The 53,103-nt window shown below is 43.3% G+C and overlaps 1 protein-coding gene across 1 annotated transcript; it reads right to left on the bottom strand.

Moving 5' to 3' along the window:
- Positions 1-14,632: 14,632 nt before the first annotated feature.
- On the bottom strand, positions 14,633-47,364 carry TMPRSS7 (transmembrane serine protease 7). Its single transcript, XM_058799954.1, has 18 exons — positions 47,292-47,364; positions 43,288-43,476; positions 42,432-42,562; positions 40,115-40,182; positions 38,108-38,301; positions 37,287-37,325; positions 33,421-33,649; positions 32,009-32,139; positions 30,695-30,807; positions 29,007-29,113; positions 24,426-24,562; positions 23,182-23,289; positions 22,475-22,585; positions 21,215-21,331; positions 18,678-18,855; positions 18,234-18,502; positions 16,954-17,090; positions 14,633-14,855 (listed from the first exon to the last, which is right to left on the bottom strand). The coding sequence occupies exons 1-18, from the start codon at positions 47,347-47,349 to the stop codon at positions 14,685-14,687; spliced, it is 2,487 nt and encodes an 828-aa protein (XP_058655937.1). The 5' UTR covers positions 47,350-47,364; the 3' UTR covers positions 14,633-14,684.
- Positions 47,365-53,103: the final 5,739 nt, after the last annotated feature.

Raw genomic sequence — 53,103 nt, 5'->3', positions numbered from 1 at the left:
TCCTTCCGCCACTTCCTTCCTTCCTTCCTTCCGCCACTTCCTTCCTTCCTTCCTTCCTTCCTTCCTTCCTTCCTTCCTTCCTTCCTTCCTTCCTTCCTTCCTTCCGCCACTTCCTTCCGCCACTTCCTTCCGCCACTTTCTTCCGCCTCTTCCTTTCACCACTTCCTTCCTTCCTTCCTTCCTTCCTTCCTTCCTTCCTTCCTTCCTTCCTTCCTTCCTTCCTTCCTTCCTTCCGCCACTTCCTTCCGCCACTTCCTTCCGCCACTTCCTTCCGCCACTTCCTTCCGCCACTTCCTTCCGCCACTTCCTTCCTTCCGCCACTTCCTTCCTTCCTTCCTTCCGCCACTTCCTTCCTTCCTTCCTTCCTTCCTTCCTTCCTTCCTTCCTTCCTTCCTTCCTTCCTTCCTTCCTTCCTTCCTTCCTTCCGCCACTTCCTTCCTTCCTTCCTTCCTTCCTTCCTTCCTTCCTTCCTTCCTTCCTTCCTTCCTTCCTTCCGCCACTTCCTTCCTTCCGCCACTTCCTTCCTTCCTTCCGCCACTTCCTTCCTTCCGCCACTTCCTTCCGCCACTTCCTTCCGCCACTTCCTTCCGCCACTTCCTTCCTTCTGCCACTTCCTTCCTTCCTTCCGCCACTTCCGCCACTTCCGCCACTTCCTTCCGCCACTTCCTTCCGCCACTTCCTTCCGCCACTTCCTTCCGCCACTTCCTTCCGCCACTTCCTTCCTTCCTTCCGCCACTTCCTTCCTTCCGCCACTTCCTTCCTTCCTTCCTTCCTTCCTTCCTTCCTTCCTTCCTTCCTTCCTTCCTTCCTTCTTCCGCCACTTCCTTCCGCCACTTCCTTCCTTCCTTCCTTCCTTCCTTCCTTCCTTCCTTCCTTCCTTCCTTCCTTCCTTCCTTCCTTCCTTCCGCCACTTCCTTCCGCCACTTCCTTCCGCCACTTCCTTCCGCCACTTCCTTCCTTCCTTCCTTCCTTCCTTCCTTCCTTCCTTCCTTCCTTCCTTCTTTCCTTCCTTCCTTCCTTCCTTCCTTCCTTCCTTCCTTCCTTCCTTCCTTCCTTCCTTCCTTCCGCCACATCCTTCCTTCCTTCCTTCGGCCACTTCCTTCCTTCCTTCCTTCCTTCCTTCCTTCCTTCCTTCCTTCCTTCCTTCCTTCCTTCCTTCCGCCACTTCCTTCCGCCACTTCCTTCCGCCACTTCCTTCCGCCACTTCCTTCCTTCCTTCCTTCCGCCACTTCCTTCCTTCCTTCCTTCCTTCCTTCCTTCCTTCCTTCCTTCCTTCCTTCCTTCCTTCCTTCCTTCCTTCCTTCCTTCCTTCCTTCCTTCCTTCCTTCCGCCACTTCCTTCCTTCCTTCCTTCCTTCCTTCCTTCCTTCCTTCCTTCCTTCCTTCCTTCCTTCCTTCCTTCCTTCCTTCCTTCCTTCCTTCCTTCCTTCCTTCCTTCCTTCCTCCTTCTTCCCTCCTTCCTTCCTTCCTTCCTTCCTTCCTTCCGCCACTTCCTTCCGGCACTTCCTTCCGCCACTTCCTTCCGCCACTTCCTTCCGCCACTTCCTTCCGCCACTTCCTTCCGCCACTTCCTTCCTTCCTTCCTTCCTTCCTTCCTTCCTTCCTTCCGCCACTTCCTTCCTTCCTTCCTTCCTTCCTTCCTTCCTTCCTTCCTTCCTTCCTTCCTTCCTTCCTTCCTTCCGCCACTTCCTTCCGCCACTTCCTTCCGCCACTTCCTTCCTTCCTTCCTTCCGCCACTTCCTTCCTTCCGCCACTTCCTTCCTTCTTTCCTTCCTTCCTTCCTTCCGCCACTTCCTTCCTTCCGCCACTTCCATCCTTCCTTCCGCCACTTCCTTCCTTCCGCCACTTCCTTCCTTCCGCCACTTCCTTCCTTCCGCCACTTCCTTCCGCCACTTCCTTCCGCCACTTCCTTCCGCCACTTCCTTCCGCCACTTCCGCCACTTCCTTCCTTCCGCCACTTCCTTCCTTCCTTCCGCCACTTCCTTCCTTCCTTCCTTCCTTCCTTCCTTCCTTCCTTCCTTCCTTCCTTCCTTCCTTCCTTCCATCCTTCCTTCCTTCCTTCCTTCCTTCCTTCCTTCCGCCACTTCCTTCCTTCCGCCACTTCCTTCCTTCCTTCCTTCCTTCCTTCCTTCCTTCCTTCCTTCCTTCCTTCCTTCCTTCCTTCCTTCCTTCCTTCCTTCCGCCACATCCTTCCTTCCTTCCTTCCTTCCTTCCTTCCTTCCTTCCTTCCTTCCTTCCTTCCTTCCTTCCTTCCGCCACTTCCTTCCGCCACTTCCTTCCGCCACTTCCTTCCTTCCTTCCTTCCGCCACTTCCTTCCTTCCGCCACTTCCTTCCTTCTTTCCTTCCTTCCTTCCTTCCGCCACTTCCTTCCTTCCGCCACTTCCATCCTTCCTTCCGCCACTTCCTTCCTTCCGCCACTTCCTTCCTTCCGCCACTTCCTTCCTTCCGCCACTTCCTTCCGCCACTTCCTTCCGCCACTTCCTTCCGCCACTTCCTTCCGCCACTTCCGCCACTTCCTTCCTTCCGCCACTTCCTTCCTTCCTTCCTTCCTTCCTTCCTTCCTTCCTTCCATCCTTCCTTCCTTCCTTCCTTCCTTCCTTCCTTCCTTCCGCCACTTCCTTCCTTCCGCCACTTCCTTCCTTCCTTCCTTCCTTCCTTCCTTCCTTCCTTCCTTCCTTCCTTCCTTCCTTCCTTCCTTCCGCCACATCCTTCCTTCCGCCACTTCCTTCCTTCCATCCTTCCCTTCCTTCCTTCCTTCCTTCCTTCCTTCCTTCCTTCCTTCCTTCCTTCCTTCCTTCCATCCTTCCTTCCTTCCTTCCTTCCTTCCTTCCGCCACTTCCTTCCGCCACTTCCTTCCGCCACTTCCTTCCTTCCGCCACTTCCTTCCTTCCTTCCTTCCTTCCTTCCTTCCTTCCTTCCTTCCTTCCTTCCTTCCGCCACTTCCTTCCGCCACTTCCTTCCGCCACTTCCTTCCGCCACTTCCTTCCTTCCGCCACTTCCTTCCTTCCGCCACTTCCTTCCTTCCTTCCTTCATTCCTTCCTTCCTTCCGCCACTTCCTTCCTTCCTTCCTTCCACCACTTCCTTCCGCCACTTCCTTCCGCCACTTCCTTCCGCCACTTCCTTCCTTCCGCCACTTCCTTCCTTCCTTCCGCCACTTCCTTCCTTCCGCCACTTCCTTCCTTCCTTCCTTCCTTCCTTCCTTCCTTCCTTCCTTCCTTCCTTCCTTCCTTCCGCCACTTCCTTTCGCCACTTCCTTCCTTCCTTCCTTCCTTCCTTCCTTCCTTCCTTCCTTCCTTCCTTCCTTCCTTCCTTCCTTCCTTCCTTCCTTCCTTCCTTCCTTCCTTCCTTCCTTCCTTCCTTCCGCCACATCCTTCCTTCCTTCCTTCGGCCACTTCCTTCCTTCCTTCCTTCCTTCCTTCCTTCCTTCCTTCCTTCCTTCCTTCCTTCCTTCCTTCCTTCCTTCCTTCCGCCACTTCCTTCCGCCACTTCCTTCCGCCACTTCCTTCCGCCACTTCCTTCCGCCACTTACTTCCTTCCTTCCTTCCTTCCTTCCTTCCTTCCTTCCTTCCTTCCGCCACTTCCTTCCGCCACTTCCTTCCGCCACTTCCTTCCTTCCTTCCGCCACTTCCTTCCTTCCGCCACTTCCTTCCGCCACTTCCTTCCGCCACTTCCTCCTGCCACTTCCTTCCTTCTGCCACTTCCTTCCTTCCTTCCGCCACTTCCGCCACTTCCGCCACTTCCGCCACCTCCGCCACTTCCTTCCGCCACTTCCTTCCACCACTTCCTTCCGCCACTTCCTTCCGCCACTTCCTTCCTTCCGCCACTTCCTTCCTTCCTTCCGCCACTTCCTTCCTTCCTTCCGCCACTTCCTTCCTTCCTTCCTTCCTTCCTTCCTTCCTTCCTTCCTTCCGCCACTTCCTTCCGCCACTTCCTTCCGCCACTTCCTTCCGCCACTTCCTTCCTTCCTTCCTTCATTCCTTCCTTCCATCCGCCACTTCCTTCCTTCCTTCCTTCCTTCCTTCCTTCCTTCCTTCCTTCCGCCACTTCCTTCCGCCACTTCCTTCCGCCACTTCCTTCCGCCACTTCCTTCCTTCCCCCACTTCCTTCCGCCACTTCCTTCCGCCACTTCCTTCCGCCACTTCCTTCCTTCCTTCCTTCCTTCCTTCCTTCCTTCCTTCCTTCCGCCACTTCCTTCCACCACTTCCTTCCGCCACTTCCTTCCGCCACTTCCTTCCTTCCGCCACTTCCTTCCTTCCTTCCTTCCTTCCTTCCTTCCTTCCTTCCTTCCTTCCTTCCTTCCTTCCTTCCTTCCTTCCTTCCTTCCTTCCTTCCGCCACTTCCTTCCGCCACTTCCTTCCTTCCTTCCTTCCTTCCTTCCTTCCTTCCTTCCTTCCTTCCTTCCTTCCTTCCTTCCTTCCTTCCTTCCTTCCTTCCTTCCTTCCCTCCTTCCTTCCTTCCTTCCTTCCTTCCGCCACTTCCTTCCGCCACTTCCTTCCGCCACTTCCTTCCGCCACTTCCTTCCGCCACTTCCTTCCTTCCTTCCTTCCTTCCTTCCTTCCTTCCTTCCTTCCTTCCTTCCTTCCTTCCTTCCTTCCTTCCTTCCTTCCTTCCGCCACTTCCTTCCGCCACTTCCTTCCGCCACTTCCTTCCGCCACTTCCTTCCGCCACTTCCTTCCTTCCTTCCTTCCTTCCTTCCTTCCTTCCTTCCTTCCTTCCGCCACTTCCTTCCGCCACTTCCTTCCGCCACTTCCTTCCGCCACTTCCTTCCGCCACTTCCTTCCTTCCGCCACTTCCTTCCTTCCGCCACTTCCTTCCTTCCTTCCTTCCTTCCTTCCTTCCTTCCTTCCTTCCTTCCTTCCTTCCTTCCTTCCGCCACTTCCTTCCTTCCGCCACTTCCTTCCTTCCGCCACTTCCTTCCTTCCTTCCTTCCTTCCTTCCTTCCTTCCTTCCTTCCGCCACTTCCTTCCTTCCTTCCTTCCTTCCTTCCTTCCTTCCTTCCTTCCTTCCTTCCTTCCTTCCTTCCTTCCATCCTTCCTTCCTTCCTTCCTTCCTTCCGCCACTTCCTTCCTTCCGCCACTTCCTTCCTTCCGCCACTTCCTTCCTTCCGCCACTTCCTTCCTTCCGCCACTTCCTTCCGCCACTTCCTTCCTTCCTTCCTTCATTCCTTCCTTCCTTCCGCCACTTCCTTCCTTCCTTCCTTCCTTCCTTCCTTCCTTCCTTCCTTCCTTCCTTCCTTCCTTCCTTCCTTCCTTCCGCCACTTCCTTCCTTCCGCCACTTCCTTCCTTCCTTCCTTCCTTCCTTCCTTCCTTCCTTCCTTCCTTCCGCCACTTCCTTCCGCCACTTCCTTCCGCCACTTCCTTCCTTCCTTCCTTCCTTCCTTCCTTCCTTCCTTCCTTCCTTCCTTCCTTCCGCCACTTCCTTCCGCCACTTCCTTCCGCCACTTCCTTCCGACACTTCCTTCCGCCACTTCCTTCCGCCACTTCCTTCCTTCCTTCCTTCCTTCCTTCCTTCCTTCCTTCCTTCCTTCCTTCCGCCACTTCCTTCCTTCCGCCACTTCCTTCCTTCCTTCCTTCCTTCCTTCCTTCCTTCCTTCCTTCCTTCCGCCACTTCCTTCCTTCCGCCACTTCCTTCCTTCCTTCCTTCCTTCCTTCCTTCCTTCCTTCCTTCCTTCCGCCACTTCCTTCCTTCCGCCACTTCCTTCCTTCCGCCACTTCCTTCCTTCCGCCACTTCCTTCCTTCCTTCCTTCCTTCCGCCACTTCCTTCCGCCACTTCCTTCCTTCCTTCCGCCACTTCCTTCCTTCCTTCCTTCCTTCCTTCCTTCCTTCCTTACTTCCTTCCTTCCGCCACTTCCTTCCTTCCTTCCGCCACTTCCTTCCTTCCTTCCTTCCGCCACTTCCTTCCGCCACTTCCTTCCGCCACTTCCTTCCTTCCGCCACTTCCTTCCTTCCGCCACTTCCTTCCTTCCGCCACTTCCTTCCTTCCTTCCGCCACTTCCTTCCTTCCTTCCTTCCTTCCTTCCTTCCTTCCGCCACTTCCTTCCGCCACTTCCTTCCTTCCGCCACTTCCTTCCTTCCGCCACTTCCTTCCTTCCTTCCTTCGTTCCCTCCTTCCTTCCGCCACTTCCTTCCTTCCTTCCTTCCTTCCTTCCTTCCTTCCTTCCTTCCGCCACTTCCTTCCTTCCTTCCTTCCTTCCTTCCTTCCTTCCTTCCTTCCTTCCTTCCTTCCTTCCTTCCTTCCGCCACTTCCTTCCGCCACTTCCTTCCTTCCGCCACTTCCTTCCTTCCGCCACTTCCTTCCGCCACTTCCTTCCTTCCTTCCGCCACTTCCTTCCGCCACTTCCTTCCGCCACTTCCTTCCGCCACTTCCTTCCGCCACTTCCTTCCGCCACTTCCTTCCTTCCTTCCTTCCTTCCTTCCTTCCTTCCTTCCTTCCTTCCTTCCTTCCGCCACTTCCTTCCTTCCTTCCGCCACTTCCTTCCTTCCTTCCGCCACTTCCTTCCGCCACTTCCTTCCGCCACTTCCTTCCTTCCGCCACTTCCTTCCTTCCTTCCGCCACTTCCTTCCGCCACTTCCTTCCGCCACTTCCTTCCCCCACTTCTTTCCGCCACTTCCTTCCGCCCCTTCCTTCCTTCCACCACTTCCTTCCGCCACTTCCTTCCGCCACTTCCTTCCGCCACTTCCTTCCGCCCCTTCCTTCCTTCCGCCACTTCCTTCCGCCACTTCCTTCCTTCCTTCCTTCCTTCCTTCCTTCCTTCCTTCCTTCCTTCCTTCCTTCCTTCCTTCCTTCCTTCCATCCTTCCTTCCTTCCTTCCTTCCTTCCGCCACTTCCTTCCGCCACTTCCTTCCGCTACTTCCTTCCTTCCGCCACTTCCTTCCTTCCGCCACTTCCTTCCGCCACTTCCTTCCGCCACTTCCTTCCGCCACTTCCTTCCGCCACTTCCTTCCGCCACTTCCTTCCTTCCTTCCTTCCTTCCTTCCTTCCTTCCTTCCTTCCGCCACTTCCTTCCGCCACTTCCTTCCGCCACTTCCTTCCTTCCGCCACTTCCTTCCTTCCGCCACTTCCTTCCTTCCTTCCTTCCTTCCTTCCTTCCTTCCGCCACTTCCTTCCGCCACTTCCTTCCGCCACTTCCTTCCGCCACTTCCTTCCGCCACTTCCTTCCTTCCGCCACATCCTTCCTTCCTTCCTTCGGCCACTTCCTTCCTTCCTTCCTTCCTTCCTTCCTTCCTTCCTTCCTTCCGCCACTTCCTTTCGCCACTTCCTTCCTTCCGCCACTTCCTTCCTTCCTTCCTTCCTTCCTTCCTTCCTTCCTTCCTTCCTTCCTTCCTTCCTTCCTTCCTTCCTTCCTTCCGCCACTTCCTTCCGCCACTTCCTTCCGCCACTTCCTTCCTTCCTTCCTTCCTTCCTTCCTTCCTTCCTTCCTTCCTTCCTTCCTTCCTTCCGCCACTTCCTTCCGCCACTTCCTTCCGCCACTTCCTTCCGCCACTTCCTTCCTTCCGCCACTTCCTTCCTTCCGCCACTTCCTTCCTTCCTTCCTTCATTCCTTCCTTCCTTCCGCCACTTCCTTCCTTCCTTCCTTCCACCACTTCCTTCCGCCACTTCCTTCCGCCACTTCCTTCCGCCACTTCCTTCCTTCCGCCACTTCCTTCCTTCCTTCCGCCACTTCCTTCCTTCCGCCACTTCCTTCCTTCCTTCCTTCCTTCCTTCCTTCCTTCCTTCCTTCCTTCCTTCCTTCCTTCCGCCACTTCCTTTCGCCACTTCCTTCCTTCCTTCCTTCCTTCCTTCCTTCCTTCCTTCCTTCCTTCCTTCCTTCCTTCCTTCCTTCCTTCCTTCCTTCCTTCCTTCCTTCCTTCCTTCCTTCCGCCACATCCTTCCTTCCTTCCTTCGGCCACTTCCTTCCTTCCTTCCTTCCTTCCTTCCTTCCTTCCTTCCTTCCTTCCTTCCGCCACTTCCTTCCGCCACTTCCTTCCGCCACTTCCTTCCGCCACTTCCTTCCGCCACTTCCTTCCTTCCTTCCTTCCTTCCTTCCTTCCTTCCTTCCTTCCTTCCTTCCTTCCTTCCTTCCGCACTTCCTTCCGCCACTTCCTTCCGCCACTTCCTTCCTTCCTTCCGCCACTTCCTTCCTTCCGCCACTTCCTTCCGCCACTTCCTTCCGCCACTTCCTCCTGCCACTTCCTTCCTTCTGCCACTTCCTTCCTTCCTTCCGCCACTTCCGCCACTTCCGCCACTTCCGCCACCTCCGCCACTTCCTTCCGCCACTTCCTTCCACCACTTCCTTCCGCCACTTCCTTCCGCCACTTCCTTCCTTCCGCCACTTCCTTCCTTCCTTCCGCCACTTCCTTCCTTCCTTCCGCCACTTCCTTCCTTCCTTCCTTCCTTCCTTCCTTCCTTCCGCCACTTCCTTCCGCCACTTCCTTCCGCCACTTCCTTCCGCCACTTCCTTCCTTCCTTCCTTCATTCCTTCCTTCCATCCGCCACTTCCTTCCTTCCTTCCTTCCTTCCTTCCTTCCTTCCTTCCTTCCTTCCGCCACTTCCTTCCGCCACTTCCTTCCGCCACTTCCTTCCGCCACTTCCTTCCTTCCCCCACTTCCTTCCGCCACTTCCTTCCGCCACTTCCTTCCGCCACTTCCTTCCTTCCTTCCTTCCTTCCTTCCTTCCGCCACTTCCTTCCGCCACTTCCTTCCGCCACTTCCTTCCGCCACTTCCTTCCTTCCGCCACTTCCTTCCTTCCTTCCTTCCTTCCTTCCTTCCTTCCTTCCTTCCTTCCTTCCTTCCGCCACTTCCTTCCGCCACTTCCTTCCGCCACTTCCTTCCTTCCTTCCTTCCTTCCTTCCTTCCTTCCTTCCTTCCTTCCTTCCTTCCTTCCTTCCTTCCTTCCTTCCTTCCCTCCTTCCTTCCTTCCTTCCTTCCTTCCTTCCTTCCTTCCTTCCTTCCTTCCTTCCGCCACTTCCTTCCGCCACTTCCTTCCGCCACTTCCTTCCGCCACTTCCTTCCGCCACTTCCTTCCGCCACTTCCTTCCTTCCACCACTTCCTTCCTTCCTTCCTTCCTTCCTTCCGCCACTTCCTTCCGCCACTTCCTTCCGCCACTTCCTTCCTTCCTTCCTTCCTTCCTTCCTTCCTTCCTTCCTTCCTTCCTTCCTTCCTTCCGCCACTTCCTTCCGCCACTTCCTTCCGCCACTTCCTTCCGCCACTTCCTTCCGCCACTTCCTTCCGCCACTTCCTTCCGCCACTTCCTTCCTTCCTTCCTTCCTTCCTTCCTTCCTTCCTTCCTTCCTTCCTTCCTTCCTTCCTTCCTTCCTTCCTTCCTTCCTTCCTTCCTTCCTTCCTTCCTTCCATCCTTCCTTCCTTCCTTCCTTCCTTCCGCCACTTCCTTCCGCCACTTCCTTCCGCTACTTCCTTCCTTCCGCCACTTCCTTCCTTCCGCCACTTCCTTCCTTCCGCCACTTCCTTCCGCCACTTCCTTCCGCCACTTCCTTCCGCCACTTCCTTCCGCCACTTCCTTCCTTCCTTCCTTCCTTCCTTCCTTCCTTCCTTCCTTCCTTCCTTCCTTCCGCCACTTCCTTCCGCCACTTCCTTCCGCCACTTCCTTCCTTCCGCCACTTCCTTCCTTCCGCCACTTCCTTCCTTCCTTCCTTCCTTCCTTCCTTCCTTCCTTCCTTCCGCCACTTCCTTCCGCCACTTCCTTCCGCCACTTCCTTCCGCCACTTCCTTCCGCCACTTCCTTCCTTCCGCCACATCCTTCCTTCCTTCCTTCGGCCACTTCCTTCCTTCCTTCCTTCCTTCCTTCCTTCCTTCCTTCCGCCACTTCCTTTCGCCACTTCCTTCCTTCCGCCACTTCCTTCCTTCCTTCCTTCCTTCCTTCCTTCCTTCCTTCCTTCCTTCCTTCCTTCCTTCCTTCCTTCCGCCACTTCCTTCCGCCACTTCCTTCCGCCACTTCCTTCCTTACTTCCGCCACTTCCTTCCTTCCTTCCTTCCTTCCTTCCTTCCTTCCTTCCTTCCTTCCGCCACTTCCTTCCGCCACTTCCTTCCGCCACTTCCTTCCGCCACTTCCTTCCTTCCTTCCTTCATTCCTTCCTTCCATCCGCCACTTCCTTCCTTCCTTCCTTCCGCCACTTCCTTCCTTCCTTCCTTCCTTCCTTCCTTCCTTCCTTCCTTCCTTCCTTCCGCCACTTCCTTCCTTCCGCCACTTCCTTCCTTCCTTCCTTCCTTCCGCCACTTCCTTCCGCCACTTCCTTCCGCCACTTCCTTCCGCCACTTCCTTCCTACCTTCTGCCACTTCCTTCCTTCCTTCCTTCCTTCCTTCCGCCACTTCCTTCCTTCCGCCACTTCCTTCCGCCACTTCCTTCCTTCCTTCCTTCATTCCTTCCTTCCTTCCGCCACTTCCTTCCTTCCTTCCTTCCTTCCTTCCTTCCTTCCTTCCTTCCTTCCTTCCTTCCTTCCGCCACTTCCTTCCGCCACTTCCTTCCTTCCGCCACTTCCTTCCTTCCTTCCTTCCTTCCTTCCTTCCTTCCTTCCTTCCGCCACTTCCTTCCTTCCGCCACTTCCTTCCGCCACTTCCTTCCGCCACTTCCTTCCGCCACTTCCTTCCGCCACTTCCTTCCTTCCTTCCTACCTTCCTTCCTTCCTTCCTTCCTTCCTTCCTTCCTTCCTTCCTTCCTTCCGCCACTTCCTTCCTTCCTTCCTTCCTTCCTTCCTTCCTTCCTTCCTTCCTTCCTTCCTTCCTTCCTTCCTTCCTTCCTTCCTTCCTTCCTTCCTTCCTTCCTTCCTTTCTTCCTTCCTTCCGCCACTTCCTTCCGCCACTTCCTTCCGCCACTTCCTTCCGCCACTTCCTTCCTTCCTTCCTTCCTTCCTTCCTTCCTTCCTTCCTTCCTTCCTTCCTTCCTTCCTTCCTTCCTTCCTTCCTTCCTTCCTTCCTTCCTTCCTTCCTTCCGCCACTTCCTTCCTTCCTTCCTTCCTTCCTTCCTTCCTTCCTTCCTTCCTTCCTTCCTTCCTTCCTTCCTTCCTTCCTTCCTTCCTTCCTTCCGCCACTTCCTTCCTTCCTTCCTTCCTTCCTTCCTTCCTTCCTTCCTTCCTTCCTTCCTTCCTTCCTTCCTTCCTTCCGCCACTTCCTTCCGCCACTTCCTTCCGCCACTTCCTTCCGCCACTTCCTTCCGCCACTTCCTTCCTTCCGCCACTTCCTTCCTTCCGCCACTTCCTTCCTTCCGCCACTTCCTTCCTTCCTTCCTTCCGCCACTTCCTTCCGCCACTTCCTTCCTTCCGCCACTTCCTTCCTTCCTTCCTTCCTTCCTTCCTTCCTTCCTTCCTTCCTTCCTTCCTTCCGCCACTTCCTTCCTTCCGCCACTTCCTTCCGCCACTTCCTTCCGCCACTTCCTTCCGCCACTTCCTTCCGCCACTTCCTTCCGCCACTTCCTTCCGCCACTTCCTTCTGCCACTTCCTTCCTTCCTTCCGCCACTTCCTTCCTTCCTTCCTTCCTTCCTTCCTTCCTTCCTTCCTTCCTTCCTTCCTTCCGCCACTTCCTTCCTTCCGCCACTTCCTTCCTTCCTTCCTTCCTTCCTTCCTTCCTTCCTTCCTTCCTTCCTTCCTTCCGCCACTTCCTTCCTTCCGCCACTTCCTTCCTTCCGCCACTTCCTTCCTTCCGCCACTTCCTTCCTTCCTTCCTTCGTTCCTTCCTTCCTTCCGCCACTTCCTTCCTTCCTTCCTTCCGCCACTTCCTTCCTTCCGCCACTTCCTTCCTTCCTTCCTTCCTTCCGCCACTTCCTTCCTTCCTTCCTTCCTTCCTTCCTTCCTTCCTTCCTTCCTTCCTTCCTTCCTTCCTTCCTTCCTTCCTTCCTTCCGCCACTTCCTTCCGCCACTTCCTTCCGCCTCTTCCTTCCATCCTTCCTTCCTTCCTTCCTTCCTTCCGCCACTTCCTTCCTTCCGCCACTTCCTTCCGCCACTTCCTTCCGCCACTTCTTTCCGCCACTTCCTTCCGCCACTTCCTTCCTTCCGCCACTTCCTTCCGCCACTTCCTTCCTTCCTTCCTTCCTTCCTTCCTTCCTTCCTTCCTTCCTTCCGCCACTTCCTTCCTTCCGCCACTTCCTTCCGCCACTTCCTTCCGCCACTTCCTTCCGCCACTTCCTTCCTTCCTTCCTTCCTTCCTTCCTTCCTTCCTTCCTTCCTTCCTTCCTTCCTTCCTTCCTTCCTTCCTTCCTTCCGCCACTTCCTTCCGCCACTTCCTTCCGCCACTTCCTTCCTTCCGCCACTTCCTTCCTTCCTTCCTTCCGCCACTTCCTTCCGCCACTTCCTTCCGCCACTTCCTTCCCCCACTTCTTTCCGCCACTTCCTTCCGCCCCTTCCTTCCTTCCGCCACTTCCTTCCGCCACTTCCTTCCGCCACTTCCTTCCGCCACTTCCTTCCTTCCGCCACTTCCTTCCGCCACTTCCTTCCGCCACTTCCTTCCGCCACTTCCTTCCTTCCTTCCTTCCTTCCTTCCTTCCTTCCTTCCTTCCTTCCTTCCTTCCTTCCTTCCTTCCTTCCATCCTTCCTTCCTTCCGCCACTTCCTTCCGCCACTTCCTTCCGCCACTTCCTTCCGCCACTTCCTTCCGCCACTTCCTTCCTTCCGCCACTTCCTTCCTTCCGCCACTTCCTTCCTTCCGCCACTTCCTTCCGCCACTTCCTTCCGCCACTTCCTTCCGCCACTTCCTTCCGCCACTTCCTTCCTTCCTTCCGCCACTTCCTTCCGCCACTTCCTTCCGCCACTTCCTTCCTTCCGCCACTTCCTTCCGCCACTTCCTTCCGCCACTTCCTTCCGCCACTTCCTTCCGCCACTTCCTTCCTTCCTTCCGCCACTTCCTTCCGCCACTTCCTTCCGCCACTTCCTTCCTTCCGCCACTTCCTTCCTTCCTTCCGCCACTTCCTTCCGCCACTTCCTTCCGCCACTTCTTTCCGCCACTTCCTTCCGCCCCTTCCTTCCTTCCGCCACTTCCTTCCGCCACTTCCTTCCGCCACTTCCTTCCGCCACTTCCTTCCGCCACTTCCTTCCTTCCGCCACTTCCTTCCTTACGCCACTTCCTTCCTTCCGCCACTTCCTTCCTTCCGCCACTTCCTTCCTTCCTTCCTTCCGCCACTTCCTTCCTTCCGCCACTTCCTTCCTTCCGCCACTTCCTTCCGCCACTTCCTTCCGCCACTTCCTTCCTTCCGCCACTTCCTTCCGCCACTTCCTTCCGCCACTTCCTTCCGCCACTTCCTTCCTTCCGCCACTTCCTTCCTTCCTTCCGCCACTTCCTTCCGCCACTTCCTTCCGCCACTTCCTTCCTTCCGCCACTTCCTTCCGCCACTTCCTTCCGCCACTTCCTTCCGCCACTTCCTTCCGCCACTTCCTTCCGCCACTTCCTTCCGCCACTTCCTTCCTTCCTTCCGCCACTTCCTTCCGCCACTTCCTTCCTTCCGCCACTTCCTTCCTTCCTTCCGCCACTTCCTTCCGCCACTTCCTTCCGCCACTTCCTTCCGCCACTTCCTTCCGCCACTTCCTTCCGCCCCTTCCTTCCTTCCGCCACTTCCTTCCGCCACTTCCTTCCGCCACTTCCTTCCTTCCTTCCTTCCTTCCTTCCGCCACTTCCTTCCTTCCTTCCTTCCTTCCTTCCTTCCTTCCTTCCTTCCGCCACTTCCTTCCGCCACTTCCTTCCGCCACTTCCTTCCTTCCTTCCTTCCTTCCGCCACTTCCTTCCTTCCGCCACTTCCTTCCTTCCGCCACTTCCTTCCGCCACTTCCTTCCGCCACTTCCTTCCGCCACTTCCTTCCGCCACTTCCTTCCGCCACTTCCTTCCTTCCTTCCGCCACTTCCTTCCGCCACTTCCTTCCTGGAAAAGGCAAAAATAACCACCCAGAAAAAGGCCTAGAGGAAACAAACCACTTTTACATAAATATTATACCAGGACCTTTTAGAAACAATGGTTTTATTTCATCAAGGACAAGATCATTGCAATAACACACATCATCATGTTTATTCATCTTGATAAGGTTGCCTGAAGCTTGAGAATTCAAATTCTTAGGTGGATGAACTTGAAAATAAAGACATGAAAGCACGAAAGAAAAGTTAGTAGCTCCAAATCATGCAGTTAATTAAAATGAAAGCAGAAGGAGTAAGCATGCGACAAATCACTTATAGCAGCAGAATTTGTGATCTTCAAAAATTTGGGCCCTATGGATTTGAAAGGATCGAGTTCACTTTTTACAGTGTCTCCTCTCTCTTTCATCATCTGTCCTTGCTGGAAGAGGTAGTGGAAGTAGTATTTGCCAGAGTGCAAACAGTTCACTGCTACTTCACTGTTACTTTTGTATTAGCTGCACACATCTCAGAGGAAATTATGAGTAAGCCTCAAGCTCTCTGTTTACACAACCAATTGTATCTTCAGTTTCCTGACAGCTGAATGCACCTGCATTTAGTTGGTGCCTTGAAAACAAAGTTTATTGTTGCACCTCCCACCATGTCTTCAGACATCTGCATGGAAGGAACAAGCACCACAAGGAACAGCCTCCTCCTTTTTCACCAGAGCTCAAATTCCTGGTATTTATTAGCCCCATATGTGAGCCAGAATCAGCAAGAGACATGCAAAGAAATTCCACCTGTGAACAGTTCCTCCAAATATGGTTTTAATGAAGATATCCAGGACATGTTTTATTTCATGGAAACAGTTTTCAAGCTACAAGACTGAAGGCACATATTTGTGTATCCATGGTGCAAAATTTGACACTCTTGTGTAGACACCTGGAAAATTTGGTCTTCCACATCCATAACCCCAGCTCACAATGCCAGTCAAAAACCATTTTCCATCTCCATTGCTTTGACATGACAGTGGTCCACCAGAATCACCCTAAAAATAACGTATCGAGTTATATGTGTTTACAACATGAATTATGAAAACTGAGGAAAAATCCATAGGAGATGTTTTGCATAATTCCAGTGATTATATTTTCAAATTCAGATAGTTCAAAGTTGATAGGGTTTTTTTTCAAGTAGATGGCGTTGCACAGTTTTACCAAAGTTTGCTCTTTCACAAGAGAGAAGGTAATTCTCACTCTTTAAAGACACTAATAAAGATATGACTTCGCATGGACTACATTTGAAATTCACATTTTTCCCCTAACCTTATACTTAACCATAAACCCCAAATCTGCTACTTAACATATATGCACTTTCATAGGTTAGACATTAAAACTCAAAAATAGTAGGCTTTAAAAAATATTTTTAAATAAGATAAATACAATAAAGTATTTAATAATTGTATTTTTTAGTTCAAATTAAAGGTAAATGGAAACAGATGGAATCCCTTAATTGTTTTGTGTTGGGTTTTTTTTTTTTTTTTTTTTTTTAAAGAAGGAAAAAGAGCCTAAGGATTGTCCTCTGGTAGATACCAGTCAGCATATAATGTTTAGAGGCCCGTAATGTCTTTGTAATTAGAGCAGTTAAAATTAAGTCTGTTCTAGACTTCAAAATTTATTACAGGATCTCATCATGCTATAATACAGGACAAAGCAACTAGGACTCTTCCTTTACAGCATGTTCTTTTAGAAATACATTGGCAGAGCATCAGGTATAAAATCATTTGCCATCATTTGGGGAAAATTCCTTGGACCAACTGATACTTCCCTGTAAGGCTCTGCCATACACATAGCATTTCTGAAAGACACTCAATGGCAAAGTAAACTTTACCAAAATATTGGATGCAAGAAACAACTTCTAAAAGCAAAGGGTGCATTTGGCAAAATTCAGATGTTTTGCAAGACAAATATTTTTGCTAGACAAATATTTTGTTAGAGCTAGAAAACTATTTTGCCTTCACTCTACAGGTTGTTGGATTATGCAGGTTGGAATGGACCCTTCCAAGGTGCTAAGGTGCCACTCACTCCTCTAAAGCAGGATTAGATTGAATTGCCTCAAAAAAGGTCAAGAATTTAGATGACTTTTTTTCCTTCCACAAAAAAGATTTCACATTTAGAGAGTAAAATTTGTGAGTTTTCTCCTTCATTCCTAGGGCAAAAGTAGAACACCAGCACTTTTCACAAAACAGGAATACCACAATTTGATTAGCTCTAACAACTGCCAGACACAGACACAAGTCATTTGCCTCTACAAAAATGCAGCCAAAATGAAGTCTTTCCCTGGCTATATCTTGAGTGGCCATAAATAAACAAATTGTCCAGTTACTGAAAACAATACTTAATATCAATGGCCTCACTAACCTCTAAAAAACAGCTGGAGCATTATACTCCCTCAGCCATTGTAGGCTTATTCATTTAAGTTAGAACATCTTGAAGATTCCAGATCTCCATCATAAAAAAATGGTTTTATTATTATTTCAGCAGTAAATGTACTACTATTTTAGCAGTAAATATGTATGGTTATATAAGTATAGTATAATACAATATGGCATATAAGATCTGTAATATTAAGTGTCTTATAGATATATACAGCGTATCTATGGGATTTTACTACTTTTCACTAGAAGTAAATTCAGCGCTTTACATTTATCATCTTTCAGTTTTTCCAGATCAGAAATATCTTACATTTGCAAATGTATGCCTAATTGTCTGCATCTCATCATACAGTCTTGTAGTTCCAAGTTGGAGGGGAGGGATTCTGAAAAGACACAAGCTACTTTCTCAGTTTGTATTTTTTTCAGCTGAGACCCTATTATGCTGAAATTGCCTGATTTCAACTTGTTAGTGGGACTTACAGTTTGACTGGCTTTTGACCTGCAACTGAAATTTAGTGATCTTACTCATGCACATAAAGCAGCAGAACTCTGAAATCACCCATAGAAGAGATTTGCTGACAGGCAATACTTATATTCCTCTTTTTCAGAACTGAAACATATTGACCACAAAGTGGTCTGCCAGTTAACTTTACACCTCCTCATGCAGCAATGAAAGACCAGATAAGTTCCTTGCAGAGTTTGCTGAGGTACATACTTTACACCCGTCTCTTTTCCCAGATGATAGCCCAGCACAAAACATCCTAGCTGTGATAATCCCGTATGTGGAATGACATAATGTCTGGTCAATAATTTCTATCTCGGCTTTCTGAAGAACTGCTGAACCTTCATTATCTGGAAAACAAATTCAACAGCATTTTACTCATCTATTGAAATATAAAACAAGAAGTCAGTAGAAAATATCCATAGATACTTTTGACTATTGATTTATTCCAGATTCCAAACAACTAACTGCAACAGAGCAGAAAGCCTCTTCAAACTATCAGGCAATTTTTTAATGTGATCTGAGTCCTTCAGATGCACCAAATACAATGGCATAATCCCTAGGATTGGCCAAAATGTTTTTTCTTTGGTTTTTTTTTTTGTTTGTTTGGTTTTTTTTGTTTGTTTTGTTTTGTTTTGTTTTGTTTTCCCCCATAACATCTCAAGACTTCTTCATTTGCTCTCTTTTCATTTCAAAAAGGAAACTGAATTTTACAAAGATATTTAGACCATCACATGATACATTTGCAGTGAGGGCAGCATAATATGAAGGAGCCAAATTCAAGATTAAGATTATGAGTCAGTTTCAGGATGCAAATTCTCGCCGCATAAAGAATCAATTTCCACATTTGCTTCTTTCTATCTGAAAGATTTGGTGAAACACCTCTTTTTTGTAAGGCATATAACTTAATAATAACAGAATTAACTTAAAGTTTCCCCTCCTTTCCATGCAGCAGGCCCAATCTCATCGCCAGGTGATCCTTTCAAAATCTGGTTATAGCAAAAAAGCCCTCACCTGCCTACTCAGATATGCAAGCACTGGTTTACATAATAAAACTTTATTTTAGGATTTGATAAAGCTAGTATGTAATAAGGTATACTTTGAAATTAAAAGATTGATTTGGCACTTGTATTATAGAAGCTGACAAAGGGAATAGAGGGAAACAGGAAAAAATACACCCTCCTTTTTTTTTTTTTTGAGACATTACATGCATTTTCAAATAACCAGATTCTTAATTTTACATATGATTAACCAGCAGCCCAAAGAGAAACCACACCATGTGTCCCACACCTCTGAGGGGAAAAGAAGGGAAAGACAACCCTGTGATATTTTTGTGTAAGTGTAGCTCCCTACATTAACAACACAATATGGAAGACATTCAGATCCATGGGACCAGCAGCCAAGTTTCCTGAGCATACAAAGGTACATGCACACTGCCCCAGCTGTGAAGGCTCCTGGAACAAAATCATATAAGTGGAAGGGATAAAACTCACCTGCTTCCTGCTTTTGGCCCCAACCTGTTATCCAGCACTTGTCCCCACTGCGGGCTTTGTGGGAATAGGGAGGTAGGCAGATGGGCTGGATGAGGTGGCCCATGGTGTCCGGCCAGGGCGTACTCAGCTGCAGCAGCGCAATGTCGTAGTCGTAGTTCCTGCTGTTGTAGTACTCGTGCACTACAATCCGCCGCACCGCAGACACAAACTTGGCACGGCCCTGCATCTGCATGCCCAGGTGGGCACGCCATGCTCTGGGGTCAGCCAGCCTGGGTGGGAGCAAACAAAGATGTTTTGTCTTAAAAAAGTACCTCAAAACAGTCACTCTCAGCAGGACTGGGAAAAGCAGAACATAGCACCTCCATGCAGTTCAAACTCCAGAACCTAAAGGCACTTGTGGATTCTGGCCATGTTTGGGACAGATGTAGAGGGAAGACTGCTTACTTGCTCCCTTGAAAGCAGTGGGCTGCAGACACAAGCCATTCTTTCGATATCACTGATGCTCCACAGTAAGCAGCTCCCACAAAATGAAGGCTGACCTGCCAGGGCCATTCACCTTCCTCAGTGTTTGAGCCACCCACAATCCGAGGGATGAGGTTGCTGATCTTGCTATTGCCACAATCTGCAAGAGATATTTCAGGTCATAATCCCCATTTCCAGTACTTTCCTTTAATGAGGGGGCTTCCCACACATGGCATGAAAGAATATTACACTTTGAAATATTTTGAAATCTATTTCATTCCCCTTTTATAATAATAAAACTTCTCTCTTTGGCTATTCTATCAGTTAAATCAGAGATGACTCCATAAAAAGGCACCAGTCTGGAAATTTTACTTGAGTCCCTTTTCTATCTCTGCTACAGAAATTAGCCCAAAATATTTCTTGTGTCAAAAATGTCAAGGGATCCATTGATTTAATAAGCATCACAGTGAATATATACAAATAGGCAAACCCTCATCTCTTTTTGATACTGCCAACCTTGACCTGAAAAGAGACCAACCAGAAAGAAAATCAACATCATCAAAACACTTGCCAAAACAGTGGGAACGATACAAGAAAAATGTATGTAGAGACTGGATATTTATTTGACAAACAAGGTGGTACAATCATTTTGTATGGAAATGACTGACTGACAATGTATAATACTAACAGGTGAAGAAGTCATGTCTCATCAGCTGAGGAAAGTGAAGGGAGACGATCATCGGATTGATGAGCATTGAACTCCGATTTATTGATCCAGCTTACACACTTTTATAGTAGTGTTAATTAAGCTCATACATATTGCAAAACCTGAGCTCATCATTGGTCACAGATTACACACCAACCCCTCCTTTGTTGTCAGTACCTGTGGTTTCTTGTTGAGGCTAATATTTGTTTTTCTCATCCTGCTGTTGACTTGTTATTGACCATTCTCAAGGCCTCCATGTTTTCCACCATGTTTTCCTCATCACTTTACTCGAGGACATGGTGTTTATTGTTTTTAAGGAAAAAGCCTGAGAACTTGCTGCTTACAGCTGCCTTTTACTTTTTAACCAGCTGTATGTAATCATGGCCTTTTCCTATAAGCCATGTCTGAACAAAACTCTGCAACAATCAGCACAAAAATCTGAACTCTTAATTGGAAAAGCAAGGAAGAAAGACCCTTCTGTAAAGTCTCTGTCCATCCCTAGTGCTTGCACATCTGCTCAGGAGTTTTAGTCCCACGCTCCCACACACAGGTTTCTGGATCCTTTCCTGAACACATCCAGAAAGTCAAATGTAGCTTTAATGTTTCCAAATAAAAATATGCATGTGGCTAGTCTCTTAAGACATCCTACTGGATCCAAGGCAAGTGCTGACGGCTTTGTCATACAGGCAGCAAGCCAGAGACAGCTGAGGGTCAGGCAAAATCCTAAAATGGTTTGGTTTGGAAAGGGAGTTTAAAGATAATCTAGTTGCAACCCTCCCTCCCATGGGCAGGGACACCTTCCCGCTAAACCAGCTTACTCAGGGTTCTATCCAGCCTGGCCTTGAACAATTTTGGGGATGAGGCATCGATAGCTTCTCTGGGCAACCTCTGCCAGGGCCTCACCACCCTCACAGTGTAAAATTTCTTCCTTATATCTAAATTTACCCATTTTTATTATAAAGCCATTCCTCCTTGTTCTATCATTACATGTCCTTGTGAAAAGTCCCTCTCCAGCTCTCTTGTAGGCTCTTTTAGGTACTGGAAGGTGCTAAAAGCCTTCTTCCTAAAGCTGTCTCTTCTCTAGGCTAAACAACCCCAGCTGTCTCAGCCTGTCTTCATAGGAGAGGTGCTCCAGCCCACAGATATCTTCACAAACCTTTGGACTTGTTCCAACACATCCATGTTATGTAATATACTTGAGACCATTCAGTTTAAGCAACTAATCCTAACCCTACTTTTATTTCTACTGCAATGACAATCATCTGTTTGCTTTACATCAAAAAAAACTTAAAAGGTTGCACAGAGGTTACTTTAGGAAGATTTAAGAGTAGACCCTGACTTGATGCTATGAAGTATTGGGGTCTTCACCATCTGGAAGAATCAGAGAAGTGAAAAGTTTGTGGTTTTTTTTCCCATTGCAGCCGTATCACTCTGGAAGTCCAAATACAGTTCAACTTCAATGAAATGCCTGGCATTGCTGCAGACAACAAAAGTTGCTGCCACCCCAACTAACCAAGTTCATTCTGTAATTAACCCTGCTGCCCTTATCCTCAGCACAGCTGCAATAAGCAGTACAGCTTGTTAAGGCTCCCCATAACTGTAAGCCCATCGTCCCACAGGAACTTGGCAAGTTCTGAAACTAGATCTGTGGTCAACTGATAGCTGATCATTACCCAACTATTGCAGAGAGAATGCAATAAAAATTTAGTACCTGCAGCCCAACTTGTACCCACTCCAAAACAGGAAGAAATAAAGGTACTTACTGTGTAAAATGTTCAAAGTTCAAAAAGATGAATATTTGAAAGGAACTTACTGCAGCTGCTTTCATCACTTCCGTCAACACAGTCCACAGTCCCATCACACCTTGCATATTGTTTCCTAATGCAAATGTTATTCCTGCACTTGAATGTGTAGTTGGTGCAGGGAATACCTGAAATAGTTGTTAGGGAAAAAAACCCAAAACAACCATTAGCTCAGCTTAATACACGAAGACATGTCTGCACAGATAGAAGATGTGCATATATTAGTAGGTAGGAAGTAATATGACGAAAAAAGCCCTTTGGTGGGGATGGCTTAACCTCTAAACAGAATAAACTATTCAAATAGAACTGCATCTGTACTTGGGTGGGTATTTACTTGGCCAAGTCCAAACAAAGATTTCTTCCCATTTTTTCCCACAGCACTAACACATACAGATATAGTAGTGAAAATTAGATGTAGAGTGTAAGGATAGCAAGAGAAAACATCCAGTACTCTGGAAAGGAGCTCTCCTTTGTATTTCAGTATTAAATGTGAAATGAAAGACTGCAGTGAAAGCAGCCTTTTAAACTAGTATTATTAACTAGCCTTATTAACTACTGTATCCAGTAAAACAGCAACCCCCAAACTCAGCATTTTCCTGTTTCCCTGTGACTTCCAATAAATGCACTCAAACCCAATCCATTTTTCTTGTCAATGGACAGAAGTATCCTGTAATCATTTAAACAGATTGTCTTGTGGGAGTAGTAAAAAAGTTTTCTTTTAAAAAGTTACTTGCAGAACTTTTCAGTTGTGCTCCCTTTCATAAGTCCCTTTCATAGCTCACAGCATCCATTTACTCTAAAAAGTTCAAGAAAGTTCTGATTCAAAATTTTTATTTGTCTAATGCCAAATTTACAGCTTCTGCTAGCCTTATAACCCTGAGAACTATGACAGAGAAACCATAATTTTAATAGCTATTTTACAGATGGTAAAATGGATCCAGGAATTAATTTGCACAGATTATGCAGTAAAGAGATAAAATCTCAGCTTCCATTTTAAATCCCTAGATCCCCATCATGCACCTGAAGTACTTAACTCTTCTGCCAGTATTTTGCAGAAACAGATGTTCATTGGCTTATTAAAAAGAAATAGTTTAAAATCTGTAACGGCTTGTTTATAAGTGTATCAGAAGAATTAAACAGAATTATATAGCCCAAGTGAGATTTGACACTCACTGTGCCTCTTAACCTTTTGAATGCAGCATCCAGAATTCAAGACAGGAATCAACAGATGACAAAAGAGAGGAAAAAGTTATTCAGGAGAACAGCCTTACTGTGGGTGCAGTTCTGCTCATCTTTTCCATTCTCACAATCACTTACTCCATTGCAGGCAAGCAAGTTGTCCTGTATTGCAAAGCTGGAGTTACAGTTCCACTCAGGGACAACTTTAAAAATATAAACCAAATTAGGTACAGAAGCATTCCTGTAAGTGCTAACACATCCCCTTCTGACTATGTCTGGGTACAACATTCATTGCTTCAAGGATGGGCAATACAAGGCAGTACATTCCAATACAAGGATGGGCATCAGTGCCACGTTATGCATGGAGAAAATAGAGCACAAAGGAGTTGAGTGAGTGCCCCAGGTAGTGATGCTTAGTATCACTCTCATCTACTCTGTGAACCCCTCTTTGTTGTTCCCCCACAAAAATAACTCACATCAAAATGGCACAGAACTTCATTAATAATTGCCAGCTTTTATCACTAATGGAAATACATCCTACTACAGCTATTACTGCACATCGAAATTTCTTCCTCGTGCTCTCCAGTGCATATCTTCTTTATTCTTGGTTTTGTCCCTTGCCAATTAATTATGAATTTAGCATTCAAGAGACTGACAGATAGTCTGTACCCAGATGTACAAAATAATAACATCTTTTGTTATTCTCATTAAAAAATTTCACCTTGTTTCAGTTGCCTTCTAAGATTAGAGAATACATTCACTGTTTTCCAGTCAAGATCTCTAATAAGTGAATACAAACCACAAGATAGTTCATCACTTTCATCAAAGCAGTTGTTAATGCCATCACAGCGCTGCATCTGCTGAATGCATAAGCCAGTAGAACACTTGAAATATCCAGGTGGACATGCTGGAGGTTAAAAAGGAAAAAAAATAATAAAAACAAAACAACAAAAAAACCAAGCAACCAAACCTCATGATTTATTTTTCACAAATATTGCCAGCTTGTTTCAATTTACAGTCACTAAGCTGCTCCAAGGAACAATAAAATTGATCTAAATTTAACAGTCTGTATATATTTCCAGCACTTAAATTGAATTCAAATGTTGAAAACTGGGATTTGAAGAAGAGGAAAAAAATATCTTTAAAGTTCCAGTTCAGCTGTTCCTGGAATATGTACCAAGGCTCTCTAGGGCTGGAACAAATAAGCCAGTGTTTTGTGGTACAACACAAGACTACTTAGAAGGCCATCTTTGTTTTAAATGACATCTCACTTCCAATAACTAAAATTTGCAGCACTTTGCAACTTTGGAAAATAACCTGTGTTGAGGAGGTGCATGAACTACATAATTCTGCCTTATAAACTAAAATAATCAAATTTCTCGTCTTTTTAAATACTCTACATATACATATTGAATAGAGTTCCTCTAATGCGACAAGTAACTATGTCTAGAAAATACTGCTTCTCTCCCACCTTAAAAAGAATATGTAAGAGTAACACAGGTGAGCAAGTACCAGTAAACAGGTTGTATTTTACAGGACTGAAAAAATCTCAGTCTCAGAGTTTATCAATTTTTTGAGCTGTTTTTTCAGCTCAGATTTCTGATTTGCACGCATTGTATATAAATACATGGAAACACTGATATAAGCAGATGGTTATTTGGTACTCTTTTCATTACCTATAAGCCTTATAGCAACAGAAAAATTGCAAACAAAATGTTGGGGATTAAAACAAACAGGAATAGACTTCAACTGACTGCACCATGGTTATAGTCATGCAGGAAGCTTTGAGGACTGTGCAGAAGAGAACAGTGTGCATGCAGGAAAGTAGAGCATGCTGCACATGCTCACAAACCTTAGATGCACAGCCTAGAAAGGTTCTTTGTTTGCTAGTCATCTGACTTAGTGAGATTAGAAAAGAAAATGAACTGAAACCCAACAGGTAATTTCCTGCATAAACTTAATTAGGTTCTACTGGACCCAAAAAATGCTACTTCACAGATCTGAATTGCAAAGAAGGGTTGAAAGAGATAAAATCCATCTTACGCTGGCCGATGTTATAGCTGCCATATTCCACCAGCAGGGGCCTCTCAGAGACCTTCGAACTGCACTGCAACTCCACGCTGACAGCAGAACTTGTGACGTGGAACACTGTTTGGTGATCAACATAGTAACCACAGTACCTGAAAGTGTCCAGGCGAGTTCTAGAGCAGCCTTCATGGGAAAACTGCCTTACATACAATTTAAATGTCAACACCATTGAAATTCAGAAATACAGTCAGCTCCCATACTTTAATTAAGAACCAAAACCAAAACTATTTCTCAGTAGTTACCCAGTCTTCATCCACCATTAACGTTGTGGAAATTTACTTCTCAATGTCCCACCTTCAAATAAATAGTCCTAAAAAGAATGCCTTGAGTGCACATATACTTTAAATTGCTATTTTGGCAAAAAAATTCCTTGGACTTCTGCCTAGGTGCCACTTGACTCAAAGAAAGCAAAATACTTTCTGATGCCAGCAAATATTTAATCCATCCATTTTAAATTAATTTCTAATGTTCCTTTCATCAAATATGCCATTCTCTACCAGGGGATTGGGGCTGGGCCAACAAAAAACTAGATTTAAAAAAAGCAAAGAAGAAAAAACAAACCCCACAACAAAACAAAGCTGCTTTGACAAGGGAAAGGTTGTTGAATCATTATTTTAAAAATGGAGACTGTTTTAGAGTTACTAAATCAGTGAACATCAATAGTACAGGATTTTCTAGAAGTGGAAATAAAGATTCCCTCCTCTGCTCAACTAAAATGCCTCAAAAATGCAACACTTAAAAGAGAAACATCTGGCTTTAATATTCCTGCCAAAATCAAAGTACATACGAATCTTAAGTAGATTTAAGAGCACAGGTGGCTGCATTGATTTTTAGCAGACTTGGCACACACACTTGTTTGGCAGCAATACAAGGTCACTCACTGACAACAAAACGCACACAAAGAACAAAAGAAAAAAATTGATTTTTGTATTGTTAAATGGAGCAGTGGACTATTAGCCAGAAGTAAATATTCCCCTTGTGTATTTTTCCACATCAAACATTGCACCAGGACTATTCTTCATGTCACCAAATGGAGAAAAATTGGTCAGTGATTTCCATGTGAACAGATGTTGCCTCAGTGTCCTGAGCATCCCAGTGAGGTCTGCCAAAGGGAATGGACACATTCATATGTTTTCATGTACGCCCTATTTCACTGTACTAAAATCAAACATCTTGTCAACAGATCTAGGGGTATCTGTTCCAGCAATATGAAAAATAAAGGAAGAAAACAATTTAGAAAAAAAGACTTCTCTTTGACATCCTGGAAGCAGATACAAAAATCTGAGTTAATTTTACAGCTTCTTACTATAGCAAAATTAATTGTAAAAGAAGCCCCAAACAAAGAAGCAAGCAAACAAACCCTCAAAACCCCAAAAAAACCCCAAAAAACCCCAAAACCCAAAACAAAACCCACCAAAAACAAACAACAAAAAAACCCCAACACCACCAAACAACAACAAAAACCACAAAAAAACCCCCAAACCGACCAACCAACCAACAAAACAAAAACAACAACAACAACAAAAAAAAACAAACAAAAAAACCACCCAAAAAACCTCAAAAAACCCCCAAACCAAACCAAACCAAAACAAAAACAACCAAAAAACCCTCAAACCTCAAAAAACCCCACTAACTACAGTCTTGGGTTACAATGTAAGGTGTAATCAAAAGTACATATTTCTACTACCATATATGTAAGCTGCTAAAATGAAGAACCCTGATAACTCCCTCTGGGGAGGCAGTCACCACTCTGAGGGGGCCAACTCTGCTAAGTCAAGTACTCCCCAGAATGATTCACAGAGTTACATTACCCCATTGTGGAATTCCCTGCCCTGGGGGATGTACCAAACAGTCCTGCCTGTAAAAAATTTGGGGCTTGGGACACCACAATACCACCACTTGATACCCAGAGGACTCTTGACAGCCACCACTGGATCTCCAGAAAAAGAGGAGACCCTTTCACAGGATCACTGCTTCAACAAGGCTGTATCCATCCTCCAATGGCATTGCAGCCACCATTTAGTTGGACTGCTACCCCCACCCTGACCAACAGGGTGTCAGGTCGTATTATGACTTCCTCTGTTTAGGCCAGTGTTTCTGTACTATTGCCTTTATTGTAATTTTCCTATTAAATTATAGCTCTGACCTGGAAGCTCTTGCAAAATATTAATCTGAAGCTAATTCCTCCTGCTGGTTTGCCTTCAAGCCAGTACACCCGCCCGCCAAATGTATCAGTGTTGAGTGCAGACTTCCCTACAACAGGAAGTCTAATTGTCACCAAGTTTAGTGTTCGTCACCAATGCTCCCAAGCTAAAACAGCCTGTCAAAGCGCACAGCAAAATGCTGTTTACCAGTCTGATTCCCTTCAAGTAGCTCACAGACATTTTCTACATTTCTTCTTCTGCCAATGACTGACACAGTCTTCCTTCCAACAAACCCTAGCAATATAAAAAACCCCAAACAAACGAAAAGCCACAAACAAACAAACAAACAAGCAAACAAACAAAAGTTAAAGTCTGCATTGAGCTCTTCTCAGACAAATAAAACAAATTCATCTCCCCAAAAGCAGAAGAAATTACTGCCCATCTGTGGAAAAGCTGAAACAGGTACATCTCCTTTACACACTGTGAAAGGCCATATGCTCATGGGATTGGTAAAAGAAAGCTACAGGCCCTCAGGAGCCTTTTGCTGGTGTTTTACTGGTCAGATATCCAGGTCCAGGGCAAATGGACCATCTGTAACTCTGTGTCATTGCTCCAGAGAGAAACTGATTAAGAGGATCCCGCCCATATGTTGGAGAAGTGAGTAGGATAATTTTTCAGGGGATGAGCAGATTCATGCATGCTGTAGCAGAAACAAGGGCATATTGCACTAACAGTTTTAAGACAAATAAAGCACCTTTGTGTTCACATAAAGCTCTGGTAGTCTCCTCATAAGACACTCATTGGTATTCCTGCCTCTGAGAATTTTAAGTAAGAAGTTCATCAGCTGTAACTTCTTTGACAAGGCAGTGAAGCATTGTATGTCAACTGGAAGAAAGACAAGGAAGAACTGCATGGTCATGTTCAGTGTCTCTGGTTAGAGAAAGCTGTCCCTAGAGGTCTGATGGAACATTATCTGCACCACCTGCTTGTTCACAGGGTTTACTAATATCAATATCCCAAAAGTTCTTAACCATTTTTATCTAAGATAGCAGAATAAACATCCCATAGGCTGCAACGGCAAGAGGCTGAAAAATGGGGGTTCCCTGCCTGCACCCCCCCACCCCATTTCATTAACAGTTAAAATTTGGAAAACAAAAACAAAAAAACCACACATCACCACGTTTCATGCTTGAAGTCATATTTTTCCCCTTCAAAAGTTAATATAGGACAGAAAATCAAAGGTTCAAAAGCCTTATTTTCAATGAAAAACACAGTCTTTCAAAGGAAAGCTTGTCTTGATCTATAACTATAGCCAGCAACTTGCAACAGAAAGCAGGAGCGTGTGTTCTTGTGCAGTACTTCAAAAGTAACCCTGAGTAGACTTCTAAGAATCATACCATGGACATTTGATTCTGTGGAACGCATAATTGTCAGGTTTGTCAAAAAGCTGCTCATATTCTTTCAGGGTTCGGTGTCAGAGAATTCCTCACTATGATCCTATTATAATATTTTCCTCCAGATTTTGCCTTTGTTTTTTATCTCAAACATCCCAAATATCAGAAATCTTTCAATTTATTTCATAAAAAGACCCCCAAAAATCATACAAACATACTACATGTAGTGTGTTTTGACTGGTATTTTTATGTACTCATCTAGTCCAGCAACCAATTCCCATAAAAAGCACAGTTGTAGGAGATTCAAATTGAATTTTCGCTCTATAAATACAACATGCTATTCAAGAACAGATGAAGCTTTTTATTCTCTCTGTAATTCTTTCAGTTGTACTCTTAAGGGCCTAATTCACTTAGTTTCAGTAGTGAGTTCAGAAACTTAAGTTTCAAGACTAATCTTACTGAGATTCCCATTTGAATGAAGTTTAAGAAAAAAAAAAAAAAAGAATGTTTTAAATCCAGCCTTGCCTCATCATCCAGTATTCTAAAGATACTGACTTTGAAACTGAGAAAAGCATGGATGGACAATATGCTGGGAAAGCAGTGGTATCTTAGTTAAAAACCAGCAGCAATATTTGAATAAAAAATACTTCTAAAACAGTGGTTTCTTGAAAGCCACTTTGTGCAGTTTCTCTTTCAAGAGTCAGTGACTGGAATGAGGAAGCAGTTACAGTTCTATTCCAAATCACCAAGAAGTTAATTAGATTTGTTGTTCTCTTGAGCAATGTATATATATATACATACACACACATACATACACACACACACACACATACACTCTTATTTTATAAGGATTGTTACATCATCAGCTAAAATGAAAGAATGGTAGGACACCCCAGTGAATTACTTCTGTCCTTGTGGAAGCTTTCTGAGTGAGCTGCAGTAGTGATGGGATGGCTTATTTGGTACCATTACATTAATAATCCATGCAGAGTACTTACATGTGTTCATTAATTTTCCACCATCCTCGCTCACAGCCTTTAATATTCTTCTCACTAATGGTATAGTTATGGAACTTCAGAGCTATACCAAGGCTCTTCCGTGGGGTCTGTTGTGAGCAAGAAAGATAGTGCAAGTAGTCTTCCTTTTCCTTTTGTGGGCATAGAACATAAAAGTGTATAAATGTATTTCAGGAATTACGGAGCTTGGCATTGCCACACCCTGGGAGCTGTGCTGGCTTCACCAGTTCAACAGCCAGCACTTTACACTCTTGCCAGCTATTCAGTCCTGAGTCTAGGGTTGGCACAGGCCCACCACATCTGCAGGCTTTCTCTCCCTCTAGCCAATAGTCTTCTCATCTTTAGAGAGCCACTGGCCATAGAAAGCAGCTTTTGTATCAAGATCAAAGCACTCAAATACATCCAAATGTACTTGTGTAAGGACACAGAGCCTCAGAGGATTTTTAGAGTTAAGATACTGCCTGGAATGCTTGTGTCACATTTGTAATGCTAGGAGTTACTTCTACCACATTATTATAGTCTTCTTCTAGCACCTGCGCAGCCATGCATTCTTTCATATTTTACAAAACATTTCTAAACCCAGCAAAATCACAAGTGTTCGTACTTAATTGGAAATTCCTTTCATAAAAAGGAAGAGAACCTTTTTTGCATGGCAAAGCAGTGTTCATTTAAAAACAAGGACTGATTCAGGGCAAAAAACCAGAAATGAAAATTTTTCTCCCTCTCTCTTATCGAAAATATAACTTGGGAAATGAGCAAATTTTCAATATTGCACGAAAATACAGCACTGAAAATGAAACTTGTTTGAGCAATAAACCTTTCTATCAGAAGTCCAGGGTGAACTGAAGACTGCAAATTTAGCCCCCCAAAAATCACCTCATCATTTTAGAAGAGGAAGAGGCTGTAAGCTAGCTGGACTTCATTTATATTGCTGTTATTCATTTTAGTCAGTTACTAGATTAACAAGGCATGAGTACCATAAGCAGAAAGATGAGTAAAAAGTGGATCTTATCATATCCATTGCTACATTCCATAGAGAGGAAAACACTAAAGAGCAAAACCTAAGTTGGAGACTTTATTTCAGCAGCACTTATAAGGAAACACTCATGTCAGAGAAAACAGAAGTACTTTAAAACAACATCAACTTTCAGCAATTTACTTTCAGGAGAGTGCATGAAATGATGCAGGAAAAGGATACCAAATTAAACAAACACCACAGGATTGTGCTGATAGGACAGACCATTCTGAAGACAAATTAAATGTATTAGGCATACGAAAAGATACCAGAGAAGTGGCAGTAATAACTAGGTTAGGTTTTTTGTCAATATTTTTCATTCAGTTTTCTGGGGGTGAGAAGAGTTAAAACCAGTCAAGTTTTGCATTGCCTGCCATGAAGTAATTCTGCGGGCTTAATATCAAAACTCTTAACTCTTCACCTTTGTAATAGGACAGCTTAGGTACTATGTTCTCTTCCTTAAAAACAAGTGCACAGAAAGAGAAAAAGCTGATACAAAACACCTGAGCACAGCCAGCTATTCAGCAATACCATTTCTTTAAACTACTGCATCTGTGAGGATGCAGGTTACTGCCAATTCAATAACTTCTGCTTTACTTAAGCTCTATGTGCCCAAATCACACAGCAGTGCCTAAGAGAGAAAGAATAATGCTACCTGGAAGTTCCATGCACACAGGCATTTTGGAGGGTAATAGCTTGGGTAATATGGACTTGTGATTCTCCCTTCATAGCCTGTTTCCTCTTTTGTCACTATTGCTCTCCCACACCCTAGGGAAAAAAATAAAAGGAGGCAAAATTGGGCAAACCTTGATATACTTTCAGTAAAGCTATTCAGTGGGATAAAGCATCCAATTTTATCAGAAGTCTGTCACTGCAAAGCCGGGCAGGTCAGGAATTATATTTAGCTGGATTCAAGTTGTAAAAAGAGACCCTTCCCAATAATGCACACAGAAGACAAAGGCTGTAAAGAGCCAGGATAAGTGTTGGTCTCTGCAGGACCAGAAGAACACCCTGTAAAATCTACGTTATTTCACTGAAGACAGTTTTGCAAACAAGAATACCAATACATCCACACTGCAGTACTACACAGGGACATCTAGTCTTAGAAAACAGCCAGTTAGAAATGAAATGGACAACATACTCAACTAATCAGCCTCCTGGAAACCAAACTTTCTTGGATGACAACTCAATGGATTTACAGAATTCATTAAAGACAAACTTGCACACGCAAAGAAACAAAGAAAACTTCGACTTGAACTTAAAGAAAACCAACAAACCAACCCACAGCCCATGCAGAATAGAACTTGAAGTTTATTATGAGGGATTTATCACATGTTTTTATGATGATATTTTAAGGCTTAATTACTGTCAACATTAAAAGTATGCAGCATCTTTTTGAGCAGCTTGAATTTCCTTGCACTGAGTTGTGTGAGATTTTTCTTGGGTCACTAGCATGATACTCCTTGCACTATTTGTGATTATGATCTCAGCATTTCTTAAAGATTAAAGCAATAAAGACATGAGCTTGATGCACAAACGTTACAGACTCTTTTGTGTTCCTGAGGAGGCAGGGACTGATAGCAGATCCAGACAAAGCAACTGAAGTTTTGTTTTCTGAAAGCAGTTTTTAGTGCTGTCATCCTTCCGCTTTTAACATGATCCCCGAGTCCCAAGGCAGAAGGGCGACCACTGCTACACCTGAAATAACACCCCCATCTACTGGCACACTGCAGTCCTCGCCAACTGATTCAGGGCTGCTTTCAGCCCCTTGTGTTCATACTTCACAACCAGTCTGATCGGATTACATTACTCAATAGCAGTAACGCAGAGAAGGTGAAGGGGAGACAGGCACTTGTAAAAAGGAGAAACTCAGATACAGGAATAATTTTTCCATAGTCAGAAACATGACAGACACTTCAGAAGAAGAGACAATATAATAGACACACTTCCAAACACAAAACAAACCTACTTTCTTGTGTAATGACCTCAAAATAGCCATGGAATTCCTTTTGCTCCTTTACTTGTGCTGCCTTAAATATTACCAGCATGAGATTATTTGTGGACACAAGTGACACCAATGAATCAGCTGATTCACAGGCTCTGAGGGGAAAGAAAGAAGAGCAAATACATAATTAACACATTATTCTCACTCGACATAAATTTTCCACTGGTTCAGATCTTACCTCCTTCAAAGTCCAGTCAAATCTCCATGCTCTTGAACAAAAATATACCTGTTACAAGGGCAATTTAAAACTCAATACTCAAAATTCTTCTTACAAAAATGAAGGAAATTGCATGAAAACTAATATGGAATATTTCACTCTATGAGATGATGACTTCCAGCCTTCACTCCCAGTAAAAATGAATGAAGGAAAAAAATTAACAAAAAACTTGAAGAAAAATCTTATTTTATTAGACCAACAGTTTTATCTTCATATTGGGGAGTGGAAAAGACAAGAAAGTTATTCTTCAAGTCAGAAATTAAGAACCTAAGCAAATCAAGTAGTCTCCTTTTAAAAAAATTACTTTCCATATGCATTACTTAGCAGACATCTTCAGTCCTCTACAGATACTAACATGTAAGTGAGCACCATCCAAGTCAATTGGAGATACAGACTAGTACAGGACAGCTCTCAAAAAGGACTGAAAAGTCAATGCTCTGGTTTTGAGGCTTATCCACAGACTGAAATGCCAGAGAAAAGGTTTCAGAGGTGAAAATGCTGAGCATTTGTCTACTTCATGGAGATGGTGTTGTTTCCTTTTGACTTACAGAGTCCTATGGAATTAATTATCAGGGATTTTAAAGAAAAAGTTCCTAGACAAACATAATGGATCATTAAAGAGAGAGAAGACCAAGAAAAAAAGTGGTAGTCCGCATCCCTCAACCCATCACAGCTTCAAGTCAAGATTTTCATAATCCTCTAAACAAGTAGAGCAGATAAAAAAAGCACTGAACTAGTGAGTGCCAGTTAGTGAAAATCACAAGACTTAGTTTCAGAACTTCAGTCTTTATCTGAAAAGCACTAATCTTAATAAAGAATAGCTTACTTAAGGGAGGAAATTTTGACAATCTCTTTCAGTCAGCATCTGTTTCCTGATAAGAAACAGAAACTTTTGCCCAGTAGTGCGCAAATTTTTCATAGTTCTGTAGCTAGGTGAAGATGCAGTTAAAAAAAAAAGAGAAAAAACTGAAGAAAATTTTCCCTTTTATTAGCAAGATAACTTATCCAAGAAATTTTAATTTGTCAGGTGTTATGTGAGTAATACAAGAAGATCAGAACAATTTTAACAAAACCAAACTAACCAAAACATGAAGATGATTGGTCTTCAGAAAAAAACCCAAAAGTTGTCAATTAATTCTTAATAGAAATTTATACTCACCGGTAGAGTATCTTATCTTTGATTGGCATCAGAGAATCATAAATGGTGAGCGAGTCAGTGATGCAGTTATCTGCTTCAATCTGAAGGGATACTATGGAAAGGCGGACAAGGTGGCCCACAGAGGCAATAAGCTTAAAATAGCAGATTGTTCTCTCTGAGGTAACTTGGGTATCCAGAGGAAAGTGCTCATGTAGTTGGTCAGCATAGAGATCATACATGCAATTTGTTCCTGTGAAAATGTCACATTTTCAACACTGGACACAATCACTCCAAAACTTCTAAATCCACATGGCATTAAAACAAAAAACCCTACAACTTGTGTGTTAAACCAAAGCAAATTATGAAGGCATATCTAACTTGGAAAGCAAAGTAATATTAGAATTAGAGAGTGGTTTGGGTTGTAAGAGATCATTTAGTTCCAAACTCTCTGCCATGACAGGGGTACCTTCCACTCCACCAGGCTGTCCAGACCCCCAGCCAACCTAGCCTCAGACACGTCCAAAGGGCATCTGCAGCTTTTCTGGGCAACCACCCTTACAGTAAAGAATTTTTTCTTTCCCTAAACCCAAACTTATCCTTTTTCAGGTTAAAACCATTCCCCTTTCACCTTGTGAAGCCTCCCTTTCTGGCTGTTTGTGTCATTCACTGCTTTCATCTTAGATAAAACTCTGTGGTTTAAGAACAGTCTATTTATAACAAGTACAGAGCATGGCCAACAGTGCTGTTGCCAGGGTATTTTCTTGCAGGGTATTTGCACTAAAGCAGTGCCATTTTGTACAATTTGCAGTTAAAGTTCTGCAGAGTCTCTAGAGGATAAATTACTTAATTCTTCACTGGGACATACTCATCTACTTTCAAAGCATAAATGTACTGCTTGCCCCTACGGACATTAGGATATTTAAAATATATAAAACAAAATCAAAGGTAAATACAGTTGCATGTCTGTATGCCCCTAGCTTTTTTATTGATCAAATGTCAAGGTTCTCAATGTTTTATCATGACATGAACTAGAAGTGCTAGCAACAAATTCAGATTCACCAAGTCCTTTAGTTTGGAAGGGATGCTCGGAGTTTTCTTGCTCAACATTCTGCTCAAAGCAGAATCAAAATGAATTCAGACCAGGATTTTGTTCTGCCCAGTCCTGAAAATTTCTGCAGTGCTAGAAATCACCATTAGAAATGGAAACACTGGAAACAAATGGAAACACTGGAAACAAATGGAAACAATGGAAATAAAAATTATGCAACTTACCCTTACACAACATTCATTTTAAGAAGGGTAAAAATTTGTGTCATAATTTAGACAAGGATAAGAAAAATATTACCCTATTTGCATTCAATTTTCCAATTAAGCTGGAACAACTGCAATTCCAAATAAAATATATCGAGGTCTTTATTTCAATTCAATATTGCAGTTAGCAGTCAGCAAAAAGCTTAGGGAATTTTTGTTTGGTCATGTCTAAAACTCTTAACATAGCTCTTTAAAAGGTGAGAAGGAAGAAAAATGCAAATTAGGGAGAATAAGATCAAAAGTGAGTATTTGCCCTAATTTCTGCCTATTACAAACATAAGTCGCTCAAATAGTTACCATCATGGAACACCAATTAAGAGCACTGTGAAATTTTACTACCAATTGTTGAATCAAATTAAACGTTGACCTTTTAACCAGTAGCTAATCAAGACAGGAAGTGGCAGGCTTTATCCAACTTCCCCTTCTAAATTACAATCTTGAAACTATGATTGAATGTAACATGAAACTAATGCTATGAATGTTTATGAACAATCTGTAAGGGTCACATTCCATTTAAATTAATTACAGTTAAAAGCTTTGTTTAAGTAATTGTTCGTCCTTGTTCTTATCTCTTCACAACAACATTATTTTTATAAGAGTTATTTGTGCTTATCTAGTCACCCTTAGCAGAGCCAACCTTGATCATAATCTCTAAAATTATATGTAACTACCATTATTTCTACTAAGTAATTAACAATGGGAAGAGGTCGCTGCTGCTATGGGGCACAGTCAACTTCAGACTGACTCTAGAACTACAAGTAGTTGAAGCATGCTGGTTTGAAACCAAAGCTGGATAAAGTCTTTAGCCAAGGAAACCCAGCATAATCAGATATTATGGCAATGCAGGAACCTCACATCAGCTGGATGTCCACAAGTCCCTTCTCCAGCACCATTCTTCAATGAATCTGCACTCCATTCTGTGCCTGAACCAAACACTGGGTTCATCTCCATACCCAAAGTTAACTCCATTGCTCTCAAAATACAGCCTGCCAATGCTCATTCATTTTGTGCTGCTGCATGTTCACTTTTACCTCTGCATCATTTCCATAGTCCTAAACAGACACAGTCAAAGAACCCCAGCAAATAAAATTGTACCAGTATAAGATTCTCATGTACTGTGGCCATCCATGCTCTTTGTCCCCAGGAACTTCATTATATACCCACTCCACACTTCCCACAGATACCATCTGAAACCTGTGGGTACCTATACAAAGTCTGTGAAAGATATCTAGAATATGGCAGGTCATCCTTCTCCCTTTGTGTAAAAGACACCATGTAAGTCCTACAAAGCCTTAGCAACAATATTTGTGTTGAGTTCTTCTTAATTTCTTCTGTTTTAAGGGCTACATTCTGGAATAAATTGGAAACACGTTCCAAGTGGGCTAACTTCTCCACCCTGGAACATGGAAGTGGGAAATGAAATTGCTATGCAAGTAAGCACCAATACATAAAACTCTTGATAGAAATAAAATGCACATTAATGAGATGTGATAGAAGCCAATATTGTTTTGCTTTGCAGTTTAAATTGGGAGGCTTGTACAAATGAATGCTATAGCAAAGTTGACTTGAGTTTTGAGAAATTATGGGCTGTTAGCAATATAAACATTGGACCATTGCTCTGTGACCTGAAGTCTGCCTGTGGACCTCAGAACTAGCAGAGCTTGACTTGGCTGCATGGCAAAAGTAGTTGGATTCCAAAAAAAATATGCAAACTAAAACCTTTACAAGGTAACAGAAGTGAAAAATCACAGGTAGAAGTGCAACAAAATGTTTCAGGAAAGAAAAACACAAACATGGAAAGCTATAAAGCCCTTAAAAAAAACAAAAAATTGAGATTTCTCAAGATGAAGAGTCACTCTGTGTCAAGTAGCAAGGCAGGCCAACACATCCCCAGCTGATTGATAACAGTTGGCCCAACAGAGTCTTAGCAGGTATCCCCATCAGAGGTGTGGTACTATTGCTCAGCCTAGTAGCACCTTTTTTCTAGATAGCTACTCCATGTACTACTGAAGGTAGGTGTACTGTACTTTTGACCTGCTTATTCAGTGCTTTGCACACTGAAAAAGAACTCTTCTGGAGGTTTACAAAATGAAACCAAGCAGGTGTACAAACAGTGTCTCCCACGAACCTGGCAAAACTCAACTGCCTAAAGTAATTACTGTTAGGGAATTCATTCAAAAGAATAACTCACCATTAACCTTGGAGAAAAGGGAGTTAAGGTGGATAAAGATTGGACAAAAGCATGGACAACACATGCTCTTTTTCAGCATATTAAATTCATTACTGTCCAGTTAAGAAAAGGTTAATCTGCTGGTCAACACAATGAATAGCAAACACCTGATTTAGTTAGTTTCCCTACTATGTCACCAGGTACATCTAAAAATTTACCAGGCAGATTAAAGGTAGAGAGTTCCTGTGTTTGTTACATGCAAGACTCTTGGTCATCCTTTTAGTAAGTCAGGACTTAAATGCCAAGGCTGAATTGAGCCCTCTTAAATTAACACTGAACAGTATCTAAACTAAAAGCTTTGTTCTCCACCTCTCCTCTACAGGAAGCTGCCAAAAGGGTGAATTACCTGTTCCCGTTGTTGACCAATAATCTGACCGAAGACCTGCTGCATAGAAAAAAAGTTGTGTGAGTCCTCTTGTTTGCCTGAAATCCAGAATTCAGGGTTTAATTCAATCACACCTCAGTCCTAACACTGAACACACAGGACAAAACACTTTTCTCAGTGAGAGGGTTTGCCCTAGCCCCCTTTATTTCTGAAAATTCTGCAAGCAGCTTTGGAGGTGAGGCAAGAAGATACTGCATGGCAATTAAGCAATCAAAGTCAGTTGAAGGACTGAGATAGAGGTACCCTGAACGTCATTTTCTGGCTGATGCCCTTAGAATGGAAAGTCATTAAAGATTTTGTAGCTTAATACATTAAATGTGCTTGAATCACAGGTTGTGAGTTTGTTCCCCAGACAGGAATGGCACGAAAGTTATTTAGCAAATGGGCACCTTTTAAAATCTCTTCTTTAATCTTTAATAAAGGAGTGATCTCATTTTCAATGAAGTGATCCACCTTAACCCTTCATGTTTTTATGCTTTTAAAATCACAGACAAACCCAAATCTGCCTACAAATGACTCCATTTTACCTCCTGACTATGAACATAACCACATACAGGAAGTTTTGCAATCACTGCTTACAAGGACAATTTGCACCTTGATTTGACCTCAAATCTCATTTTTGTTTTTCTTCACAGTTTTTTTCCTCTATTACAATTTTAGTAATAGAAGCTAGAGGTGTAGGATCAAGATTTTAGTTTATTTATAGAATTTTCTACTCCAAAATAAAAATATTTGCTTAATGAAGTATTTTGTCAAGGATATGGATGTGTTCTACTACTAACCACTAAGGACAATGGAATCCATGTCGACTGCAAGGCCCTGAAGACTTCCCACCGAAGTCCGGTTGATGATACTTGTCTGAATGGAATCCTTTAAAATGGCAGCCACACAATCCTCACACAGCACTTGCCCCTTCGCCTGTGGTACCACAAATACGATCCAGAAATGAATAAGAAGGCCTCCATTGTTGTTGTTACTGAAATAAAGAGCTCAGGTTATCACACTGTTGGAAGTCCTCTGAAGACTAGACTCTTAGCCCAAGCTTCTGAAGCATAAATTCAGAAGTGCATGGCTCATTTCCATATTTTATAATTACTTTAACCCAGTGAATGTATATTTTACCCTAAAGAAACAAATAAACAAACATGACAAATCTCAAAACACCAAAACACGCTCTTCACATCCAGTTGGCAATATTCAGTAGGCTGATTTCCTGAGGGCCCCTAACTATGGAGATTCTATGGAAATCACATTGTCTCCACATGAATTAGAGCTAGACTATTTCCTAAAGATCAAAACATAAATAGTAGAACACAAACAGTAGAATTATCATCTCCAGAAATGCTGAGCTCTGCAGTGGTATGTATTTCACCCTGCACAGTGTGTTGCAGTATATAGGAAATGATTCCTAGACTATTTAGGTAACACATTATGTATAATGTATGATTGTAAGGTTTCATGTTTTTCTTTTTTCTGATTTATGTCCGGAGATATCTCAGGGACGCCACTTGTAAATTTCACTGTTTCTCTTTGCTGATTTATGACTGGGTGATAGCTCAGGGATGACATTTGCTCGGTTTCTCGGCTGTTTTGGCTTGTAAGGTTTTCTGTGAGCTGCTTAGGTGGCCTGGAAAGGCCCAGGGATGGCCTTGAAGAGCTGACGCTTCAAAGGACGAGGAGAGACTTCTGATCTTGTCTCAGTCTTGGTGTTTATTAATTGTTTATCTAAAAGATTTTCTTTCAGCCCAACAGAGGTCTGCACAGCAAGTCAGCCATGGGCACACTCCCGAAGCCCCTGGGCGGTCACTTATCTTTATACCCTAAGTTACGTGTACAATATTTATCATTTCTCCCCAATACCTTCTACCCTTATTAACCGGTGCACTTTTAGTAATAACCAATCCCAAAGTGCCACCACCACCACAGAAGATGGAGGCCAAGAAGAAGAAGAAGAAGGACGGGACACGCCCCAATTCCTCCATCTTACTTCTTTAGACCCCCCTGTACCAAAATCCTAAACCCTGTGTTTTACACTTTAACTAACTTATCCCTTCACCATACACCCAGTGAATTCCTCCCAGTACTCATACAAGTGTCATCTCCTGTGTAGGATTAAAGCCCTGCCACCAGACACTTCTGGCAGCATTCCAGGACTCCCGAGCCCCCCAAGGGTGGTCTCGGCCTCTCTGCACCTCCATCCTGAGGTGCTGAGATCCCACATATGATCACACTAATCTCTACCTCCTTGGTGGGGAGAAAGACCTTTAAATCAAACACAGCCCAGAAACCTCCAGTTTCTGAAGCAAAAATGTATTTGGTTCTGGATGATTGAAACTAACTAAACTTCTAACATTTGCTGCAAACATGAATATTAGAGTAAGAATACTTTAGTGCATAGATTTCCTTCATCTTAAGTAGAAAATGCTTTTACTCCAGTAACATTACTCACAAAATATGTGCAATTTAATCAATAACACAGAGTTGTGCTCCAACAGCATGTTTAAGTGGTTAAACTTCTACATGAGCCAAAGGATTACCAAACCTCTTAATTGACATTGTTTCTGTTCATCTTGCATTGTATTTCTTGCAGACAAGGAACTGTTTATATGACTTTAGTTTGGCCTTACTTTTGTTAAGTGAATTGGTATAGGTTATAAACCTATTTTGCTATCAGTTCAAGTACATAGCAAAGACATTGAATTATAACTATTAAAAATAAGCTTGTTTTGTGGGCTTATTACATTATCTACCGCCCAGCAGAAATGCAATTACTTTAACCACAGTTTTACCTGACTTCTGAGACAGTGGACTGCTTGTAAAATTTGGAGAAAGAAGAAGTTGTGTAAACCAAGTTCATCTGAAAGACAAAGTATAAAGATTTAGCATTCTGAAAACCAGTTACCCCTAGAGATGCTATATGCCCAGGCTTTTCTAGGAGCAACCTATTTTCCACCAAGATTATGCAACATGCACTCACTTCCAGACATACATCAGCCAAGCTAGGCAGAAGAGAAGATGAACAGACAGGCTCTTCAATGCATCTGTAATAAATCCAGTATTCCTAGGAAACATCAAATCTTCTGCCTATGGCCAGTTGGTATATACAATAATGCTCTTTCCATATAAATGAATTTTGACAACAATGCATATCCTTCACCCAGAAAATCCCAAACACAGAGAGCATCCCTATCCTGATGCTAAAACTTAAGGCCAAACTTCAAAAAATGTGCACACATTCACAACACTTTTTTTGGTGTTGTTACTAAGGTGCAGTGAACAGCACATACCAGAGCTTTTCCCACAGAATCATAGAAAGACTGAGATAGGAAAGGGCCTCTGGAGAGCATCTAGTACAATCCCACTGCTCAAAGCAGGGTTGACTATACCACATTGCTCAGGGCCATTTCCAGTTTTACCTTTAAGAATGGAGACTCCACACCTTCCCTGGATGAGAACCCTAGTGCTTGATTCCACTCACAGCTAAGGAATTATTCTTTTTTTAATGTGTCCATGGAATTTTTTGCACTTTGATTCCTTTGTGTCTATTTTCTTCATCAACAGCTTAGTATTAATATATTTCTTTCCAATAACACAGTGTAAAACGTGGAGAAGCAAAATCTCTCCCTGTTCCCTGCCAAAGGACTGTCTTTGGGCAAAGCAAGCTCCTGATTCTCCCTGTTGCTGGGCTGTGATAATACTGGTGTGACAACAACTTTCCTCTCCCCATCCTGTTCAAAGCCACAAGGTGGCATGTACCTCAAGCTGTTCGGACATCACTCTGCTGCTTTATGATTAAAACTAATGTGCAGAGGACTATGAAACAGAATATTGCAAACACTGTAAAAATCACATCCATATTAACCCTAACCTTCATCATTTGAAACAGGAAGTTTAAACAATAATTTTAAGGGCCTAAAAAAGGTGGGTGGAGCTCAATTTTGCTCTAGATTAAGGTACAAGAGATTTTATGTATTACTGCTACTATCAAATGGAAAGAACCTATCTTGAGAGGTTTTTTTACCACCACTTGGGGTCTCTGGGTCAGAAGCCAGTAACAAAAGGGTTTTGAGGACAACAAACAAAATCCCAAAATCCATTGATAAGTTCAGGCAAAGCTCACAGATAAAAAATAAATTCTGAGTAATGTTAAAGTAGGAGGTGTTGACACTGGCAGCTCAACACCTTCTCTCTGGTGCCTCTCTCCACTATGTATGACATGGGCAGGACAAGAGCAAGACAAGAAATACAGGACATTAGAGCTGCTCCATGGATAGCAGGGAAAGGTGATGCCCTGCACTGGTTATCTGAAAGAACTTCAACAATTAATATGCAGGACTTGGAAAGAACTGAAAAACAGGAACATTAGTTCACATTATAAGGTGACAAAAACTAATTATTGAAATTAGTAATTATTGAAAAATTTCTTGGTTTCATCTAACATTTTTTGTTGTTGTTGTTGTTGGTTTTGTTTAGTAGTTTTCATACAGTCGCTTGAATCCTTATGTGGATAGCATTCCTGGCAAAAATGTATTTTTGCTGCCTACACCAAATGTATTTAAAGTCAAATTCCCTTTTAACCAAGATTGCCCCCCACCCCTTTCTTCCCACTGTAGAGCAGCTATTGATCAAGAGTTCTATTTTTGCTTTGACTGATACAAGGTATTTGGGAAGTATAACGGTCTTTAGAATACGTAGTATTAGAAGGAAATGTAAATTTCTGTCTGAAATATGTTTGTGATCCCTAGGGTAAATATGGATGCTTTAAGGCAGAAGATACCAGTGTAAATGCAAAAAATTTTGAGATTTTTTCTGTTTGATGTTTCAAAGGTGGCCATTGAGTTTAAGGACTTTTGTAGAATTTTAGTCCCAGATCTAAAGTATGGAAAATTTTAAGTCAAATGTAAAAACCAGATCCATTCAGAACTGTTTGTGATTAACAAGCTGAAAGCAGTCAGTTCCTTCATACCTCCAGACAGCCACCGCTTGCACATAATCCTCTGAGAGGGAAGGGGTAGAAGAGCACCACAGCAGCCTCAATGGTATCTAAACATCCCTTGTCCACAGCTCTGATCTTTTTTTGCTAACCAAGCAGCCCACCCATCTTACCACATGCTGTACAGTCTGTGCCATAGAGAGGAATTCCTTTGATTCTTTCTGCCTATATTCTGGAAGAAACTCTATATTGGCAACACGAAACAGTCCAACAAAATACAATGCATCTTTGTTTTCTGCCTGAACTGCAAGAAACAAAGAAGACAGTTAGCCTTTTTTTAATAACAATGAAGGTTTTTTATTAAATTCTAAACCAAATTAATCTATTTGGCCTAATCAACTTTGTAGTTTGAAACAACTACCCAAAGAACGCTACACTTTTATAGCCAAACGGTTCTAGATGTGTACCAAATTATGGTTAATGAGCTCCTGTTACCTACACAAAAGATAAGACACCACCATACAAACAAGCCAGCACAACTGAAGGCAGTATCAACATCCAGATTCTGGAGCATCTCTAAGGTATCTTAGGCAGTATTAGTATCAGGGGCCTAAAGAGGAAAACATAGCTTTTAATGCTTAATTACACACAAATTTAATTTACTCTCCTTTTACTTCCTTAAATCCATTCTGAAAAAGAATGTACTTATCTGAACTTCAGAACACCAAGAAACACAACGGAAGGCAAAACTTCTGAGGAATCAAGCTCATAAAAACCTGTCATGTCTGTGCAAATCAGCTTGCACATTAAAATGTTTTTCATACCCCTGAAATAAAATCACGTTCCCTAAAGCCAGTTTTTATTATTACTTGTTAAGTCTTAGCAAAGAAAAAAGTTTTTCAGACCCCATTTTAAAATTTCCATGTTTACTTTAGAAACAGCCCTCAGGACAACTGAGATCCTAAAGTCATCTGAAAGTACTATTGGCGATAATGATATATGGAGTTGCATGAACTTTCAGCAACTCACCAATAAAGAGCCACAGTAATGTCCATGTTACAACTCCTAAAATGAATAGAATGAGGGTAAATAGAATTATTTTGTTTTGAAAATTCCATAGCAACTTATCTTTTTTCTTCAATTTGTCATGCTTTTTCCTTGCCAGAATCCTCTTTGCCAACTTGTCTTCTGCAGATACCATTTGGACTGAAATGTTGGCTGCCTAAAATAAGGTGAAAGACAACAGAAATCGTGGAATGTTTCTAGCAGGAATTTACTGATCAACAAGTCTCAACCAATTTGTTCCTCAGAGAAAAGTCTCTACTTCCTTCAGGCTGTGGAGCAGTGGCTATGGAGAGGCTCTTCCTGCATATCTGGCTCCCTCTGAGAAGTTAACTCCAGTGAACAGGAGAACACAGCACAGTCTTGCTGAGATGGGACCTGCACAAAATCATCACCTGGATATCCAAATGCTTGACAGTTTATTTTGAACTACAGTCTCAAATTTTCTAAGCTGGATCCAAAATATGTCCTGATCATCTCATCTAGATACAAAAGATTACATGACCATTTCTATATTTGCATTTCTATATTTTTCCACTTCCTATAAGGTATCTACATCTTGTCTGTTCTGGAAAGCCCATTTGTATCAGACACCACCACCATGCCTCAGGCATTTTCCTGTGCAAATCAACACATTTAAGCAGATAAAAAATGTTTCTCAGTTGCTGTAGGCACAGCAAGAGCTGCCTGAAAAGTCTCTTGCACTTCATAGAAGTCTGTCTTTAAGGTATCTCCTGTCACAATCAAATGGTTTGTTGTGAGATCAGCTAGAGGTTCAATCACATTTCTCAAGTCAATTCATTGTCTTATCTCTTCAGAGTTTAGCTGGCAAATTCCTGGACCACTCAGAGCATTACTGACCATGTGTACTAGATATGAATGCTGTTTTAGCTGTTACACCCAGCTGCACCAGAATAAAATTACAAGAAAAATAAAAACCAAAACTCCCACAACAAAACCCCAACACACCAAAACCCACCATGCATTTCCTCCTTACATAAAAATTATAGTGTAAGTTAAATAATATTGCTACATAAACAAGAAGCATTCACAAAAAATACTCTAAAAACATGTTGATGCCAGTGAGAGGGAAGCTCTGAAGGAGTGCCTTTAGGTAGCTGTGGCTTGTCCATGACTGGAGGTGTTGACAGATATCAGTCAGCAATCAGCAGCAAGGGTTTCTGTGCACAGTTTTTATAAAGCACAAAACAGTCTTAGACAAAATGACGTGGCTCAGGAGCTCATATGAAGATAATCTTCATATTTAATATGAAGATTAAACTGAACTTCATCAAGATGAAGACCAAAACAAATAGGTTTTTTCCCTTGGTTTTGGAACAGCAAGATTCATTTAAACGGCATCTTCAAAGCTTGTCTCCCTTGTATCACAGCTGATTTATGCCACTCAGAGGCCTCTCTAAGTGGTACATCATTTTTAAGCAGTGCAAATCAAAAAGCTCTGACAATGTCCTGGTCTATGACCATAACTGGTCTATGATTTGCTCAAGATGCTGACAGCCTCACTCTGAGGGACAAATTGCTGTCCAATCACCTATCTCCTTCTGTGCTCACACAAAAACACACCAAGGAATTCACACTCACTCTAGAAGACACACACTGCCCCTGTCTTGGGGAGATCTACCTGTTCCCTGTGCTCAATAGGCCTCTGCAGAGCTACAGCAGGTAGACGATGAGGAGAAAGTGTGCAACAAGGTGCTCACCTATTTACCAGCATTGCATTGTTTGAAGCCTCTCAGAAAGTACCCTGCAAAGAGTGAGTGATCTGTTGTTGACTAAAATGTGTGGACACAACTGCAATTTTTCATCCATACAAATTATATTACACTTGATGAGAAAGAAGACCATGAAAGTCAGGAAACAACCAGCTGAGAATTTCACTCTTCAGTTTTCAGTGTGGGATGCCAAATTTAATACAGTGGCTACAAAAACTCTGTGCTGATGCAGCTTGACACACAGGAAATGACAAGCACAACTGCCAGCAATTTGCAAAAGGGGTTGTGAAATAATCTACAATAAATGCTTCTTTCCTTTTGTTCAACAGTAGGAGATGCCCATCTGTATTTTGGGCCAATCAGGATATGGGAGATGTTGATTATCCAGAGTGATTCCAGGGGAAGATCACAGAGGTAGGGAGCTAGAGGATATGATGTACAGCAAAAAGCTGAGAGCCTTAGGGTTGCTCAGCGGGAGACAAAAAGGCAAAGACAGCGTGAGTAAATCTAATTCTAGATATCCATTTCTGAAGTGGGCTATGGATAAGGCAGAGCCACACTTTCCTCACAGGTGCACAATGAAGAGCGAGCCACAACAGCCACACACAGCAGCAGGGGACATTCTAGCTGCACTGTGGGAGGGGGAAGAATGTCTTTCACCACAAAGGCCATGCACCTGGGCCATGCCCAGAGAGGTCAGGGAACCCCCACGCCTGGAGTTATTCAAACCTCAGAGGATCAATGTTCCAAGAAATCTGTCTTTGTTTTGATGTTAGCCCTGTTCTTAAAAAACATTAAAAACTTGTAGAAGTCTTCACCAACGTATTTTTGACACGTTTCTCTGATATTATGCACTAGTAATACTATCAAGAAGAGACCTCTGTATATTCTCAGAGGAAGCCTAAGAAACATCCCCACAACTATCCTGCTGGTCCCATAGTCAAATGCAACAGATAGCAATCTTTGATCTCAGAGTGGAGGATGTTCTAAAAGGAGAAGAAAACATGGCAATGATTAATAACAAGTAGAAGTAAAAGACTAAGTATGACCCTCTACAGTTTCCTCAAACAAAATCTTTAACACAGAATTGGAACATTTCAAATTCATGTCTTCTATCTAGGTAATTAACTGTTGTTGTTTTGTGGGCTCTCCACTTGATTTACCCATCTTCTTTATTTTTTACAAACTCTATTGAGTCTGTTTAAGGATGAAAATGAATATTTGTTTAAAGCTCTGGATTGTCACAAAGTTCCTTTATACTCTTAGGTGTTCAGTAGGCCAGCTGGAGGCAGTTCAATGAAAGATGAGTTCTGACATCTGAAATTTCATCAAGAAATGAAATTTCATTTCTTTCATTTTCATCAAGATTCTCACAATAATATTTTATATTAATGTTTTCCCATGTAACTCCTTTTTGTGGCTTTAGACCTAAACAGACAGATTTATTATTAAAAATTAAATCTTGTCAAGTATTGTTAAAAACTACTCAAAACTGACATCACTGGATATATAAGTGGGCACTTGAAACAACTGATGTCCTCATTTCTCTACTCTAATCCTCATCTTATGTTTTTTTAAAAAAGCAATTCATGTATCAAGCTTTCCATGACAAAGTTCTCTGTTACATGGGATTCATAGGAATATTGAAAGCTGTGTGCTACATTATCAATATTTTCATAGTTTTTATTAATTTACCATAAACCTTTTGCAGTAAGGAAAGAAACAGCAAAGTTAAGCTGCTCCCTTCCCTCAGTAAGGACCATAATTCTCAATCCAGCTTTCCTCTACTGCAACTTAGTTCTTGTATTCTAGAACTGCTTTCCAGCTAACATTGCAATTTGACTATCAACATACACAAAATTATATAATTACATCTTTTTCATGAGTTAGCACTTATAAAACAATCCCCTTCTCTATCTTATCTGGGAAAAGCAAAACACTTTGCCTCCTTTAATGCTGCCTTTCTTGCCTAGAAGTTAACTTTTTTTGAAAAACATGCTGCATGACACCAATATAAGCTTTTATGTTGTCACACTGACATGCCCATTATTTCATTTGTCTGAAAATATATAATATTAGCAATCCAGGGATAAACACATGTTGACATTTTCAGACTGAGCTATAAACCAGAAAATTATACCAAATCTAACCATCATATTAAATTTAATACTTGAGAATTATATCACAAGACATCTAATAATGTCAAGAAGCATAGAAAATCAAGAATGTTTAAGTCACCTACTTCATTTACTTCATCTTCAGGCTTAGTTGTTTGGGGATCATTTTTTTCATCCATTTCAACAGAATTAATTTTATGACTTGTCCAAGCTGAGAAAGAGCCTTACACCTTTCCTCAGGCACCCTTTCTGCTTGTGAAGCTGAAGACAGCTAATTGCAAGGTCCAGGACCAAAAGAGGCATCAATTTACTTCAATGAGTATCCAATTGTAATCTCATCTGCCCTACCGCACCTTTGCAAATGTTAGAAGACTGCTATCATGTAACTTCAGGCTTTTCATGGTCTTTATAAAGCTGAAAAAATAAAATACAAAACTGCAGTGCTAAAATCCATACATTACTGATCCTCATGGGTCCTTCCCAATTCAATATCTTCTATGATTCTGTGAAAATGTCAAAATATTACTTACATGAACAAGAAAAGCAGCACCCAAAATGTAAAAGTGAGAGCAAAAACATGCTAAAATAAGGAAAATAAATGTAAGCACCCTAAGTAATAGTGTTGAAAATTGCAGATAACAGCAGCAAATCAAGTTGAGCATTTGGACTATCTTCTAAAATTTTGTAATGTACACTGTTGAACACTCAAATTTGCTTATTTTATTGTAACTGAAAAATAAACTGCTCCAGGCAACTTACTTCATAGTATTAAAATAGATCAGGCTTCAAACTGAGAATACTTTTTGTAATCAGATGCAGGAAGTCACTTGTATTATAACAGTTCCATCCTATTGTCTTTGTTAATTAAATATTTATAGAGGATGTAACCCAGTACTTTCCTCAGTGGATGCTAAGTATAGAGCCGTCTTTCCTTTTAAGTGATTAACAATCTCAATGTCTTCCTTAAGTCAACTGCAGAAATTGTACAGGGGATATACAATTATTATTTTAAAAATAACCCTTCTTTTAATTTATCTTTGAAGATATATTTTTAAAAAGCACTACAATAGAAAAGATATACTTATTAAGCTCTGGGCTGTATTAAAGCTTAGCAGCATAGGAAAGTGTATCCATGTATTCCATATTACTATGTTTAATTGCTTCAAAGTTCCTATTTTTTCTTTTTTGTTTGTTTGCTTTTGTTTTTATTTAATTATGCTTAAGTTTTAGGGGCTACTCTGGTCTCAAGGTGTTCATGTAACTCCCCAAAGTTTCCCACTCCCCCATGCACAGGGAGTTACTATGCTGTAAGTGCTATTTCAGAAGCTAGTCCATGGATTGAAAGAGCATTGACAAGTAAGTCCCCATCCCCCTGCACTACTTGTGGTTTGGGAGATGAAAGGCTGTGGGTAAGCAGAAGAGTAGCAAGCAAAGAAGTGGACCTGGGAAAGCAGGGAGGCACAATGTTGTTTTAATGTTTGTCTTGTAGATTTTCACTATCCACATTAATACTTCAATTTCTATTTGAATATCCAATAAATTAAGTAAATTTTCCCCAAACTGAGTTTATTTTGCCTGTGACAATATTTGGCAAATAATCTCCCTGTCTTCATCAGAAGACATTATCCCTCCTTTCCTGTTCCTCCCATTTTCTCCCCTGATCCTCCTGAGGAAAGGAGGTAGGGGCTGAGCAGCTGGATGGGAGTTTGGCTGGTAGCCATGGCTAAACCACGACATTGTTGCATTACCTAGTACATACTTTCACCTTTTCTCCTCACTCTCGGGTTTGAGTTTTGTTCATGATATCTTTACTTTGAAACAGAATGCACTCAATATAAAGAGACTGACAAACTGAAATGAAACATGAGACACATTAGAAATAAAACCATCTTACAAAAGGGAGCACTGTTGTTTGCTCCTGTTTAATTAATTGCATATTCCCTATATAAAAAAAGAAGTCTGAAGATTAAAAAAAAATTAAACTTCAATAGACTTCTCAGATCATTCACACACTGACCAAACACTTGTTTTCACTCACATCATTCTCACTTAGGGGAGTAACTTCCTCATGCACATCTGTTTGGCAGCCTTTCTTTTTCCCGTCTCAAGACCCTCTCACAACCAAGGCAGTTTCACATTCTAATTTTTGACCTCCCATGATGGGGAAAAAAAAAAAAGGATAGTGAAGAAAAGATAACTGGATCTTTGATGCATTCTCCCTTACACACACAGACACCTCTCTCCCTTTCCACTCTGACGGGCAGTGTGGTTTGGGCTAAGACGAGAACACCAGACGGTTTTGAAGGAGGAACAGTCTGGATGTTCATGTAATGAATGCATTCCAGAGTTGGGGAAGCTGTGATGTTTGGATTGACATTGGTGCACGCTGGCTTGCAAAAGGGTACATAAAATACCACTGGAGACCAGGCGATCTGGGCAAACTGATGTCACACACAGACAGAGAATCACTAGATTGGAGGAGACCTTCAAGACCATTGAGTCCAGCCCATGCCCCAACGCCTCAACTAAACCATGGCACTGAGTGCTGCATCCACTCTTTTTTTAAACACATCCAGGGATGGTGACTCCACTACCTCCCTGAGCAGACCATTGCAGTACTTTCACTCTTTCTGTAAAAAACTTTTTCCTGATATCCAACATATATTACCCTTGACAAAGCTGGGGACTGTGTCCTCTCATTCTGTCAGTTGTTGTCTGGAGAGAGAGACCAACCTCCAGTTGACTTCACCCACCTTTCAGGAAGTTGTAGAGAGTGATAAGGTCACCTCTGAGTCTCCTTATCTCCAGGCTAAACAACCCCAGCTCGCTCAGTTGCTCCTCACAGGGCTTGTGTTCCAAGCCCCTCACCAGCCTTGTTGCCCTCCTCTGTCATCCTTAGGTCGGATGTGATACACACACGTGATTAGGGTCCAAGAAGAAAAATCTTTTTTATTCTGCGTGTTCTCCAGCTTATATACTCTTAACAAAGTGTGATCTTAAGCCATGAACTACATCACAATAACTTCTTATATTCATTGGTGCAAAGCAATTAGCATCAATATAATTGGTGAAAGTTTTACAGAAATTTAATAAGGCATGTATACACATCTTCTTATGCACATAGTCTAGCTTACAAAAATTTTCACGTATCTTTTTTGTGGAAGAATGGCTGGATGAACAGGGCCATGGGTCCCTGGAAGTGTTGTACAAGCAAACCCCATGTTAGCTTAGCATGAGTAGGCCTCACTTGACATAACTAGGCCTTATGCCATGATAACGAGATTGCAAATTATGCTGCATCATGCTGACAAGGTTGAAAGAGCAAGGACAGCAGCGAAAAAAAGGAAGAAAAGAGGTTTTGCAATGTAAAAATAGAGAAGTAAAAGCGAAGAGAATGAGGAAGAACCCTGTGTTAGAAACCATAAAGTAGGAGGAGTGTGTAAAAATAACCTTTTGCTTTAAACCAATGAACTAACGACGAGTATGAATAATTATTGATGAGTATGAATAATTACTGAAAACATATAAAAGTATCACTGTACTCAAAATAAACTGAAGCTTGCTTTACCAATCATATTGATTGATTGCATGTCTTCTCTTGCCGCCGTCACTTTTCTAATCTGTTTCCATGCTGAGGGCCTTGTCTTCTTCTTTGCTATGGATACACTCGAAAATCATCAATTGTTATTTCTTCTATTAGTTCAGCTTTGCTTGCAGGCCAGCTGTCAAGCCCCTCCATACTCCTCTGGATACGCTCAAGCGTTCTTCCCAAACTGAGGGGCCAGAACTGAACACAGCACTCAAGGTGTAGACCCACCAGTGCCAAGTCCAGGGGAAGGATGACCTCCCTGCTCCTGCTGGCCACACTGTCCTTGATACAGGCCAGGATGCCATTGGCCTTCTGGGCCACCAGGGCACGCTGCTGGCTCATGTTCAGTCAGCTATCAGCCAATACGCCCAGGTCCCTTTCTGCCTGGGCACTGTCCAACCACACCATCCCCAGCCTATAACATTGCAGGAGGTTATTGTGGTCAAAATGCAGGACTCGCCACTTGGACTTACTAAACTTCATCTTATTGGACTCTTCCCCTCCATCCAACCATTCCAAATCTCCTACTTCCTACAGATTGACACACACTCCCAGCTTAGTGTCATCTGCAAATCTACTAATGAAAAGCTCAACACCTTCATCCATGTTGTCAATAAATACATTGAACAGAACTGGCCCCAGCCCAGACCCCTGGGGGACACCCCTGGTGGCTGCCCCCAGCTGCATGCAGCACCATTCACCACCACTCTCTGGGCCCGGCCACCCAGCCAGTTCCTAACCCAGCACAGAGTGCTCCTGTCCAAGCCATGGGCTGCCAGCTTGTCCAGGGGTGTGCTGTGGGAGACAGTGTCAAAGGCCTTGCTGAAGTCCAGGTACACAGCATCCACAGCCTTTCCTGCATCCACCAGGCAGGTGACCTGGTCATAAAAGGAGACCAGGTTGGTCAAACTCGACCTAGCCCTCCGAAACACATGCTGGCTGGGTCTGATATCCTGGCCATCCTGCATGATGACACTCAGTACAAACTGTTCCATAACCTTACCAAGTACTGAGGTCAGGCTGACTGGTCTACAATCACCGGGATCCTCCTTCCCACCCTTTTTGTGAATGGACATCAGATTGGCCAGCTTCCAGTCATCTGGAACCTCACCAGTGAGCCAGGACTGTTGGCAAATGATGGGGAGTGGTGATGGCTCACAAGCTCTTCTGCCAGCTCCCTCATCACCCTGGGATGGATCCTGTCTGGTCCCATAGATTTATGAATATCCAAACAACTCAGCAGTTCTCTGACTGTCCCCTCCTAGATAACAGGAGGACCATTCTGCTCCCTGACACCATCTACCAACCCAAGAGGACAGTTGTTCTGAGGACAAGCTCTCCTGAAGCTGAGAGCACTTCAGGGTGGATTCCTGTAATAGGGAAGACAGGGAACACTCACTTTTGGATGAGTGACTAAAAGTGCTAATATCCTGATAAATACAGAGATACAATCTTGAATTAGCTACATAGGTGCTTTCTAGCTTTATAATTGAGAATTCTGCAGGCCCAAAAACTGTAAACTTACACATTTCTGGACAAACCTTCTTATATTTATAACCCTTTAGATATTGTAATAGATCATAAAAATTTTATTTATATGCTGCATTGGCAATATTTATATACTATACTAGCACTGAACCTAATCATGATCATGCATACATTGATTGTGTCCTGTTTCTCATACCTGGCTGAGAACATTCCCTCCACTTCTCTGCTGTACTCCTCAGCCCACTGAGTCCCTGATTAAGGGAAAGGTTACAGAGGATCCACACAACAGCCTCAAGCCACAGCAGAGATGTCTGTCTGTATTACACAGATACACAGGAGGGATAATAAGAGCATGTCCTACCTGCATGCTCAATTGCTGGTATCCCAGCAATTTGGCCTTCTAGGACAAAAATCTTGTCTTATGCAGCATGCTGCACTGAGGAGAGGTAAGGTTCATCTCACCTGTCTTAGACTGTCTACAAGTTAGGCATGTAAATCCAAATTCATTTTTTAGACTGAATCTATACATGATGGTTGACAGAGAATATGAATCACACTTTCACTACTGAGTACAGATAGAAAAGAGGCAATTATCTTACCAAACCTATCTTCTACAAAATCATCTCTGTGTAATAGAAATGTTTCCCTTCTGACCAAAGCTGCCTTCATGCTCAGCTCAGAGGCCTTCTTGCTCCTTTAACTGATGGAAGCCCAGAACCAGCCTGACAGCATCAGCCCACTAACACAGCAGGGAGCTCCACAGAGCTACTAACCTCAGCATGACATTTTTTCCAAACTATACATCTGAAGTGACAGAATTTGCTTGTATTGCAGGATCTTCCATTGCTTATCAGAA

The sequence above is a fragment of the Ammospiza caudacuta genome, chromosome 2, assembly GCF_027887145.1.
Source record: "Ammospiza caudacuta isolate bAmmCau1 chromosome 2, bAmmCau1.pri, whole genome shotgun sequence".
Lineage (NCBI taxonomy): Eukaryota > Metazoa > Chordata > Aves > Passeriformes > Passerellidae > Ammospiza > Ammospiza caudacuta.
This window is presented reverse-complemented; position numbering and strand designations above follow the sequence as displayed.

Coding starts and splice junctions, on each gene's coding strand:
- TMPRSS7 (XM_058799954.1), bottom strand. CDS start 47,349: ATGGATGAAAAAAATGATCCCCAAACAACTAAGCCTGAAGATGAAGTA. Junction 40,183..42,431: donor CACAGACTGTACAGCATGTG/GTAAGATGGGTG, acceptor TTTGTCTTTCAG/ATGAACTTGGTTTACACAAC. Junction 23,290..24,425: donor CAGCTATAACATCGGCCAGC/GTAAGATGGATT, acceptor TTTAACCTCCAG/CATGTCCACCTGGATATTTC.